At 38.0% G+C, this 71,129-nt stretch overlaps 6 protein-coding genes across 6 annotated transcripts in view; 3 read left to right on the forward strand and 3 right to left on the reverse strand.

Moving 5' to 3' along the window:
* Positions 1 to 2,934: 2,934 nt before the first annotated feature.
* Positions 2,935 to 3,873, reverse strand: LOC122482621 (olfactory receptor 52E8). The gene has a single exon (XM_043578935.1). It carries the CDS (start codon positions 3,871 to 3,873, stop codon positions 2,935 to 2,937), a length of 939 nt encoding a protein of 312 aa, XP_043434870.1.
* A 6,125-nt stretch (positions 3,874 to 9,998) lies between these two features.
* LOC122482622 (olfactory receptor 52E4) lies at positions 9,999 to 11,072 on the reverse strand. Its single transcript, XM_043578936.1, has one exon. It carries the CDS (start codon positions 11,070 to 11,072, stop codon positions 10,119 to 10,121), a length of 954 nt encoding a protein of 317 aa, XP_043434871.1. The 3' UTR covers positions 9,999 to 10,118.
* A 10,699-nt stretch (positions 11,073 to 21,771) lies between these two features.
* On the reverse strand, positions 21,772 to 22,766 carry LOC122482623 (olfactory receptor 52E8-like). The gene has a single exon (XM_043578937.1). The coding sequence runs from the start codon at positions 22,697 to 22,699 to the stop codon at positions 21,803 to 21,805; it is 897 nt and encodes a 298-aa protein (XP_043434872.1). The 5' UTR covers positions 22,700 to 22,766; the 3' UTR covers positions 21,772 to 21,802.
* Positions 22,767 to 26,649: 3,883 nt separating this feature from the next.
* Positions 26,650 to 27,778, forward strand: LOC122482624 (olfactory receptor 52E4). The gene has a single exon (XM_043578938.1). The coding sequence runs from the start codon at positions 26,650 to 26,652 to the stop codon at positions 27,601 to 27,603; it is 954 nt and encodes a 317-aa protein (XP_043434873.1). The 3' UTR covers positions 27,604 to 27,778.
* A 15,478-nt stretch (positions 27,779 to 43,256) lies between these two features.
* LOC122482625 (olfactory receptor 52E5) lies at positions 43,257 to 44,198 on the forward strand. The gene has a single exon (XM_043578939.1). It carries the CDS (start codon positions 43,257 to 43,259, stop codon positions 44,196 to 44,198), a length of 942 nt encoding a protein of 313 aa, XP_043434874.1.
* Positions 44,199 to 70,188: 25,990 nt separating this feature from the next.
* Positions 70,189 to 71,129, forward strand: part of LOC122482626 (olfactory receptor 56A4-like) — a 954-nt gene continuing 13 nt past the window's right edge. The window contains exon 1 of the mRNA XM_043578940.1: positions 70,189 to 71,129. This exon is cut by the window's right edge and continues 13 nt beyond it. Coding sequence (XP_043434875.1) covers positions 70,201 to 71,129 — 929 coding nt within the window. The 5' untranslated portion in view covers positions 70,189 to 70,200.

A 71,129-nucleotide genomic window follows, 5' to 3' on the forward strand; every position in this document is an offset into this window, starting at 1 on the left:
AAAGTATAAATATACTCCTGGTGGCTGTTGGCTAGAGAGCATTGATACTCCCTATGTATAAGAGTGTTGGATGGCCCACGTGCTCACCAGTAATTGGCATTCTGAACATTTTTCAAACCACCAAAATGGGTTCTAATGCTGCCTCATAGTGTTTTATCGTGCATTTCCCTGTAGTCCAGTGACGCTGAGCATATTTTAATGGGTTTATTTGCCATACATATAATTTTCTTTGGTGAAATGCCTCTTCAGATTATTTGTCCAGTTTTTAAACTGGGTTGTTTTATTATTATTGAGTTTTAAGAGTTCTTCATATATTCTAGATACAAGCCTTTCATGACATATATGTTTTGTACATATTTTCTACTACTCTGTAATTTATTTTCTCCTTCCCTAAAGAGTGTCTTTTAAAGAGCATTTTTTTTTATTTTTTAAGGTTTTATTCGTTTTAATGTCTATTTATTTTGAGAGAGACAGAGAGAGAGAGTATGTGTGCACAGCACACAAGCAGGAGAGGGGCAGAGAGAGAGAAAATCCCAAGCAGACTCTGCACCATCAGTGCAGAGCCCGAAGCAGGGCTCAAACTCATGAACTGTGAGATCATGACCTGAGCTGAAGTTGGACACTTAATGGACTGAACCACCCAGGCTCCCCTAGTTTCATATTCTTTATCCCTTAAAATAATGAGGTACCAAATACCCCCTTGATTTAGACATTTTATGCTGGATGTGAGTTGTAAAATATGTGATGGGGATTAAAGAGTACACTTGTGATGAGCACAGGGTGATGTATGGAAGTGTTGTATCACTACATTGTACACCTGAAACTAATATAACACTGTAGCTATACTGAAATTAAAATAAAACCTTAATAGGGGAGGCTGGATGGCTCAGTCAGTTAATCGTCTGACTCTTGACTCTGGCTAAGGTCAGGATCTCACAGTTCATGGGAAAGCTGGAAATATCACCAAACACCATTAATGTCTAACTTAGATGGGCCAAGCAGATATTTTTAATTTTTATCTTGTGTTACTAAAACCCATATTTGCAAGTGATATATTCTTCCTCAAAAATCTTCAGGAACATTTTTTTTTTCTTACTGGGATTATTTCATCCAAAGGTCCAAGTTGCTGTAAATAATGTTACTAATTTTTACATTTAATTATGTCTGAATGTAATATTATTTTTGTTTGTTAAAGTACCAACAGATAAGCTCCTCTATTATGAATTTGGATGACTAAAGCTTTGTTACCTTATTTAGAGTCAGAGGCTTTGAATATACTGATCAGCTTGACAATTAGTTTGTCTGATGTCTCCTTATTCAATTGCCCTGGTGTGCTCTCTTAGCCCCTTAGATTTTCTAAATACAAAACATTTAACTGTAGTATATGAATATTGCTAACAAATATTATATTTGAATATCTATGCTGTCCTATTTACAGTATTTTTGCTGGAATTAACTACAAGATTTAAAATATTTTTTTAACGTTTATTTATTTTTGAGACAGAAAGAGACAGAGCATGAATGAGGGGAGGATCCTAGAGACAGGGAGACACAGAATCTGAAACACTCTCCAGGCTCTGAGCTCTCAGCACAGAGCCCGACGCAGGGCTCGAACTCACAGACCGCGAGATCATGACCTGGGCCGAAGTCAGGCGCTCAACCGACTGAGCCACCCAGGCTCCCCATAGAATTAACTACAAGATTTAGAAGGCCATATCTAAATTTTTTTTATTTCTCTATGACACTTTCTGGTCATGCAGTAGAATTTCCATGCTCATAAACTGAGGAAGAATCAGAGGTCTTAAATGAAGTAAAAGAGAACACAACTCTGGCAGACTCTCTTGAATGTAGTTTCAAATAACCTCTTCTTAAAAATCAAAACAAAACAAACAAACAAAAAAACTAGGTTTTTTTTTACTAGGTCAATAATTTTCCATGTCATTATTTTAGAAATTCAAAAAAGGTCAAATACATTTCTAGTTTTGTGTGGCTAACTTTAATATATTGGCCCAGCATTTGGGATATTTATTGAATACTATTACAAAGTTTCTAAAAATAGCCTTCCAAATATAAGTTAATATGTAATCTTATAGCATAATGTTTTTTTCCTTAATAGCCTAACTCCCATCATTGTTTTCTCAGGACATAGGATTCGGTCTTTCCATTTGTCTATCACCAAACAGTGACATATAATTGAGCACATGTAGAAGTTAATGAATATTCATTTAATAAATATATCTTTCATTGTTATGCACCATTATCCCTGCTCTCTTTATTTCATTTCTAAATGCATGGCTACCATCTCTCTAGATATCTGGAGCCAAAATCTCAATCATAATTTTTTATGGACAGTTTTTTAATCCATAGTTTACTTATATGAAAATGCAAATATTAACAGCAGCCACATCATAGAATTCACACAAGAAATAGGTGTGTTAATGTAAGTAGATTATTTACAACAGTATATCCTAATGAGTTAAATAATTTCATTGTTATTATTTCAAGAATTCTGTCACCAAAATTATCTAAAATCCCTGAACAAATTCCACTCTGTTGCCTTCATATTTCTTCTGGTGATTCTAAAACTACCTGAGTTAATAATCTACTTCTCACAAATAGTTGAATTTTCAGATGAATCTTTTAGCGATCCTAAGCATCAAACTTTCATTTGAAAATTTGTGAATATGGCAACTACTTTACAGAACTACCTTGATTATCAAATAGTATAAATATAAGCACTTTGTAAGAGATGTAATAATTACAAATTGTAAGATTATCACCAATAAATTTATTATCTTTAAACTCAAAGGATTATAGAGAAAGAAATGTTATTACTGTTCATATTCACCTTTGCTACGTCTCTTTTTAGACAATAACCCCCTTTTAATGAGCAAAGGGAGCAAATATGAACTGTAATTCTAAGACTACCAATGGTTAACTGTCTTTTAAAAAGATCCTCAAAACCTGCTCCTTAATCTGCTTGGTCCTGACCCCATAGATTACAGGATTGAGAGCTGGCGGAACAACCACATATAGGTTGGCTAAGAGGATGTGGATATATTGGGGGATGTTGTGGCCAAATCGGTGTGTCAAGAAAGAGAAAAATGCTGGTGTGAAAAAGGCTAAGATAACACCAATGTGAGAGCCACAGGTGTTGAGAGCTCTGAACCGGGCCTCCCAGGAAGGCAGGCAGAAGACAGCATAGAGGATCCTGACATAGGACAGAATTATAAGGAGCACATCCAATAATAAAATAGACATATCCCCAAGACCAAATATTATGTTAACTTTGATGCTGGCACAGGCCAGGCGAGCAATGCCCATGTGTTCACAGTAGGTATGAGGGATGATATAGTGCCCACAGAAGGGCAGCCTCAGGAGGAGAAATACCAGAGGGGCCACCATGCACAGGCTCCTCAGAATAGCCATGCCTACAATGAGGCTGATGATTTTGCTGGTGAGGATCATGGTGTACCGAAGGGGTTTACAAATGGCAACATAGCGGTCAAAGGCCATGGCCACCAACACAATGCTCTCCATGGCAGTGAAGAAGTGGATGAAGAACATCTGGGAAAGGCAGCTTTCAAAAGATATATCCCTGAGGCTGAACCAGAAGATGCCCAGCATTTTGGGGATGGTGGCTGTGGACAAGCCCAGGTCGATGGAGTCCAACATGGCCAGGAAGTAGTACATGGGCTCATGGAGACTATGCTCAGTCTGGATCACAAACAGGACAGCAGCGTTCCCCAAGAGTGCAACAAGATACACAAAGAAAAAGGGAAATCCAATCCAGACGTGCACATCTTCTAGCCCTGGGATACCCAGGAGGAAGAACGAAGAAGGATGGAACTGGGTGTCATTAGGCATAGCCATTCTTTCTGCTGCAGTGTTTGCACAATTCTTTGTGCACATCAGAGACAATTATTGACTTCTCATTAGTGAATTCTTCTCCTCTTCTCCCTTTGTCTAGATTCCTAGTAAAATGCAAAAAGCACTTTTATCTTCCCTTACTCTTTTTCAGAAAGAAGTTAAATAATTATTTTAGCTAACAATACCATATTATATACTTCAAAATTGCCAAAAGACTGTATCTTAAATGTTCTCACTCCCAACAATAAATTGATAGTTATGTGATGTGGTAGGAGTGATAGCTAAAGCTATGGCGGTTACCATATTATAATACATAAATGCATCAAATCAACACACTGTACACTGTGAACTCACACAGTGCTTTATGTCAATTATATTTCAATTTTTTTTTAAAGGAAAGAAGATTAAACACACTCCTTACTGTGTGCTATCCTCTCCTGAACATCATCTGGCACCAGGAACAAAACTAGCCTTAATCTGCTGCCACTCTACCTAATAAAAAGAGAGACATAAAGACAAGAGGACAGAAGAATATCTCCTGCACAGTTGAAATTCAAACTCTAGAGTGTAGCCAGAAATAAACGAGAAAGATAAAATTCCATAGTCTATGTATCTGATCCTGTCCCACATATTTTTACTTACTGTGCATAGTGCTTTCTTTGGTATTTGTAATCTCAATTATTCCCTTGTTAGGGAATCTAAAATTCCTAAAGTGTAGTGTGCATAATCCTGTGTGTATGTGTGGAGGGGTTGGGGGGGGGGGGTTGGGCTAAATGTGTAAGGGGCACTAAGGAATCTACTCCTGAAATCATTGTTGCACTATATGCTAATTTGGATGCAAATTTAAAAAAATAAAATAAAATTTAAAAAATCCTTTGTGTATGTGTGCATGTGTGCATATGTGTGTTTATACATTTTTATAGGTTCTTGCAAATACTAGATATGTGACTCTTAGAGCAGAAGAAATTATTTATCTTTGTTTATTCATATGCATGAACAAACTGCCATATGAAAGTTCTCAATTTAAACATTTGTAAACAGATGAATTAATTAAAAAGAGATGGGACAGAAAACACTTTCAATGTCTTATTTTATAAAATAAATACTCAATTCTATCATAATTTAGTTTTTAAAAAATTTACCTATAAGATTTGAAAAATAGATAATGACTAAGAAGGGGAGATATTTGACAAAGAGTATTTTGCAGTTATGATGAAAGATGAATTGAGAGATTATTTTAATCTAGGTAAATTTATCATCTGGAGAGTACATAAGTAAACATATACAGTAAATAAACTGTCCAGGTATAGGCCAGCTGGGGGAGGGGAGACTAGATATTTGGGGCTAGACAGCTTTCAAATATATATATATATCTGTCTTGTATCCATGGAGACAGGGCAGGAGTATCTTAGACATCCTAGAATTCAGTTCCTACCAAGATTCTATCTTAGCTCTCAGGTTTTTATGGGTGTCTCCTTTAAAGTAATATCGGAAGAAAAAGTATCAAGTGATTTTGTTTTGTAGCATTTATCCAGAATATGTGGGAATTCTGAACTTATTTATAGAAATTAAAAATTTAAAACAAATAAGGGAGAAGTCCGTTCCTGCACAGTTTATTTGAGAAAAGCTAGTCATAAAGAAAATGTGACAGTGATTGTCACATGCAGAAAGCTTAGATTCAACTTTTGGAATACTTGGTTGTTGGAATAAGAGCTGACAGGCATCCATTAAAGATAAATACATATAAAGGTCAGTACCTCCTACTTAAAATCCATAACAAGACAAATGACTTGCTAACTGTGCCCATTTGAAACCTATGAAGGATAGCAAAAAAAAAAATGAGAGATAATTTTGTAATTGGAGAAATTGTCTCAGGAAATATATGTCTGTGTGTGTGCGCATGTGTAGCTAAACCTGGTCTGCTAGGGCCGGAGAGGAGACAATTGAAGTTCTCAATTTTGCAATGTGAAACTATCAGAGATAGTTTTTGCCTTTCATTAGTGAGAATATGCAAGGTAAGTGGAGAGGTTCTCTTCACAATTTATTCCATCAAATATTTATGAGGTCCTCTGTGCACCAGCATTGATTAGGAAATTTGAATACAAGTTCAAAGAAAACTTGTCACATACTCTCAAGGAGGCCATTAAATGGAAAGGGAGATAAAATTCCAGAAATGAAATTAAAAAATTGTATTGCAAGTGCTATGTTAGAAATATATAGAGAATGTTGTAGGTATGGAGGTAGATCAAGAAAAATGCCATGAAGGAGGTTCAACTGATGCTAAGATTCACAGAACAATTCTTCATCCAAAGAAGGAAAAAAATTTAATCTATATAGAATGAAGAGAAAGAACAAACTGAAAATAAAAGTATGGTGGCCAGTCAGGGCATGAAAAAGGAATCTGTTACCGTCTTGATGACTTTATCTAGAAATTCAGTAGATTGACAAACAGACTGTTAATAGTTTCATGTCTTGGTCACTCTTGGGGCTCCATATAGCAGAAACTTAGAAAACAAAATAGGGCTACATCCCTAGAAAATCAACGTGTCCCACTTAGTTCTGTAGATTTTCTAGGAAGGCTTGCAAATTGGTGCTTCTGAAAAAAAACTCATTTTCAGTCTGTAAACACTGATCAAAGCAACCAATTACTTAATCATTCTGTAATTATTTCATCATCTATTCACATATCCTCCAATCTGTTGGGTTTATAAATAAGACTGGGTCGTAGCCCTTCATTTGACCTGTTACTTCTAAGGTGATACATGGGATTACATCTGTCTAACCAACAATCATTTCCTCCATGTACCATCCTCTTAGTCTACTTTACTCCACTAACCTCCACCACACCCCAATATCCACATTCCCATTTCTGGAACTGCCAGCAGAAGGAGAAGAAATGATGGACACCTCCTCATGCTTGCCTAAACTTTCAGTATCATGACTTTTTCACTTTTATGCAACCTTATTCCCTTCTTCAGATGCTTCATCACCATAGGTCTTATTTAAAAAAAAAATCTACATTTCATGGCCATGCTTCATGATTCATTTACTCCCAAATTGATTAATTAAAAAGAATTTATTAGTCACGTTTACAATACCTGACACAGTTCTAGAAATAAAGCAAGTCCTTGCCCTCCTAATACTCACATTCATGCACCTATATAAATAGTCAGAAGAGTCAAAAACAATCGGTAAACTGACACCAGATACATTTGTGCATCTCCTTCCACATCTCACTCTTTAGTTTTGTGTGTGAGATTTTGCATGGTCATAAGTACAAGTTCATGCAGTAAAAGTGTACCCTCAAGAGGTTAGGAGTATGAGCGTGCATTCTCTCTTGATCTTGTTTTCATGTTCATCTGTCCTCCATCTCTCCATACTACCTTGCCTGCCATCAACTCTTTCCCCATCCCTTTTGGTATTTTTCACAATTTAATCATGATATGACTTACATTGGTCTCTAAATCTCTACGAAATATTCCTTGGCATCTTCTTGGGACATGTCACTTATTATGGAAATACCTATGAATGGAAAGTATTTATATTTTTCTTACAACCCCACACCCCCTGGGATGGGGACATAGAGTGTCTTGGAGATCCATTCCCAGAGGATTCTAATTATTTGACCTGTCTGGCAGGTACCAGAAAATAACCCCTCACAGGATGCATCTTTATTTGTCCTGACTCAAAACTCACTTACTGTGAACAGCCTCTTCCCTGACGATTAGTCAAAAACAAGTAATAGAAATTGTCTAAGATTGCAGCTTCCTGAAGCAATAATATTATTAGAGCTAATAAAAGGCTGACCAAAAAAGTTAAAAGAAAAAATTTGAAAATGAATTGACCATACAGAGTTTTTCAAAGGTCTGAAATATTTCTTAACTATAAAGACACATACATGTACATGACTACACACATCCCCAGGAAAGTCCTGAGAAATACCTAATCTGTCATCTTTGGTGAATATTGACGAAATAATATCAAAATGCAGAATGTGGGGTGTCGGGATGGCTCAGTCAGTTGGGCATCTGGTTCTTGATCTCTGCTCAGGTCATGATCTCACAGTTTTGTGAGTTCAAGCCCTGCATCTGGCTCTGCCCTGGGAGCATGGAGCCTACTTGGGATTCTCTCTCCCCCTCTCCCTCTTCCCCTCCACTGCTCACACTGTCTCTTTCTTTAAAAAAAAATCTTAAAAAAAAAATACAGAATGCAGTTCATTCTATTAGAAAATATCTGGTGTACTCCAGAAGTCATTTATCTCTCTCTGTATTTCTGTCACACACACACACACACACACACACACACACACATGGGGTGGGGTTGCTACATTGCAGAATGCACATATTTTTAATTTAAAAAACTACAGAAAAATATCTCACTGAGTACAGATAAAAAAGTCTTCAACAATCTATGAACAAATCGAATCCAACAGCATAGTAAAAAAAAATTATATAGCATGACCAAGTGTAGTTTATCCCAGAAATTCAAGGTGGTTCAAGATAAGAGAAACAATCAAAATATCACATAACATTAATGAAATCAAGGGGAAAAACCACATAACCCTCTTAATTAATGCAGAAAGAACATTTGACAAAACCTAAAAAGCTTTTATAACAAAAACATTTTACAAACTTAGAGTATAAGAAAACTTCCTCAACATTATAAAGGGCATTCATGGGAAAAACAAACAAACAAACAAACAAAAACTGCAGTTTATATCATAGTCAATGGTGAAAGATTGAAAATAATCTCTCTAAGATCATACACACGAAAAGAATGCCTGCTTTCAACATTGCTATCTAAAAATTTACTGGAAGTTCTAACTAGAGCAATTTGGCAAGACAAAGTCATTCAAATACGAAAAGAAGGAGGGAATCTCTCTCTCTCTCTCTCTCTTTCAAATAAATAAATAAACTTTAAAAAAAGAAAAGGAGTAAACTATATATGTTTGTAAATGATATAATCTTATATAAAGAAAATTATAAAGAATGTACAAAACATCCATTAGAACTAATAAATGAATTCAGCAAAGTCACACAATACAATGTCAACATACAGAAATTAGATATATTTAAATTCCACCAGTGAATAATCAAAAAGAGAGTTGAGAAAAATTCCATTTACAATAGCCTTGAAAAATAAGAACATACATATTTAGGAATAAATTTAACCAAGAAAGCACAAGATTTATATATTAAAAGCTATAAAACCCTGATAAAGGAAAGTACAATATATTCTCTAGATATATCTGGAGTTTGAAAATGGGACTACATATTGGAAATCTACAGGATTAATAAATTATATTCAGATAATTCTGCACTTGATATAAATATTGGCTTTGTGCTTAAACCATAGATTATTCTAATTTCCTTTTCAAAATTTTCTAAATTTTGAAGGGAAACAGTATATATAGCAAACAAGGGAAATTTTAGGTACAATTCAATTGGAACTAGAAACAGAACACATATAATTATTCACATCTAAAATGACTTTGCTGTAAGTGAGGAAATAATGTCATATATCTTTAATGTCTAAACTGTATTCTCCCATATTCTTCAATTCACAGATACTTGGTTTATTGGAGAAACAGTAAAAAAGAGAGAGAGAGAGAGAGAGAGATAAAAAGAGAAGGAGAGAAGGGAGGAGGGAGAGGAGGGAGGAAGGAGGGAGAGAAGGAGGAAGAGAGGGAAATGGGAAGAATTAGATTAGAAAGAAGAAAGGGAACAAAAATGACAGTAAGAACAAGACAGGGGAACCATTAAAATGAAAATGAGTAATGACTCTAGAGAAGGAAGACAAAACTTGAGGATTAATATACAGAATATAAATCTGTGGAACAGATGCACTAATTTAGACACTGTCACCAAGCCATGGCTTATACCTTATTTTCCTCATCTACAAAGTGAGATTGTAGAATCAGTGTTCCTTCAGGGTCTAAACGTACCTAAAGAGAAGACACGTGGAAAAATGGGGAGTGTTCTCATCTTTTCCCACCAGCCATTCTACTCCCAAACCACTGCTGCCTCCAGGACATCTTCTTTTCCCATCAGTGCTTTCCCTTTGTCCAGTTACATGGGATGGGTGGGTAGAGCAGAGAGCAAAGTTACCTGTCAACTTTAAACGAATTCCAATAAAAAATAAAAATCTGGCTACTGCTATCTACTCTAATAGGAAATTTGAAGCAGAGCTCAGATTATTAAAATGTGGGTGGTATGTGGATATATTTTCCAAATGTTGACACTGAACTATTATTTCTGTACAAATATCTTCACAACTCTCTCTCGGATGTGTTTGGTCCTGACTCCATAGATGACCGGATTAAGGGCCGGTGGGACAACCACATAAAGATTAGCCAGAAGAATGTGGATATAGCGGGGAATGTTTCTGCCAAAACGGTGTGTCATAAAAGAAAAAAAAGCTGGCGTGTAAAAGCACAGCATGACACAGACATGAGAACCACAGGTATTGAGAGCCTTTAGCCGGGCATCCTGAGAAGGAAGGCGGAAAACAGCTCGAAGGATAAGCACATAGGAGGAGGCAATCAGGATCACATCCACAATGATATTAGAAATCACCATGAGCCCATAGATAATGTTGACCTTGATGGGTGCGCAGGCTAACCGGGCAAGACCCATGTGCTCACAGTACGTATGAGGGATGATGTGATGCCCACAGAAGGGCAACCTCAGAATGAGAAACACGAATGGAGTCACAAGAATTAAATTTCTTCCAACAACAAGAGAAGCTAGGATGCTGATGGTTTTATTGGTGAGGATCATGGTGTACTGGAGAGGGTTGCAGATGGCAACAAAGCGGTCATAAGCCATGGCCACCAGGAGAACAGTCTCCATTCCTGTGAACATGTGGATAAAGAACATCTGGGCAAGGCAGCCCCCAAAGCTGATCTCCTGTTGGTTGAACCAGAAGATGCCCAGCATTTTGGGGATGGTGGACGTGGACAGACCCAGATCGATCATAGACAACATGGCCAGGAAGTAGAACATGGGCTGGTGGAGACTGTGTTCAGTCTTGATCACAAAGAGAATGGTGATGTTCCCCACAAGGGCAATCAGGTACACAATGCAGAATGGGAAAGCAATCCAGATATGTACAGTTTCCAGTCCTGGGATTCCTAGCAGGTGAAACAAGGGGGGATGGAAGTGGGTGTCATTGATGGAAGTCATTCTCCCAGCAAGTGTCATTGAATTCCTGTTGAGGCGTAGGTATCTCGCTCTCTTTATGATCTTTTCTTTATCAAGGTCATAGAAAATGAAGAGAACCTTAACTGGTGTGCTGGAGGTAATAGCAGGAGTGGTTGATTGCAAACTTTAGAGATTCTGTTCTTTCCAGAGGGTAATTGAGTAACTCTCAATACATGTTATTGTTCTGAGATTAATTGTGGGTGATATTATGTGTACCTTTAACTTTTGTAATAATGTGAGTTATTTGAAGGAACTTATAGTCTGTCACCTAGTAGTGTATGCTTATCTGCTTGATATTTTCTTCCATTTTTTTTTCAAATAGCTCCTTTTTTATTTTTGGGAAACTGCTATACCCGGGACTTCTCAAAGTGCGATCTGGTGTTGGAGAATCCAAAGTCCAAATGAGAAAGACTGAATTATACCATTGGCTGTCTTTTGATATAATATAAATGTAGGGATTTACCTAATGGATCTCATATGTCACATGACTTAAGGGTGGTCAATCAGATGGTCTTTCTTTAAATTTCCCTCAATCTATCTCTCCTATGAGACCATTGTTGTTTTTGATGATTTCTGATCTTATGGAATGCCTTAGTTTCCTATCCCACACCTCCAGACTCTGTTTATTCTGCCATTCCCTAATGTTCTTACAATAAATTACCTTTTGCTTATCAATTAAACTACGTTCATCTTTCTTACAACATATAATGAACATAGAAAATTACACCTTGTCCTTAAGTTGTTCCTGGCTTCAGGTATGAATAGATAAAACAAGTAACAAATTTCAGTGACACCAAAATTGAAGTGTTGTTAATGAATCTTTCCTGATCCCTGAAATGAATAAAGGAAATTGTTTTAACACTTTGTGCCACTAGTATATTGTACAATTATGCTGCATCTAATACAACATGACTTCTTTTATGTATTTATCTATTTGTTACCAAAAGAAACGCTGCTGCCTGGGGGCAAAAACTGGGGGATATTCATTTTAACATTCCCAACACTGCCACAGGAGTGTATGGTTCCAAGTTTTTCAGAATTTAGCTGTTGAATAGAATCAGGATTTGTGTAAGTGTGCACTTATGTGTGTGTATGTGTGAGAGATAGAAAGAGAAAAAGAGAGTTATTAAACTGATTCTTATTAGGTATGTGATTGCATGTAACTTTGCCAGCTAGTTATTGATGAGTAGTAATACCCAGGCAAGGGAATTGATAGTCACCTGCTCTGCTTGAGAAAGAGGAACGTCTCTTGTCCCCAAAGAAGCTAGAGAGAAAATTATTCATATATATGGAGAAAACAATGTTTGCCATGGGAGTATGCAAGGCTGAGAAATCAGAGGGCAATGGCTGGTGGGACTTAGGAGAGTCTGAGGAAGTAAGTAGGATGACACATCATGAGATTCACAGTCCAGAGTCAGCCCCATCTTCAGGGCTGCTGTTTTTCAATGATACTTTACTGGCTGAGGGGGGAGCTTTCCAGGGGAGAAGCAGAGGGAGCTCTTTTTGATAATATACCTCAAATTCAGTAGGACACCCACCCTCTCACAATTTTGGTCAGAAAGTTTCCTTATTTCTGCTGCAGTTGTGTGCCACAAATAGTGGCAGATAGTGTGGGCCAATAAGCTCAAGGATTATTCCTGGAAGGCAAGGTAGTAATTTCGTCTTTTTCTAGATGTGCACATGGACAAAAAGCCCAGAGTCCATTTTAAAAGCTTAATTGATAATAGTTAGAGATCTTTCCCTTTTAGTGCCCACCAACTCTCAATTTATTGAAGTTGTGTTTTTTTTTTTTACCCCACTGGCTCTTTTTCCTTTGACTGTTATAGTAGAATATTATAGATGATTTATACAGACTGAATTCATTCAAACATGCCTTGAAATCTTGCTATGCCATACTAATGGGAATCCTTGAACAAATTCCTTTACTTTCTACATCAGTTTTTTTTTCTGTAAAATTGAGTTAATAAATTCTATCCATGTGACTTGTTTTAAGCACAAATATGACCGATGCATGTAAAGGACTAGCTCTTGGGATATATTCAAGAAGTGGTACTTATTTAAACTATTAGTCCTTCCCCAAATGTTATTTTTCTTTTAATTCTGAATAGCTAAGAATGTCACCTAATAGCACAAATAACTTACTTGATTATAAAGAGTTTATTACTTACAAATAATTCATGGTGACTATAGGGTAAGATGAAGGAGGCAGGGAAAGAGGGATGACCCAGAATATTGCAAAGTGAATGAGAAGTGTAGAGCTTCACATTTAGATTTATTTCTGGAATTCTGTGGATTCACACATAAACTAATACAGTTCAGTTGGAAAGTAAACTGTGTTCTCTCTCATTCTACAGATTTCTCAAGCTGGGTAGGATCAACCAATTGATGAGAGTACCTTCTTTCAGGCACTGTCATGAATAGGCTATGACACAGAAAACTAGAGGGGGACATTGGGTATGACTAAACTAGCAGATGTACTGGGCTCCATTAAAAAGGCTTGGATATATTTCCATAAAGTAGTAGGTGCATGGTGGGGGAAGGGGAGCAATGTAGAATTGAGAACCTCTAAACCAGGATTATGCAGGAGAAAACAAATAAGATTATAGGGCAAACCAAATGTATAATACCTACATCATTTTATTTGGATATGACATCAGTCACACTTCTACATCTAGCCTCAAACATATGACAGTGGCCTGCAGTAGCCTTCTGCCTCAGATGAATCACAGCAAGCCTAGTTGCTGGGTCTGCTTCCCTGCCAACAATTTGCTAGTCAAAGCAATCTTCTTTAGAGACAATATATGTGGTTATGCTACTGAAAACTATTTGTGGCTTTCTAGCAGTGAGGAGTATACTATGTGAGGGGTGTGTGTGTGTGTGTGTGTGTGCACGCATGCGCGTATGTGTGGAAGAGAGAGAGAGGGATACAGAGAGGAGAGAGAATTTCTGCATATTGCCTGTTGGCATATCTCTGTGCTCACCTGCTGAATGTCTGTTCCAGTCCCATGTGCTCTGTTGTGTTCTTTTGTGAAGACAATGGATAATGGGGCTTTGGATAACTCCTGAGCAGAGAAGAGACTACTGTCACCTTCTATCCTCATTTACCTCTTCTCCTTCTCACTATCGTGTCTCATCTCCCTTGTCTATGTATCCTTACCTTTCTAATATTTCCTCTGTCAGCCCTCACTTGGAGCAGTACCACAGCATAAGCCTAGGTGCTTACATGGTGATTGGAGCCCCTTCAAGCCTCCAGGTCCCAAGTCCATCCTGTCACATGGAGAAAATCTTTATAATGAGTGAAAACATCCCTAAGTCTAAGCATGTCCCAGGATCCCTGAGCTTAGCCTTCAGAGTCCTCTGAGCACATAAACTTGGGCTGATGGGTCATTAAGCCCATCTAACTATTTGTTCCTCCCTACCATCTGCAGAAACAAATCATCAGATCAGATGTAACTTCTAGGTCAGGGGAGATTATGTCTCATGAGCTGTTAGGAAGCAAAATATCCTGAAGGGGTGGGGGGAGTCTTTCTGGGGGATGATGTCATGAAAATAATTAAGTTTAAGCCATTAAGTCTTCAGAGTGTGACTTCTTAGGAAACAGCTATTAGTGACTCTTCTGCTTTGTTTAATATAAATGTGTGATCCTGATGCAGTCTGGTGTTATGACCATGATTTCAAAAGATGAGACCCCTAAAATAGACACATTAGACCCTGTACCAACAGTCTATTTTTTGACAGTGTTCATCCCTATAGATAATAGTATCAACTTTCTTCCAACTCAGAAAGATTCTCCTTACAACCTATAACCAATTTTAAACAGATAAAGTCTTTGGAGAGGGGCTTTCATGTGTTTTAACTCTTTTGACAGAAGGTGAAGGAAACTCCACATTCTCCTGAGAAAACAGAATCTAGCTAGAGCTCAAAGTTTAGCTTTCTTTGTCTCCCTCCCTTGATGATGATGAGGTAGACCTTCTAGTACCAGGGCATGCCTTAGGTCAGGATTTTCCTGAGTACAGACAGGAAAAGACTGAAGGACAGTTGAATACATTAGAAAATCTTTTTTTTTTTTTTTTGTTTCTAAGTTCAGATAATTTTGAGTGGTTAAGAGAGAGAAGATAATATCTGCGTTCCAAAAGAGATTCTGGTTAGATCTGATATGTTCTCCTTTTTATTGCTTCTCTTTTTGATGAATGAAAAGCTTACATACCTTGCCTCTCTCTGGTCACTCCCTCATGGTATCCATTTTCCCCATTGTTTCCACATTTACCTTTACAAATCAAGCCTGACTCTAATCTCTACTTAAGATTTCTTTTTATTCCCTCTGCTTCTCCATTATATACATTGGGCTTTATATGATAAAGTATATACACCACTGTTGGCAAAGTACTTCAGCAAATGCCCAACCAAACTGTAAACTTTAATTCTACTTCATGACTCTCCAAATCATTACTCTGTCTTAGGTGATGAAGAGTCCTACTTAGAAAATAACTACTGCTCATTTTCACTTTCCTTCAACTTTCCACCAATTCTCATGTTCTCCATGATGGTCTTCTGTATAAACCATTTAAAAAGGAACCAGATACATGGACTCCTAAATAACTATGATTATTATACAAAGTAAATTGGATGACAAGATGAAAAACACAATCTCCAAGTCTCTTATTTTTATATCAATGTGTACTGCTATTATAACATACACATTTTTCCCCTGGGGTTTTGTGTTTCCTACCTTTACCATTTTTTCCCCTGAGTTTTATTGTAATAGCATACACATAACATAAAATTTACTATCTCAGGCATTTAAAAAAATTTTTTAATGTTTATTTATTTCTGAGACAGAGAGAGACAGAGCATGAGTGGGGGAGGGGCAGCGAGAAAGGGAGACACAGAACCCGAAGCAGGCTCCAGGCTCTGAGCTGTCAGCACGGAGCCCGACACAGGGCTTGAATTCACAGACTGCGAGATCATGACCTGAGCCGAAGATGGACGTTCAACCGACTGAGCCACCCAGGCGCCTCTATCTCAACCATTTTTAAGTGTACAGTTCAGTAGTGTTAAATACATTTGTATTATTGTTATAACCATCACCACCATTTATCTCCAGAACTTTTCATTTTGCAAAAACTGAAAACTCTCTATCCACTCAACAATAACTCCCCATAGACTCTTCACCCCTTCCTCTGGCAACTACCATTCTATTTCTAATTTTTTTTTTTAATCTTCCCTTTTCCCCCATGCCCCAGCCTCTTGTAACCACCATTCTACTCTCTGTCACTGTTGGTTTGGCTTTCTTTCTTTCTTTTTCTTTCTTTCTTTCTTTCTTTCTTTCTTTCTTTCTTTCTTTTCTTTCTTTTTCTTTTTCTTTTTCTTTCTTTCTTTCTTTCTTTCTTTCTTTCTTTCTTTCTCTTCCTTTCTTTCCCTTTTTTCTTCCTTCCTTTCTTCTTTCCTCCCTCCCTCCCTCCCTCCCTCCCTCCCCCCTCCCTCCTTTCTTTCATTCCTCCTTTCTTTCTTTTCCATATAAAACTGAGATAATGCAATATTTGTCTTCATGTGACTGGCTTATTTCATTTTAGAGTCATGTCCTCAGTTTCATCCATGTTCCTTCAATGGCAGGATGTTTTTCTTTTTAAAGGTTAAATAATATTCCGATGTATATATTGACTGCATTTTATCTTTGTTGAATTTTTTCAGTTTAGTATTTATATTTTAAGCTGTATAATTTCTGTTTGGTTCGTTTTTATAGTACCTACTCCTTTGTTAGACTTCTCGTTTTGTTCATGTATTGTTTTCCTGATTGCATTTAGTTGTCTATCTTCTCCTGTAGTGCACTGAGCTTCTTTAAGATGATTATTTTTAATTATTTATTAAGTGGTTTATAGATCTTCATTTCTTTAGGACCAGCTATTGGAGTTCATTAGTTACGTTTTTTGGTGTCATGTTTATCTGATTCTTTGTGATCTATGTAACTTAAGTTGGTATGTGTGTTTGAAAGAACAGATACCCCTTCCAATTTTTAGACTGATTTTGGCAGGTAAAGTCCTTCTGCTGGGTCACTGGACTGATGGGACTACCTCTGAGATCATGGTTGAGTAGCGCTGGAACCAGGTCTGTGGCTATCATCTGGCCTACAGTCAGCTTCATGGTTGGCAGATCTGTTAGCAGGGTTGCAGATGGGTGTAGCCCCCACTGGTTCCCATTGGGCCACTAGGCTTGTCTCTATTCAGGCAAAATTGCCCCTTGTCTGTGGTAGAGTGGGGCTGGAATCAAGCCATGGCTACTGCTTCAGGGATCACAATCAGGTCTGAGGTTGGCATACCTCTGTAACAACAGAGGGCAGAGATGGGCATGGATTCTACTGAGTCCCTTGGCAAAAGTGGCTAGTATCAGGATTACATACAGGTGGGACTGGAGCCAAGTTCACAGAAGACATGGCTGCCTCCAGTATGCAGCCAGGACTATGGTCAGGAGGCCTGCCATTAGTGTATGGGCTTGCCTTCTCAAAGCTACCCTTTTTCAGTCATGGGCTCTACCTGGGTCTTACAACCTTCTTCTTGGATCCCAAAGCTCCCACAAAGGCATTTTGGTTCATGAATGACTGTCAAATATTTGTTTCTATAAGGAGACATGAGCTGAAAACCTATTATTCCACCATCTTGCTTGTGTCACTCCTCTTCAATTGATTTTTATTAGTTTCTGGTTCATGGCTGAAATTTTTCATCTTGCCATCCAATTTACTTTGTATAATAATCATAGTTATTTGGTAATCTAAGTATCTGGTTCCCTTTTGAATATTTTTCTCCTTTTTTGTTTGCTTTTTGGTTCTGTTAATTTTTGTGTTTGTTATATGGTTTTTTATTATTAAATGCTGAGTTTATGAAGGACAACTTGTCAGAATACTTTTATGTCATCCGTATTGTTATCATCACCAAAAAAGGTTTCACTTCAGTTCTGATAAGCAGTTAGGGTAAAAGCACATCATGCCATTCTAATTAGAACTGAGCTAATGCTGACAGGCTACATACTTTGTGATGACTGCTGTATTTCTGATTTACTCTCACTCTCTGGGCACTCCTTTGGTGATCTATTTCCCCTAATCCTTGTCAAGCTCTGAACTCCAAGGCTTAATCCTACCCAATGCTGTGATACTGTTAAAGCTCTCCTGATATTACCAGACTTTCTGAGAGCTCTTCTAAATCAGAAAATGCATAGTACATGTTGAGGAAAAACACCACCAAAGGCAGGATTCATTTTTGTTTACTTTCTGTTATTTTCTGGCATCTTGTCCCATTTATCTTTGCTACTTTGTTATTGATCTAATGCTTTAAAACATGTTTTAAATATTCTGTCAATTTTTCAAAATGTCTTCATTTTTCTCTTGGACATGAATAATGGACTGAATGAACACTGAATTCTAATACAAAATAATTTTCCTCAAGTCATGTAGACTTTTTTTTAACATCCACTTTTGCATTTGAGAATTTTGATACCAATCAGATTATGTTTTTTCTGGAGGATAGAAGTAGCAATCAGTTCACTGTACATCTCTGTGTATAAAATATGAGGAAAGATTATTGGCCCATTTATTCCATGAATATAGGCATCTGTTTAGTATCCTGGTGATTGCTTCATGGTCTGCTCTACTTACTGTATTGTTTGGCTCTGAATTTGGAAACAATTTGTGCTATTTGGAAAAAAAAAGTGACCTTCATTATCCTGGAAGCACTATATTTCATTTGTTTTATTATGTTGTTGTTTATATTATCCAATATTTCCATTCACTTTCCTTCTCTTTCCTTGAAGTTTTAAAAAAATATCCAGTCTGTTTATGACCTATATTGTAATCACCAAAAATGCTATATTTTTATTATTTCTAGGTTATTATTTATTCAATGTGCTTTTGAAGGAGATCAGAAGTAAATACTTGGACTCAAAAAATATATCTTGACATAGAAATTTAGGAAGACTTTTACAACACATGTCCAGAATAAGGTGTTTAAATCAAGGGAGTATTTGTTACCTCATTAGTTCAAGGGATAAAGAATATTAAGCTAGGGGAGCCTGGGTGGTTCAGCCCATTAAGTGTCCAACTTCAGCTCAGGTCATGATCTCACAGTTCATGAGTTTGAGCCCTGCTTCGGGCTCTGCACTGATGGTACAGAGTCTGCTTGGGATTCTCTCTCTCTCCCTCTCTCTCTGTTCCTCCCCTGCTCTCTCTCTCAAAATAAATTTTAAAATTTTAAAAATAATAGAAAGTAAATAATATATGTGAAATTAAATGGGTGATTATAAAAACTTGTGTACATGTTAGCTCTACTGTTTCTTGTCTACCGTTACCTCAATATTAACTCTTCTCATTGAGATTGAATGATCATCATTAATAATATACTTTAAAAACATTTGTTTTGTATAATAAATGAATACAAATGACTAGGAAAATCATAGAATTAGATGAAGTGATCAGTATTGTAACATCCAAAGTTAAATTTGACTTTATTTAAGCTGAAAAATATTTTACTTAGGTCAGTTATGTCTTTAAAATTCAATTTCCTTTTTTGTTAACATTTATTTATTTTTTTTTGAGAGAGACTGAGAGAGAACACAAGCAGGAGAGGGGCAGAGAGAGACAGGGAGACACAGAATCTGAAGCAGGCTCCAGGCCCTGAACCGTCAGCACAGAGCCCGATGCGGGGCTTGAATCCACGAACTGGAGATCATGACCTGAGATAAAGTTGGATGTTCAATGGACTAAGCCACACAGGTGTCGCATAAAATTTCCTTTAAATTATCATTCTTTCTTTTCTGTTGTTGTTTTTGAAAACCATAGTGCGTTGTTTGTACTGAGTTCATCCACTTCAGAAAATCCTGTTACATTTTTTTCACATTCTAAATTTTCTAAGGTTCTTTACAGTCCAATTTCTTTTCCCATCCCCTTTCTTATATTTGCATTTTTCATGTTCATGAATAATTTTCTTTTTTCTTCTTACATATTTGAATGTCTACCCAAAGCCACCCAGTTAAAAACAGATAAATAAATAAGTAGTCATCCATGATGTCTCTTGCCACTTTGTGGCTAAATCATACCTTATGGCTCTTTCTTATTTCAGAGCAGATACCCTCTCTTTATTTGCATTACCTCTATCCAAATTCCAGTTCTTCTCGAATCATAGATACCTGAAGATTAACTTTGTGCTTCACTAATTTTCTACCTCCGATCCTTTCTATTTTTTGTGTGTTTATTTCTTTTTGATAGAGAGAGAGAGAGAGAGAGAGAGAGCAGCGGAGAGGCAGAGAGGGGGACAGAGGATCTGAAGCAGGCTCTGTGCTACCAATGGATTCAAACTCACCAACCATGAGATCATGACCTGAGCCGAAGTTGGGCGCTTAACTGACTGAGCCACCAGGATACCCCTATCTCCTATCCTTTCTAAATGCTAGTGTGAGATAATACTTTCTAAAAATCCACACACTCATTTTACTCACCATTTCATATACTTTAGTACTACTCAATTTTCTATTCAATAAACTTCAGGCCACTGAATGCATCTTTTAATCTTTCTAAATTATGATTTCAATTGTTAAGTAACATTATTTCTTTTTATTGTCTGTGTTTTTTTTAACTAATTTCTTTGTTGAAAATATTCCCTCTTGCAATTTTCATTTGTTCCACAGCATTTTTTTTTTAACTCCAGGATGGGCTAGCCAGATGACATAGTATTAAATTTGTCAGTTCAAGAATGAGGGTGTATTGGGGCACCTGGGTGGCTCAGTCAGTTAAGTGCCTCACTTCTGCTCAGGTCATGATCTCACAGTTCATGAGTTTGAGCCCTGCATCAGGTCTGTGCTGACAGCTCAGAGTCTGGAACTTGCTTCACATTCTGTGTCTCCCTTTCCCTCTGCCTCTCCCCCGCTTGCACTCTGTTTCTCTCTGAAAAAATAAACATTAAAAAACAATCTTAAAAAAAAAGAATGAGGGTGTATTATATTGAAGGTTAGGCTTATAAGGAACTTTATAGAATCAGGAATTTGAGAGAACAGAAAAGGAAAAAATAAAACACCAAAAAATCTAGTCTAATTCCCATATTTTGCTTGCATATGCTTTAGTAAAAACTGTACTATTTATTTTTAAGCAGTACTTTATTAATTATAGAAACTTGTTGCAGTTTACTTAATACCTGTAATTGGTTATGTGATCTCTAATTGAACACTTCTGTCAAAGAAATCTTATTATTGCCTGAAAGAGATCTAGAACACCAAACAGTTTTAACACAAAGTTATTTCAGTGAATCAAAGTTTTCCTCCTTTAAATTTATTCTTGTATGTAATATTCTATGCCAGAGGTCAACAGAGAGTATCATTGCAAGTACACATTCAGACACATAGAAGTATACATACCTCCAACAATTACAGGCAGTCTTTTTTTCTGATATATATCTCACATATATCTATATCTATGTCTATATCTATATCTATATCATCCCTATCTCTATCTACCTCTATCTCTATCTCTATCTCTATATCTATATCATCTTATATCTATATATATCATCTATAGTTATAGCTATAGTTATAACTATAGATATCTATATAGAGAGAAAATTAATTTTGGTGAAAGAAATTTATTAATTTTATCATAAATTTTAGTCCTTTCAGACCCTATAATTTCATGACTTGAATGAATTACCTCTCATCAATCTTGTTTTAACAAAGAGACTCTCTACCCATTCCTGGATCTACTTGGTCCTGATGCCATAAATGACTGGGTTGAGGGCAGGGGGTATGACTACATAGAGGTTAGCCAGGAGGATATGGATATACTCGGGGATGTCATGACCAAAGCGGTGAGTGAGGAAAGAGAAGAGAGCTGGACCAAAGAAGACCAAGATAACACAAATATGGGAGCTACAGGTATTCAGAGCTTTCAGGCGGGCATCTTGGGAAGGGAGGTGGAAGACAGCATATAAGATCCTAATATACGAGACAATGATAAGAAGCACATCCAGAAACAAGATAGAAATATTTCCAAGACCATAGTAGACATTGGCATTAATGCTGGCACAAGCTAGACGTGCCACTCCCATGTGCTCACAATAGGTATGAGGGATGATTCTGTGTCCACAGTAAGGCAGCCTCAGGAGGAGAAAAATGATGGGAACAATCATGCATAAGCTTCTTAGTACCACTATCATAGAAATTACACCAATCACTCTGTTGGTAAGAATCATGCTGTACCTGAGGGGGTTGCAAATAGCCACATAATGATCAAAACCCATGGCAAGAAGTACAATGCTCTCCATGACTGTAAAAAAGTGGATAAAAAACACTTGAGCAACACAGCACCCAAAGCACAGCTCCTGAAGGCTGAACCAGAAGATCCCCAGCATCTTGGAGATGGTAGTAGTAGAGAGACTTAGGCCAATCACTGACAGCATGGCCAGAAAGTAGAACATAGGTTGGTGAAGGCTATGATCAACCCAGATAACAAACAGAATGATAACATTTCCAACAAGAGCAATCAGATACACAGCACAGAAGAGAAATACAAGCCAGATTTGTGCAACTTCCAACCCTGGAATCCCCAGCAATAGGAATGAAGAAGGATGGGATTCAGTGACATTGGGAGAAGACATTCTCCAGCAGGCTGATGATGGTGTGATTTTTAAAAGTTGTTGGTGGTTCCCACTGGACAATTCATCCACAGTTAACTGAGATCTACAAAAATTAAAAATAAAAACATTCCTTAACAAAGGATTCATAATGGGAACAAATTTTTCTAAAGGCCTTTGATTCTTTACCCCTTTTCAGCTCTCCATAAATAATCCCAGTATCACTCCTGACCTGCAGCATAAGTGGTAAAGAATGTAGAAGCTAACATTGTGTCTTTCCTAAAATGATGGGTTCAGAGGAATTAAATGCATTAATTTTCCTCTTCCTGAAGAAATAAATACTATTAGGAGATAATAAAATTGATCATAATAATAGCCGGCACAATAATCATGGTTATCATTAATTGAGTACCTACAATTTTTCAGACACTGTTGTTGTCATTATTTGCATACACTATCTCATTTAGTTCTCCCCCCACAATTCTGTGACACAAGTTCTCGTTTATGGAAGAGAGAGGTTTTGATAAGCTCATTAACTTCCTGTTGCTAATAAGCAGCAGAATCAAGATGTGAAATTAAGAGAAACTAAGCTTTGTGACACTGATATGGACCTGTGTTTGCAAACTTGTTAGTGAAAGTAGTGAAAGGAGAGAGAAAGATAAGGGGTGGAGAAATAAAGGACCTAGAATAACCAAACTACCTCAAAGAAGAATAAATGTGAAAGATTTTCATTACCAAATGTTGAGATTTTCTATAAAACTATGATGATTATGGCAGTGTTGCTATTTAAAAAAAAAAAAAGAAAGAAAAAGAGACAATGGAACAGAACTGAGAATCTAGAAGGAGATCTACATAATTCTTAGGGTATGCCCAAGTAGCAATTTTAAGATATGTTGGCAAGGGGCAATGATAATCTGTGAAGTTTCTTCCCCATATAAAGATCTTTCTGAAGAACCTGTTGACTTCTGTAACTGGTGAGAGGGAAATGTGACATCAGATCCGATCTGTTTCCTGGAGCTGGCCAAACCACAAATTTGAGGGCACAGTTCTTGATACTGTTCTCACTTCTGACATCAACTGCAAGTTCAGGAAGTTTCCCATACTACCTCCAGGTTCACTAATCTACTAGAACGACTCACAGAACTCACTGAAAGCTATTATACTCATAGTTACAGTTTACTATAGGGAAAGATTAAAATCATAAATCAGACAAAGGAAGAGATGCTGATGGTAGAATGTGAGGTTTGTAAATGTGAAGCATCCATTGTCCTCCCTCATGGAGTCAGAATGAGTTACCCTCCTGGAATTAATGTGTGACAATATGCATAGTTATATTGCCAACCACGGAGGCTCACCTGAGCTTTGGTGTCCAAATTTATGTATATATGATTGATTGATTGCACACATGGTTGAAATCAGTCTCCAGATTGGTTGGTGCCACATGACCCAAAATTCTCACCCTAAGTTATATTGTTGGTATTTATAGTGTGGTCAGCCCTTACACTGAGATAGAGTTTGACCACCCCTCATCCTAAACTACTATCAGATATGACAGATAACTTCCTAGAAGCCAAAAACAAAGGCCAGACCTCTTTTTGGGTAAGGCAAAATTCCTCACTATACATCTATTCATTTAGTTCCAAAGACATTTTTTGTTATTGTAACAAGCTATGCTTTTCACCTCTTGGCTTATCTTGGCTCATGGCATCAATCATGAATTTGGGTCTCTCAATAATCAAGTTTGAATTCAGTTTAATCCTTTCGAAATATAAAGCATGGAGAGAGACCAACAACTGATTACCATATTGTGTCCTTTTTTATATCAAGGGTATTGAATGTGTAGAATCAGTTCAATTATAAAGGAGTTCAAACTCATTACTCTCTCCTTTTTTGCCTACTATGGCTTTTTTTTTTAAACTTTGTGTCTCACTCACTATCAAAGCAGTATGGGAAAAGAAGCATAAGTAGACACCATGTAATATCACTTGCATTGTGGCATGGGATAGAGTACTGATTCTATTCTTGCTGGCCTTCTGACCTTATGTAAGTCACACATATTCTGTATTTCAGTTTCATCCAGAAATAAACATAGTACTATCTATCTCAGATTATTATTGGGTTGAGTAGATGAGGTTATATATGCCTGAAATATTACAGGTGTAGATATTTCCTCTCCAATATTAGTCTTCCTCCTACCTTTCCCAGACCAGTGATCTGTACCATTCCCAGTCCCAATACTCTAGGTCTTAACTCAATTTCTGTGAAGCCAAATTCCAATCTTAAGCACACATTGCAGATGCATTGATCACACTTACCACGTTCCCTATGTTCCATCGTAGGAAGTCATTTGGCAACTGTGAATTTAATTACTGAAATTATGTACTTATACACCCTCAATATGCCCTAAGAGATGTTTATAAATTGTCCTTGTGTGTGTGTGTTGAGGGGATTTATAATGAAGTCTCCAGGTGCCAGAGAGTCTCAGACATTGGAATTAAAATGAATAGGAATTCCCTTTTGTCATTAAACTTGCTGAAGAGAAGCTCTAGGGAAATCCCCATGAACCTTGCTGTCTGCTATTTGGTCGATTGTCAGTTCTTGTTATTTCACATAAAATATACAACAGGTAGTATTTTACTTTATTTTTCTCCTTCCTTTTTCCTTATTCTCTGTTTCCAGTCTTTGAAATGCTTGGACTAAGTCTTTGGGCTTTTTGGGGTATCTATATTACCAGCAATTTTTTAAATTATAAAATATACATGAAAGTGCCATTTTAACCATTTTAAACTTTACAATTCAGTGGCACTTAGTACAGTCACAATATTGTACAACTGTTAACACTATCTAGTTCTATACAATTTCATCAATTCAAAAGGAAATCCTATGCCCATTAATCAATCACTTCCCATTCTTCCAGCTCTAGGCAGTAGATTATTAGATCTGATCTCAAATTTTTCTCAACAGTTACAAAAGTCAAAAGCTATTGAAAAAGAAACTTCATATGGGAAAGAAACTTCACTGATTAACATTCACTTTTGCCAATTTATCTTAAATTTCTACGTGGGGAAAGAAACTTTAAAAGGTGGTCTATATATGCATTGGAATATTATATATTCTTTAAAAAGACGGATATCCTGTCATTGCAACAATATGGATGAATCTGTGGACATCATACCAAAGTGAAATAAGCCAGTCACATAAAGACAAATATTACACGATCTCAGTTATTATGGAATCTTGAAAAAAAAAAAGCCAAACTCACAGTAACATAAAGTAGAAGGGTGGTTACTAGGGCCTGGGGCATCAGTAAAAAGGGGAGATTAAAAAGAAATCAGAATGGAGCCTGGGTGGCTCAGTGGGTTAAGTGTCTGACTTCAACTCAGGTCATGATCTCATGGTTTCTGAGTTTGAGTCCCTCATTGGGCTCTCTGCTGTCAGCGCAGAGCCCACTTGGGATCCTCTGTCTTCCTCTCTCTGCCTCTCCCTGGCTCACATTCTTTCTCTGGCTCTCTCTCTTTCTCAAAATATGTAAATAAACATTTTTTAAAAAGGGGGTGCTTGGGTGGCTCAGTCGGTTTAGTGTCTGACTCTTGCTTTCAGCTCAGGTCATGATCTCATGGTTTGTGAGTTCAAGCCCTGTGTCAAGCTCTGTGCTGACAGTGCAGAGCTTGCATGGGATTCTCTCTACCACTCTGTCTCTGCCCGCCCCCCCCACCCCCGGTCACTCACACTATCTCTCTCTGTCAAAATAAATAAATATTAAAAAATAAAAGTTATTTAAAAAAAAGAGAGTTACCCAATTACCCTTTGCAAAGAGCAGAATCTCTAATGTTTGTAACCAACTACTCATACTAAGACCTGTAGCACACCACCCATAGCACTCTAACACACACAGAGTTCTTACATCTTTCCAGAACCTTGATAAAGAAAAGGTCATAACGAGAGTGAGATACCTACACCTCAACAGGAATTCAATGACACTTGCTGGGAGAATGACTTCCATCAATGATACCCACTTCCATCCCCCCTTGTTTCACCTGCTAGGAATCCCAGGACTGGAAACTGTACATATCTGGATTGCTTTCCCATTCTGCATTGTGTACCTGATTGCCCTTGTGGGGAACATCACCATTCTCTTTGTGATCAAGACTGAACACAGTCTCCACCAGCCCATGTTCTACTTCCTGGCCATGTTGTCTATGATCGATCTGGGTCTGTCCACGTCCACCATCCCCAAAATGCTGGGCATCTTCTGGTTCAACCAACAGGAGATCAGCTTTGGGGGCTGCCTTGCCCAGATGTTCTTTATCCACATGTTCACAGGAATGGAGACTGTTCTCCTGGTGGCCATGGCTTATGACCGCTTTGTTGCCATCTGCAACCCTCTCCAGTACACCATGATCCTCACCAATAAAACCATCAGCATCCTAGCTTCTCTTGTTGTTGGAAGAAATTTAATTCTTGTGACTCCATTCGTGTTTCTCATTCTGAGGTTGCCCTTCTGTGGGCATCACATCATCCCTCATACGTACTGTGAGCACATGGGTCTTGCCCGGTTAGCCTGCGCACCCATCAAGGTCAACATTATCTATGGGCTCATGGTGATTTCTAATATCATTGTGGATGTGATCCTGATTGCCTCCTCCTATGTGCTTATCCTTCGAGCTGTTTTCCGCCTTCCTTCTCAGGATGCCCGGCTAAAGGCTCTCAATACCTGTGGTTCTCATGTCTGTGTCATGCTGTGCTTTTACACGCCAGCTTTTTTTTCTTTTATGACACACCGTTTTGGCAGAAACATTCCCCGCTATATCCACATTCTTCTGGCTAATCTTTATGTGGTTGTCCCACCGGCCCTTAATCCGGTCATCTATGGAGTCAGGACCAAACACATCCGAGAGAGAGTTGTGAAGATATTTGTACAGAAATAATAGTTCAGTGTCAACATTTGGAAAATATATCCACATACCACCCACATTTTAATAATCTGAGCTCTGCTTCAAATTTCCTATTAGAGTAGATAGCAGTAGCCAGATTTTTATTTTTTATTGGAATTCGTTTAAAGTTGACAGGTAACTTTGCTCTCTGCTCTACCCACCCATCCCATGTAACTGGACAAAGGGAAAGCACTGATGGGAAAAGAAGATGTCCTGGAGGCAGCAGTGGTTTGGGAGTAGAATGGCTGGTGGGAAAAGATGAGAACACTCCCCATTTTTCCACGTGTCTTCTCTTTAGGTACGTTTAGACCCTGAAGGAACACTGATTCTACAATCTCACTTTGTAGATGAGGAAAATAAGGTATAAGCCATGGCTTGGTGACAGTGTCTAAATTAGTGCATCTGTTCCACAGATTTATATTCTGTATATTAATCCTCAAGTTTTGTCTTCCTTCTCTAGAGTCATTACTCATTTTCATTTTAATGGTTCCCCTGTCTTGTTCTTACTGTCATTTTTGTTCCCTTTCTTCTTTCTAATCTAATTCTTCCCATTTCCCTCTCTTCCTCCTTCTCTCCCTCCTTCCTCCCTCCTCTCCCTCCTCCCTTCTCTCCTTCTCTTTTTATCTCTCTCTCTCTCTCTCTCTCTTTTTTACTGTTTCTCCAATAAACCAAGTATCTGTGAATTGAAGAATATGGGAGAATACAGTTTAGACATTAAAGATATATGACATTATTTCCTCACTTACAGCAAAGTCATTTTAGATGTGAATAATTGTATGTGTTCTATGTCTACTTCTAACTGAATTCTACCTAAAATTTTCCTTCTTTGCTACACCATTTACCTTCATATATACAAGATTCCAGAAAATTTGGAAAAGGAAATCAGCATCCTCCTATGGTTTAAGCACAAAATCAGTCTTGATAGCAAATTCAGAATAATCTCAGTATAATTTATTAATAATGCAGATTTCCAATATGTAGTACCATTTTCCAAACTCCAGTTATAGGTGAAGAATGTAGTTTGCTATAAACTAGATGAAAGGATCACTGAACTTTAATTTGTGACTGACTAGGGCTCTTTTTAAAAAAAAATCAGAAATCTTCATCATATCTTCTGTTTCAGAACCACACTCTCATTTTGCATGATGGTAAGCAAAATACTCAAAAGCACACCAGAGTGGAATATCAGAAAATGAGGATAGATATAGCTAAGAGTACAAGCAAAGCAACAATACCTGTTGCTTTTTCTGTAAATCTGGTTGCAATTTCTGTAAATCTGGGCAATTTAGGTGAATCTGAGCCGCTCTTGGTCTGAAGTTTTATACTGGCAAAGCAAAATTCTTGGGTCCTATAGCACCTTGTGAAATACCCTTACTCCTGTGAGTATGAATAAGTTTGCTTGTTGGTTTTTTTCAGCCCCTGTCTCTTAGTCCTAAAATCTAATGGACAAAATATTTTGAAGTTGGGAAGACATTAAAATTCACCTGATCTTTCCCATTTATTTTATATTTCTCCTTTATTTTTACAAGTAAGAAAAACAAGGTCCAAATAAATGCAGGAACTTGTGTGCATAAAATGTATGCATATTTAGCAGCATTTTGATTATAACAAGAGTAGATAACTCATATAAATCATATAGATCACTCATACAAATCATATAAATCCACAAACTCTTAGCTCTTGTAAAACATTTAGGTTGAAAATATTTTATGTATGTACATGAGGCTCAACCATTGGTCCCATATGGAGATACCTAGGAAAGTGGGAGAGAGAGCGAGTATCCTAGGATTGGTGTTGGTGATGACAGAAAGGAGACTACAGAAAGCCTAAGTACAGGAACAAGCACAAGAGTAACAGAGTGAAACTGGTACAGTCCTCACTAGTGTGATCCATCAGTGGTGAGTGGTAAAGATTGGCCAACTCCCTGGTCATCCATATCTATACCACATATAAACATACTAAAGACAGGGTTTATTCTGCAGTCAATGATATGAAGCAGTCTATGGCATGTATACAGACCGCTGGTTAAATCTATATATGATATTGGTAAAATTCAATGTAAAAGTAATAGTGTACATAATGTGGAATGGGATTCATTATAATGCTGGTCCTGAGATGGACCATGAGCAAACTGCTTAGACCTGGTTCACTCCCTGTCCTAGGCTCCCTTCCCAGGGTACCTCTGTGCTTTGGAGTAGCTTCCTCAAAATTTTCTAAGTTTGTTTCTGGTACATGGGACTGGTTGGGGATGTCACTGCTGTCTGACAGGGTGCCCTGAGCCTAGATCCGGCTGAGCACATGAGCCCAGTCCTCAATTCTCCTCTTTAGAGAACTCTGTGACTCTTTTTCCTGTACCCACCAGCTTGGAAAATCAGCCATTTGACTGAAGAAGCTTTGTGACCCATATCTATGGGGTTGTCCTGAGATCTCATGGCTAGGACCTGGGTTCAGTAGAGCGGCTTGGTGAGCAGATAAGATTTTCTGGACAGCGAAGTTTCTCTTTCATGGAATTCCAGAAGATGGAGCCATCACAATAGTGCTGACATGCTGATTGGAGGTGACCCTCACTCATCACTTACTGCAGACATAGGAGGAGTTCAGGGCTCTGATTTAACCATTGGTCCTCTTCTGAACCTTGGGCTTGAGTTATGTGTTAGAGCTGTTCACTGACTCCCACCCATCTATGTTCAAACTTAGTGCTGCCTCCTAGCTACAACACCCAAGGGTGGCAGTGGGAGCAGCATATATCCTCTATCTCACTGCCTCCTCTACCATAGCATTGGTACCCAGAATGATTATCCCACCCCTTCCATAGGCTCCACACTACCCACCAGGTGTTCCTCCAGAAATGGTTGCATTTACCACTCCAGAGTCTTTTGAGAACACTGTTCTGCAATGTCATTAGGTACTTTCAATCTATGTCCTATTTTATCTCCAATTGATATGATGACATGCTTTCTTGAGCCAATGTTAAGTAATGTCAGATGAGGTAGGGGCATTCCTTGTATGAATGGGAAGGTTCTCACTCTACCCACGTGCCTCACCTATACTCCAAGCTGGTGACACTGCGTAAAAGGGAGCAATGCAATCAGAACTGAAAAAGATCACTTTCTAGATATACAGTGATTAGGGACTAAATATTTCAGGTGGCTAAAAGATGTGTTTTTCTAAATTAATGTTATAAAATTCAAAAAAAATAAATTTAACATGAACAGAAAAAAACTATCATGCACATTTTCCTGAATGATCTGGTTAAGTCTGACATTTATGTTCATCACCAATGAAGGACAAGACAAACCTTTGAGAGATCATTAGAAGCTGCTATTCATAAGTAGTACAGTGAGTGATGCAGCATCTTAAGTAATGGTGCAATTAGTATTAAATAATTAGAATTGGAAATGCCAGAAGCAAGACAATCTATATTGTTTTGAAGAGCCATGGCATTGTAAGTAATAACAGTGTTAGTACCTTACCTTTGTGGCAGGAGAAACTAAATGGTCAGAATTCGTCTGTTTGACAGTTTAAAAAACATGAATAGAAAGTTAATGGAATAGAAAGAAGAAATTATCTGGAAACTATAAAGGATCTCCATGTGCAGTGATTGAACAACCAAAAATATATATATTTTCTACCCATTATCCTAAATCTTCATCAATAAATTATTATATATCACATATGTACATGAATTTTATAATAAATTTATAGTCAAATTGTTAATATATTCAGGAGCCTTACAAAAATATTTGTCCAGGCACTCCACACAGTGTAGGGCAAGTCCTGCACACATTTTTATATCTAGTCTTGGTTTGCCCAATTTCTAACTTCCTTTTGCACTCTTGTGATGGGTGTCAAAATAATAATGCGCTGGACCTGGAGCATGATCCCAATGTCTTGGGAATAATCTGTATGCAGTTTGACAATTTGTTTGTGGATGAAACTATATGTATGTGTATGAATGTACACCTGCTTATGTTTGTGTTAAATATGGCATAAATTTACTAGTGTCTGTGATTATTAAATGCATTTCCACATAGGCTTAATATTAAATATGACATAAGAAGAAAAAATATACAAAAAATAAAAATAATTGAGGAAATGATGAAAAAATACAATAACTTCCATGTTTAATGATATTTTATCAGATTAAATGTTTCAAGACAAAGCTGTTTTCTATAAACCTCCTCTGCCCTCCCAGTCACTCCTTTTTCTTGGGAATCCTTTATGCAACACCCAGTACTTTACAGAATATAGAAGCCAGTCTAGCTCATTGAATATCAGTACTGTTTATCTTCAATACTGTTATCCACCAAGACCTTAGAAGCAGACATAACTCAATCTCACATAAAGAAGTAAACATTCATGAAATTTAAACCAGATACAATATCTTCTCAAATCTGTTTCAAAATTGACCTACTAAGTGGTTTTTCAATCCATAGATCATGATAATTTAGTCAGAGCCTTGATATTATCCTGCTTCAAAACAAAACAAAACAAAACCAAAAACACACACAAAAAAAAACACAAAAAAGCTCAACCAATCAAACAAACAAAAAAACCTTGTAAAAATTCCAGATGCCTGCAGACCCTTCCATTTTCCACATGCCAAGTTTTAAGAAAATTTCCAACAGTTTTCCCAAGTGGTTTCATGATTTTTACACCTATACCAACAAATATGAGGGTTCCAATCACTACATTCTCACCATTTGGTCTTTTTGGTCTTTTGAATTTTAGCTACTCTAGTGAGCGAAAATCAGTATATCATTATAGCTTCCATTTCCATTTTTTCCATGGCAAATAATGTTGTTCATATGTTAGCAGAAACCATTTTTTCAATCTTTTGTGAAATGTGTTAGTCTTTTCCAAGAACTACAAAATAAACTACTTTGAGACATATTTCAGTGTAGTTCAAAAGTCTTTGAGAAAGTGGTGTTCAAATGAAAAATTGCTTATGTTAAAAGTAAAATAAGACCAGTAAAATTATATATAGCATATGTAATATGAAATATCATATATTACGTATGCTATATTATATAAAATAAAATTAAGTTTAAATAGAGGAATCTTCAGGAAAAGATAGGGCTGCCTGTTGGCTATATTAATCAGAGTTTTGGAAAAAGCGGTTGGCAAACACAAGCCGGGCCCCTTATATTACAACAAACTATTGGCACAAGGAATGATAAGGATAGTGCAGGTGAGGATATGTACAACTTCTTGGCCTGAAGACAAGAAGTTGTTCTTGGAACTCAGAGACTCAGAGAGCATTATGAAAAAGGCTGCCTGATAGGAGCTGAGATTTGTTTTGAAGGACTCACCCAGCCCATGATGACCTTCATGTCACCTGCAAGAAGAGAGCAGGTTGAAACCAGAATATCCTGACTTTACTTCTGTCCTATCCTCTGATGGCACTTTCTATTTTTTGAACCCAACCAGATGCCAAAACACAAGGGAGGATATGGATGCGGTGCATACTTGTGAGTACTCTAGGATACAGAATATGGAGTGCTCCTGGAGCAGCAAAGAGAAGATATCCAGCACATTGGCCCACATAAATGAAAAGCTGGAGGAAAATTCTGAACAAAATCTTCAAAGCCTGCATTCATATATATTTCCCTTTCAATTACTACTCTATATTCGTTTTTCAGGATTATATGTGTGTTATCAGATATTGTCTCTTTCTATTTCTTTTCAAATTTTTATTTAAAATATAGTGCACATACAGTGCACTACTGGTTTCAGAAATAGAATTCAGTGATTCATCATTTATATACAACACCCGGTGTTCATCATAACAAGTGTCCTCCCAAATACCCGTCACATCACCCATCTAGACACCCCCACCCACCTCCCTCCATCAACCCTCAGTTTGTCCTCCATCATTAAGAGTCTCTCATGGTTTGTTTACCCTCTCTTTTTCCCCCCTACCCTATGTTCATCTGTTTTGTTTCTTAAATTCCATATATGAGTGAAATCATAAGATATTTTTCTTTTTCTGACTTATTTCACATAATACATCTAGCTCCATTCACATCGTTGCAAATAGCAAGATTTCATTCTTTTGATCACTGACTAATATTCCATTGTGTGTGTATATACAGAATAGAATACTGTGATTGATGTGTGTGTGTGTGTATATACCACATCTTCTTTATCCATTTATCAGTTGATAGACTTTTGGGCTCTTTCCATAATTTGGCTACTGTTGGTAGTGGTGCTATAAACAACAGGGTGCATGTGCCCCTTCAAATCAGCACTTTTATATCTTTTGGATAAATACCTGGTAGTGTAATTGCTGGGTCCTAGGGTAGTTCTATTTTTAACTTTCTGAGGAAACTTCATACTGTTTTACAGAGTGGCTGCCCCAGTTTGCATTCCCACCAACAGTGCAAAAGTGTTCCCCTTTCTCCATATCCTTGCCAACATCTTGTTTCCTGAGTTGTTAATGTTAGCCATTCTCACAGGTGTGAGGTGGTGTCTCATTGTGGTTTTGATTTGTATTTTCCTGATGATGAGTGATTTTGAGCATTTTTTCATATGTCTGTTAGCCATCTGAATGCCTTTTATTTCTTTTTGTTGTCTGATTGTTGAGGCTAAGACTTCTATGCTAAATAGTAATGGTGAGAGTGGACATCCCTGTCTTGTTCCTGGCCATATAGTAAAGGCTTTTAGTTTTTCCTCATTGAGGATGGCATTAGCTGTGAGTCTTTCATATATGGCCTTTACAATGTTGAGGTATGTTCCATCTACCCCTACTTTGTTGAGGGTTTTTATCAAGAATGGATGCTATATTTCATCAAATGCTTTTTTTGCATCTATTTACAAGACCATATGGTACTTATCCTTTCTTTTATTAATGTGGTGTATCACTTTGATTGGTGTATGAATATTGATTCATCCCCAAAGCCCAGGAATAAATTCCACTTGATCATGGTGAATAATTCTTTTAATATACTGTTGAATTTGATTTGCTGATACTCTCTCTTATTATTCTCAGGGTTCCCTTAGAAGAGATTTAAATTTCCTTTTATGCTTTTAGCAAGACCAAGAGTTATGCAAAATAATGCTGATTTAAAAAAAAAATCATGTGGCCTAATACACTTTGAAATCAAATATGGTATGTTTACCTTAAAGGTTAAAATTAAAAAAAAAAAAAAGAAGGAATGAAATAATCATGTAATTGCCACCCATGTTCTCTGTTTGTGTTCCTAGGTATTCCCACATAATTTCAGTACCACAGTGAAATTTAAAAGTAGGTAGGAGGCGTTAAGCCTCCGACTGGCTAGTGAGCTGGGACCTGTTTGAGGACAGTACTTGATGGAGGATGCAGATTGCTTATCATCTGTAACTAGAAGGTATTTCTGACCAGGAAACATAGAGCTCTACCTAAAGGATATGGAAATTTTCCGTCCCATACTCCAGGCCCAGGGACATGGCCCATTGTGAGAGGCCCTTCTCAGGGGACTAGGCTCTTATATAACTCCTTGGCCCTGGCTACAGAGACTCAGTCACACGCAGCTTGCAGTCTGTGACATCCAGACTGCAATGACTTCTCAGATGCTGGGCAGAGGTAGGTGAGTCAGCTCCTGTATATGCTGGAAGAAGGTTCACAATGGCAGTAACAAAAGTGTTCCTGTGATGAGGGAGGTCTGCTGGCTCAGCCAGAGTCTTTGTAGCTGGGGCCATCTCCAAGTGGTGCAGCAAGAGAGAGAAGTTGTGGTGAGAACAACATGGATTTTTAGCTACACATCAGTCATTCCCACAGAATGACACTGCAAAACACTCACAGTGCTAAATAATAAACTGGTATCAACAAACCCAGGATCCCTATATGTATATACAAACATATAACAAAGAATGTCATATTCAAACATGAAGGAAAATATCAATGGTAACTCTCATTAGCTGGCCCAAATGAAATCTTTCCTTCCCTGCATCCTTCTATATTGTCATCTCGGAAGCGAATCTCTTACACTGGGCACAGCTATCCTAGTGAGAGAAGGCTACAGCATATCTAAGAAAGGGGAACAGATAGGTTGAAAGATGGAAAGCCTGGGAACCTGCTACAGAGGTTATTTAATTCTGCTGCAAAGAATGGAAGCCAGTCTAGTAGAAGTCCAATAGTTTACCAGAAATTTGAATGTCTGAAAGGAAAGAGAAAGGTTCAGAAAAGGAGAAGAAGAGAGAGCCCCAGAGAGTTATGTGAAGATAAACTTAGGAAATATACATGGAAGTGCTTATTACACAGAAAAAAATCAGTAAATGGGGAAGATGACTATGTAAGTAATCATAATGTTACAATAGAGGCAATGATCTAAACAGACAATAATTTTTGCCAGTTATGAAAAGCTTATTGACTGGGGACATTGTGAACTTATAGTATATTTAGAATACCAAAGCACCTTTTGGGAAGTTTCCCTATAAAGACTGGTAAATAATGGAAGGATAACTATGACAGTAGAAAGCAAAATACTGGAATTAGTCGAATATAAGATCAATGAAATTGGAGACTTCAAATGCATCCCTGCTGCATGCCCACATTTGGAATAATACTTGGCAAATAGTAAGCACCCTATAAATATTCATCAAATGAATTAAAAGATTCATAACTGAGAACTTCTATAATAGATTAAGGCAGAGGGCGGTAGTAGTGGTAAGTTTGCAGATGATAATAAGTACAGAAGGTGAAAAAGTTATTGGGAGAAGTTATTAGAACATGTAACAATCTATAAGATTTTAGAGCCTTGATACATGAGCTTAATCTTTTATTGCAAGAATAATGTAACAAACCCAACCAAGTGAAATAACCTCCACTCCCCTGCTCACCCTAAGTTCCACCATGAGAAGTGAACAGAGGACATCTCAAACTGTTTATGAGCCCTCAATCCCTCTCCCCTGGTTCTGCAGAGTCCCTTGCTCCTTTCTCTTAGGATGTGAATCACTGCTTCTCAATCACATTTTATTAACAGGATTATATCGATTAGATATATGTTTTTCAAAAGAAAAAAATATTGAGGGCCATTGGTGAAGAGGGGTAAATTATAGAAAAAGTTAAGATAAAATATTATGGAAGTCTTAATTTACTCAATTATTGTAAACAGGAAGAAAAGTTAAATTTGAAAGCTATTTCTGAAGACTAACCCTATTAAATTGTTATAAAGTTGACCTACTGCAATCCTTCTCCATCACTAATAGCATGGTACAGGATAACATCATCTCCAACCTGGATGTTTGTGATAAGTTTCTAACTGATCTGATTACAAATGTACTTCTTGCCCTGAATACATTTTGACAGTGAACCAGAGTGATTTTTTTGAAATGTAAATTGCATCATGTTACACTGTAACTTATAATCTTACAGTGTCTTCTCATTGCTTCTAGTATGAAGAGAAAATTCCTTAAAATTAACCATACGTACCTACACAATCCCATCCCTCAGTTTTTGCACTTCCTGTTCCCATTAACTAGAAGTATTCTTCTCCACTCATTCCTCTCTTCCACTTACTGTTACTGGACTCTTATCTTTCAGCTATCAATTTAGTTAACACTTCTTCAGGAAAGCATTCCCCATGAACTCTGGTCAGGTTAAATGAGCTTTAGTATACAGTGACTCTTCTTTGTAGCCCAGTTGTTACTTTACACTATTTAAATGTATTTGGTTAAAGTTGGTCTCTTTCACTAGACTAAATGATCCTGAGAAGAAGGCCTGGATTTGATTGAATTTGCCCACACAGTACTTTAAACACTAAGACTAGGCACCTAGTGGTTGCCCAATTACAGTTAACTGTGTTTAAATGGAGAATTTCCAAGATTTAATGCCTGTTTGGATGTGAAGCATGAAGGAATATAGAGAAGAGAAAAGTATAGATGATGTCTCCAAGGTTTCTTGCCTGGAATACTGTGTATATAACACCATCAACTAAAATTCAGGAAAATGGAGAAATGGTTTCAGAGTAAAGATGATCAACCTACTATAGAACTTGGTGGATAAGATGTGCCTTAGTTATAATCGAAGCAGACATTCTGTAAAAGTATTTGGAGATGTATAGTGAACTGTGAAAGAAATATTCTAGAAACGTATTTTGAGAAGCACCAGAGAAAAAATGTAGTGCTTACAGTTAGGAAAGTGAATGGAAGCATTCTCAGGAGGTACCTGGGTGAGTAGAGACTGCAGACAAGGACAGAACACTACTTAAAAGAAAGATAAAGGAAGACAAAAGTAAGCACATTTCAAAAAGTATTCTGAGAGTTAGATGAAAAACACAAAGAAATGTTTTAAAAGCCAAGAGAGATTTCTTGAAGAATATCTCATGGAGATGAGGACATTAATAGATGACGAATTTACCATTCCCTGGTTGTAGGCATGCCACAGCCAGTTATCTTTAGTTATTTCTAGTCTCCAGGTAACAGGAAAGCTGGAGTTATAAAGACTGTGTGAGATTCAGTCTCAAGCCCAGAAAAAAAACAAAATCAGAGCATGTATTCTCAAGTGACAGTTACTTAGAGTGAACTTAGATCTATAAGCTTTTCTGTAGTACACTAAAGTGTGTGTGTGTGTGTGTGTGTGTGTGCGCGCATGTGCCTGCATTGGAAGTGGGGATTATGTCTGATGCATCTCAGAAAGGTTGTTTTATTGAACTAGGAATAAACATGAATTTTATTCAAAACCACAGAGCGTAGCAAATTAATGTTTTGCCCCAACCATAGAGTTACAGAGAATATTTGCAAGTAGAGAAAGAAGACAGAGTGAGATGTGAGGTTTAAATGAAGAAAAATAAGTAAGGAAAGAATTTTTCCCAAGACTAAAGGATAAGATAAGGCCAAGGGAGAACAGAGACATAATGCCATCTGTAGCATGTACTATCATATCTCTCCCAAATCTGCTTTTTAGGACCTACCCATCTATCCCTCGGCTGCTGCGGATATCAGATTCTGAGAGCTCACATCTGCACCCCACCCTGGAAGGAACTACCTCATCCAAAGTTGTGCCCCATCACACAGGGTGGCCCATGGTCAATGACTAGATACCACGGGAATACAAATAACTGGCTTCCTTGCCTCATTGTGGGATAATTTAGAAGGGCTATTCCAGCTCCAAAGCTTCCCATTTTATCATGGGAGGTGTCAGATGCAACCTCACAAAAGGTCAGTTTCTCCTTTGAACAGATCCTACCTTATTGACATTTTCACAAGTATGTTTCCCCAGAAAACTCAAAATTCCTTCTGCACACCATTCTATATCCCAGTTCTGTTCCTATGGAATTTAATCTAAGACACTGTATATAACAGGAAAGATTGTTATTTCTACTCTATTTTCATTTGTTAATTATTGCTTGCCACTAATTAATGACCACAGCCTGTCACTGTATAAAGTATCATGATATCATGGAGATAAATCTGACACTGGCTTTGATGACAAGGAAATTATACCCTAGTGGTAGATGTCTACCAGTTTCTCAAGCTGGAATGAGCATCAGAATCACCTGCTGGGTTTATTCGCAGATTATTGGACCTCACCCCCAGAGTTACTGGTTAGGTGGATTTGGAATATTGTCTAAGAATTTGCATTTATAACAAATTACCACATGATGCTGATACTCCTGGACTAGGGACACACTTTGAGGACCAGTGATAACTAACATAACAGAGAGATAGATAGACTTTTGGGAAAAAATAACAAAAAGTATAAGTAATCCTGAAATAAGTCAATTAAGGAAGGCACTGTGGATGGTATATCATTAAATCTGGGCTAAGAACTATTTTGTTGATTGGAGCTTGTAGAGAAGATTTCCTCATTGGAAGAAATAAGAAGACATGAAGAAGAAAGTATTCAGAAAGTATGAAGTTCAATTTAACCTAAGTGTAGAGGTAAGACTATATAGGTGGGTCATAATTAGTGTTTAAGAGTCTTTGGTGTCATTTTATAAAGTATTGACTTCTTTTCACATAAGGCACTATTGCTGGTTTTATTCCTGTATGTCAGAGTTGGCAAACTTTCTCTATAAAGGGAGAAAGAATACATACTTTTAGCTTTGCTGGCCAGTAGTTCTTGAGCATAACTGCTCAACTCTGCCACTGTAAGGTGGAAACAGCCATAGAAAACATGCAAATTAACAAGAATGTTTGTGTTCCAAAATATCTTTATTTACAAATGCAGATGGTGGGCCAGATTTGGCTCATAGCTCAGAGAATGGAGATTTCACTTGCTTATGATAATGAATCTGATAAAAATAAAATTTTTATTTTATTGGCACATTCACTAAAAAGGAGAAGCTAGCTTACACTTTGAGTCTGGAAATGATTTTTTTCACTCACAGGAGAATCTACACAATTTTTCAGTTGTTCAGCTTAATTATGACAAGAGCATTTAAGTCATTGTGAGACAATTGGTTAATTGTGACAATGTTAGTGAATACATACAAGAAGTTTAAAACTTCAAGTGAACAATATAACTCTTCAGAGCTAACATTTTAGAAAACGTAATTCCTGTAACAAACACATGATCTTAAGGTTAGAAATAACAGCCATCAAGTTGGAAGCTGCATATCACAGAAGAACCTGTGTTTATAGTCACAGGAACCGGTGAATATATAAAATAAACTTGAACACAAACTTTGTTCCTTTTGCTAATTCTTTCCCATTGAAGTCTTATTTCCACCAAATTTAGGTATTCCATATTCTGTCCTATTTCACTGACAGATTAAATCATTTAGCCCTGAAGTTTAAGTTTTGTGCCAATGAAATGTTGTCTATAGTTTCCTAGTTAATACTATTGTGATTTATTATAACCTCTATTTTTCTTTTATCTTTCAAAATGGCCATGGACGAATTAAGTATTTTAAATGGTTTTTTTAATGTTTATTTATTTTTGAGAGACAGAGAGAGACAGAGCACAACTGGCAGAGTGGCAGAGAGATAGGGAGACACAGAATCCAAAGCAGGTTTCAGGCTCTGAGCTGTCAGCACAGAGCCTGACGCAGGGCTCAAACTCTGAATGGCAAGATTATGACCTGAGCCAAAGTGAGACAGACGCCCAACCGACCAAGCCACCCAGCAGCCCCAGGAATTAAGTATTTTAAACTAGTAATAATTATATCCCACAAGTAGGGGTGTGATTATCATATTGATATTTATCATCGGTCCCTCTAGAAGCAGTAGATGGGAGGAAACACAAAAACTGAAAAACCAAGTAAGACAATTTGGTAATAGATCAGTTTCACAATGTTGGTCAGCCAAGGTATATTGGCGAAAATAAAAATAGAAAAATAGGAAAAAAATGAAGATAAAAACATAAATAGTATAAATTTCAAAAACAGAGCCAACAGTGCTTAATAATTAATTAGAAGAAATAATTAGGATGAATAAATTATTCATAGTTTTCAACTATTTGTTACTGAAAAGATACTACACATTAATAGAAATAAGTACATTGCATGAGAAATAATAGGGAATTCATGGCAGAAAGTGGCAAATGGAATGGAAAGAAGTGGTCTCAGGAAATATTTCTCCTTCTCCTCAGTGCTGACATTTACATAGAATCTCAATGCAGGGCAGAGTAGCAGCATCACGTGTCTACAACTTTCAATTCTCAAACCAGCCCACGTGATCCGTGTTGTCACTCCCAATTTCCAATTTTTACAATTTGATGATTAATAGAAGCAATTATTAATTTGGATATAGTTTTTAATCCTTTCGCCTGAGCTCCATTTACCCTCTCTTTAAATGGGGACAATAGTGGTCCTGATCTCAGACCTGTTTTAACCTTTATGCATAATAATACTTGCAAAGTACTGAGCAAGTACTTGGTGCATAATGTAGAGCTAGACTTTTTTCATCATAACACAACCTGAGTTATTTTTCTTCTTATTAGAAAGGAAAATGAAAAGAATTCTCTGACATATTAAAGGGTGCATAGAAAGGTGAATCTAGGTAAATGTAATAGGTGGGGCGGAAGGTGTGGATATTGATTTTCATGGGATCAGACCCAATTAGAAGGAAAAAACTGGGGCACCTAGGTGGCTCAGTTGGTTAATCGTCCAACTTCGGCTCAGGTCATGATCTGGCAGTTCATGAGTTTGAGCCCTGTGTTGGGCTCTGTGCTGACAGCTCGAGTCTGGAGCCTGCTTCAGATTCTGTCTCCCTCTCTCTCTGCCCCTCCCCCACTCATGTGCCCCTCCCCCACTCATGTCTCTCTCTCTCCCTCTCCCTCTCCCTCTCTCAAAAATAAAATAAAAACATTTTTTAAAAAAGTAGGAAAAGACTGGACCAACACAATCCAGAGAGTGAACACCTCATAATGTATTTTCCCTCCTCCAGTAGGATTATAGCACATCTTTGAAAGCAACTGCACAGTACATTATTTTTAAAAATTAGACACAGTATGAGCAAATCCCAATCTAAATGAGATATCATTATACCTCCAAAGCAGTTTTTGAGGCCTCTGTTAAAGCCACGTCATGGGAATTTCTGTAAAATTGGTACCACCATATCAGAACTCATTGCACTCTCAAAGGAACATCAAGGCAAAACATATGGCACTGCCTTAGATGTAGCACTGCCCACACTCAACAAGCCCAGTCACTGTAGGTATTTCACCCATGCCCCAGAGCACCCCACAGAACACACCCTGTAACAGAACAGTTTCTAATGGTTGGGCACATCCAAGAATCCCACAGCTCCACCATGTTACAGGTTACATCCATGGCACAGGGCCAGTTACAACACAGACTCAACCACAAGGCACACCAGGTAGAGTCCATTGTTAGAGTAAATAAGCCTGATGCCAGCTTCAACACATTAGCTTCCATCACTATATAAGGGAAACTAGCTAAAGCACTAATATAACTTAACCTGTTCCCAAATGCAGGCAAGTATCTGGCCTTGGTACTGCTCTAACTGTAAAAAAAAGATAGACATATTGTCACTATCCAGGCAGCATGAAGGATTATCCATTAATACGATGCATCATGAAGAAGGCAGAAAAGAAGATCAAAAATCACAAAAGGCTCTTCAAAATATCTGGGAACAACCAGTGTTAAACTGTTTAGGAATGAGAATGTGATTTAATCTACTGAATGATAAGACTTTGTAGTTCTAGGAGGGGTATTACTTTGCTTGAATCACATAATAGTCTCCCAATGTGTCTAAATTTCTTAATCCATTCCTTAGCTCAGATCTAAGCACCAGCTATCCAGTCCCTCTATTTTGCAAGTATCATTCCCCTGAACCATCCATCTCATTCCCAGTCCTGTGATACTACACACATACACACACACACACACACACACACACACACACCATCTTGTTTATGCTTTACATCCTTGTTTATGATTAACAGACAAAACTGATAATAAATATTTGCATATTCAGATTCTTCCTTACACATGGAAGGGAAGAAACATTCAGGACTGCTGTATTTGGAAATTTTTTACATGGTTTTCTATGTAGATGAGGCAAATACTTTGAAGTAAGAGTGCCTTTTTAACTGTGCCTCACATTGCCTCTTTAGGCCTCCTCTGCTGTATTATGGAATTAAAGAATGGATTTTCTGCTTCTCCAGAAAGTAGGCAACATGCTATGAAAGAGGTTAGGGACTCTCCCTGGAAGCGAGAAAACTCCTGCAAGAAATGAGTCTATAACCAACTCCCACCAATATGCTGCATTCCAACAATACACAGTTTCACCCCTCTTCCTTCCTTCTGGTGGGGATTCCAGGACTAGAAGATGTGCACATCTGGATTGGCTTCCCCTTCTTTGCAGTGTATCTGACAGCCCTCCTAGGGAACATTACTATCCTGTTTGTGATCCAGACTGAACACGGCCTCCACCAACCCATGTTTTACTTCCTGGCCATGTTGGCCTGCACTGATCTTGGCCTGTCTACAGCCACCATCCCCAAGATGCTAGGAATTTTCTGGTTCAATCTCACGGAGATTGGGTTTGGTGCTTGCATCACACAGATGTATACTATCCATATATGTACTGGCCTGGAGTCTGTGGTGCTGACAGTCATGGCCATAGATAGATACATTGCCATCTGTAACCCCCTGAGATATAGTATGATCCTCACCAATAAGGTGATAGCTATCCTGAGCATAGTCATAATAGTCAGGACTTTGGTGTTTGTGACTCCATTCATATTTCTCATCCTAAGATTGCCTTTGTGTGGTGTCCGGGTTATTCTTCACACCTACTGTGAACACATGGGTTTGGCAAAGTTGGCTTGTGCCAATATTAGGATCAATGTTGTCTATGGCTTGATTGCTTTCTCAGTGGGATACATCGACCTTTCTGTGATTGGATTCTCCTATGTTCAAATCCTCCGAGCAGTCTTCCATCTACCTTCCTGGGATGCCAGGCTCAAGGCACTCGGCACATGTGGCTCCCATGTCTGTGTCATGGTAGCTTTCTACCTACCAGCCCTCTTCTCCTTCATGACACATCGCTTTGGCCACAACATCCCTCATTACATCCACATTCTTCTGGCCAATCTGTACGTGGTTGTTCCCCCCGCTCTTAACCCTGTTATCTATGGGGTCAGGACAAAACAGATAAGAGAGCGTGTACTAAGGATGCTTAACCCTAAAGTCTATTGACATTTAGCCCTATGAGGATTTTTTATGATGGGTTAGGGAAATAATAATAAGTTCAAAGCAGAAGTAAACATAGGGAATATTTTTGTAAAACTCCAGCACTCCCACACAGGATAATCACAATGTATTTCCCCCATTCCTCCCAATTTGTAAAGCCACTGGAAGGAATATCTCAGAAATTCTAAAACTATCTCTTTATTTTGCTGCAAGAAAAATACAAACAAAACAAAACCACTCACATTTAAACCCCACAGATATTACAAAATTCCTAAAGAGAGAATAAGATTTGCAAAAAGGTATGGCCCCAGTAACTGCCTTGAATAATTTCCCTCCACATTGAACTTCTCTTCATTCACATGTCAGAAGGTGAAGCTCATGTCTTAAAATGATGTGGGATTTCATCAATATCAAGTAGGATATAGTTGCAAAAGAAATTAACTTAGAGTCATAAGAGCCAGGTTTAAATTCAGGCTCTGCCCTTGACTGAAAGATTTACCTGAGAACCACACTTAAAGCTCTTTGAACTTCAGTATACATGCCAATAAAATGCTATAAAGCAATATTAATCTGGCACTGTGAACTCAAAAAAAGTGTTGAAAAAATCTTTGAAGTTTGTAAAACAGGAAAAGATTTGGAAATAGTAAAAAAAAATGTATTTGTAGTGTGGTTGTTACTTCTAGCATATGTAGATTTAGCTTACTAAACCCAATTCTAGTATATAGTCACTGGTATGAGGTGAGGGGTCCGTTCTGGGTTACCTCAGTGCTTGGGGCTCTTAATGACCCTCATCCCTTACCTTGGTCAGAGGGTCTGTCTGTCAGGAGACTAGAAAGCCCAAAGAATTATGAGGGCCCTATCTAGAACCCTCTTACCTTGTTGTTAAGAATGCAAACTGGTGCAGCCACTCTGGGAAACAGTATGGAGGTTCCTCAGAAAGTTAAAAATAACACTATCCTACAACCCAGCCAATTGAACGACTAGGCATTTACCCGAAGGATACAAAAATACTGATTTAAAGGGGCACAGGCACCCCAATGTTTATAGCAGCATTATCAACAATAACCAAATTATGGAAAGAGCCCAAATGTCCATCAACTGATGAATGGATAAAGAAGAGATGGTATATATATACCATGGAATATTACTCAACCATCAAAATGAATGAAATTTTGCCATTTGCAACAACATGGATGGAGCTAGAGAGTATTATGCTAAGCAAAATAAGTCAGTCAGAGAAAGACAGATACCATATGATTCCACTCATATGTGAAATTTAAGAAAAAAAACAGATGAACATATGGGAAGGGAAGGAAAAATAAAATAAGATAAAAACAGAGAGGGTGGCAAACCATAAGAGACTCTTAGCTATAGAGAACAAACTGAGGGTTGATGGAGGAGAGGTGGATGGGGGATGGGTTAGATGAGTGATGGGCATTAAGCAGGGCACTTGGTGTCATGAGCACTGGGTGTTATATGTAAGTGATGAATCACTAAATTCTACTCCTGAAACCAATGCTACACTATATGTTAACTATAGAATTTAAATAAAAATTTGAAAAAATAAATAAAATAAAGCCATTTTGGTAAATTGGAAAAAAAAAGAAGGCCCTATCTAGATTTGAGGCCTCAGGGAAACCCTGTTGCCCACAGTTCTTATTAGGGTAAGCTTTAGGACAAACTGTAATACAGTGGCTATTGACTTAATATAAAGTCATTCTTATTAGAGCATGTGAACTAGGTAAGGCAATTGATTCCTTTGGGTATTCTGGGAGCTCCAAAAATATGAAGCTGGCTTCTGTTTAGAAATGAGACTCTGGCTGAAACTCAAGGTAGGGGGAACAAGAAATATGCAGAGAACTGGGATAAGGTGATGATAATGTGACTTAGGAAAAGAATGGAAAAAATGATATTTTGTGTCAAATATACTCAAATACATAAATAAATGGAAAAAGTGATCAGGAGATCATTTTCTAAATAGAAAGCATGAAATTGACACAAATAAGATTTAGAAAATTGACAGATCAAAATTGTGGTGAAAATGACATAAAAGGCATCACAGATTTTCTCCCAAGTAAGATGCCAGACCACAATAGCTTTTCATATTTCTTATGTTATACTAACTGCTTTGCAATACTAAATAAATTTGCAAAGCTTTCAAGATCATTTTAGAAAGTTAACATTATCATGATGACAAAGTCAGAAAATAGAGAAGAAAGAAAATATAGAAGAAAAAATTCAGAATAAAGAAAACTACAGATCAACTACACATACAAATGCAGGTTAAAAAAAGTGTAAATAAACTTGAAAAATAAATTTGGTTATATATTTTTAAAATGAAATAATGGATATTATTAGAAGAGTACATACATACTGAGTGCCAAGTGTTTTATTTTCATTACCTCATTCATTTTTAATAATCCTAAAATATAGACACTAGTATTAATATCAGTTTGTATAAGTGAAAATTAAGACTTCAAAATGATAAATTTTGTCAGTAATTTCATGTATCTACTAAGTGTAATCTCTCCAGGTTCTAAACCTATATCATCAACTACCCATATGGGACAATTATAGACAAGAACAATGGTTCAATATTAGAAAATATACAAATTAAATCCACTATATCGATAAATTAATGCATAAATATTATATGGTAAACTCCATAAATTTTGAGGCTAGTCAAAAATTTCAAAATATTAACTCTTTTTAAAAAGGGGAATAACAAAAGTAAAAAGGCAGTCTATTAATGTGGAAGAAAAATTCTTCCCCTTTAAGTATATAATTCCTATTAAAATCAGAAACTAGTATAGGTTTCTCTAATAAGCTTTTTGAAATTATTTACTAAAACATTGTTTATATATCAACTTGATACAATGAAACTCAACTAGGAAATTAAAGAAACATGTTTTGTGTTGTTTTAACAATTTATTAAGTTTATTTATTTATTTTGAGAGAGAGAGAGAGAGACAGAGAGACAGAGAGAGCAGGGGATGGGGCAGAGAGAGAGGGAGAGAAAGAATCCTAAGCAGATTCCACACTGTCAGCACAGAGCTGGATGCAAGGCTCCATCCCATGAACCATGAGATCATGACCTGAGCCAAAATCAAGAGTCAGACACTTAACTGACTGAGCCACCCAGGCTCCCCAAGAAACTTGTTTTTTCAGAAAATTAAAACTCATCATTTTTTGTAGGTAATACAGTTTCCTTCAATTTTGACAGAATGATATGAAAAAAAAATTGTTAGTAACAAAGTCTTCAGTGTTACCAACTAAAAAGTATATAAAAACCCAGATATATCCAATGAAAAACAGTTACACATAATACCCAAGGTTCACATCAGGGTAACAACCACAAGCATAAATGTACATACTGTTGGAGGAAGTCATCAATAGGATGTGGCCACTAGTTGATCCATGAGCTAGACCTGGGCAATCAGAGGCTTCCCATCCCCTTCCTTGTCCATGGAATGTATCTTCCCCACTCTCCTGCTCCAAGGACATAACCTTGAGATAGTAATGTATTGTTGAGACCATCTGGATGGAATATGTGACTGAGCCCAGTAAGGTCTCTATATAAACTTTTAAGATTCTGGCAGGTGGGTACAGAGAGGTAATCTTACAGGACTCAAGATAAGCCCTGAATGTAAGTTCCCTTGCTTATTAAATCTGCCACCTATTGATCTGGATTGGTCTGCCTCTTTATTCAGTCTCTCTTTGCTCTCTATGTGTGGGGACCAGTTTCAGATTTCACCTGGGGAACTCCCAAGGTTGCAAACCTAGACACACACACACACACACACACACACACACACACACACATGTAGATGTAGAAGTAGAGGTAGAGGTAGAGGTAGGTATATATTTATGTCCTCATTGACCCTAGGAAAATGATGGCTGCTTTATTGTGAATCTTACCATACATACTCCCAAAAAAACATAACATCAGAAAGAGCATGAATAAAATCACAATGGCCCATTCCTTCAACATTAATAGAAGACATAGGATGGCATGATTTCAAATCAATTTAAGAAGCGAAAAAGAGTTATGGCTACAGATCCCACAGCTGCCACTGATGTTAGCTTCAGAGTACGGGTGGAGGGGAAATTAAAAGGCTATTTAGAAAAGAAGTGAGGGTGTGAAAGACATATACATGGCATAAATAAGAAATAAAGGGGAAAAAAAGCTCCACTAAATCCTAAAATATTAAACACAGGTCAGAGATGTTATTGCAAACAGCACTGGATACAGGAAAGTGGTTTAAAAGCAAGAAGGACCAGAAGTGGCAGCCTCAGAAATGTACTGTGAAGAAGGAGGATAACCGGAGGAAAGGGGGGGTCCTCCTTAGAGATATGGTAATAAAAAAGAAAGGAGGAAATCAGAGGGGGAATCAAAATCCTAAATAAACCAAGGAAAACCACAAGACATGGCAACCTTTCCCTGCTCTCCTGGCAATGTTTTATTCCTCAAATAAACTGATCATGAAACTGACAACAGGGTGCTCTTTCAGCAAAATAATAAGAAATAGGAAAAATCAGTTCAAATCTATAAAATGCTACAGTAAGAAGTAAATAAAATTACACCACAAAAATTAATTAAAGATGTATCAAAAACCTAAATGTAGTAGCTAAAACTATAAAACTCCTAGGAGAAAACATAGGGATAAATCTTCATAACCTTGCATTATGCAATGTTTTCTTAGTTATAACACAAAAAGAACAAGTGATTAAAGAAAAAAACAGATAAATGGGACTTCATTAAAATTTAAAACTTTATACCTCAAAGAACAGCATCAAAAAAGTGAAAAGGTAACCCACAGAATGAGACAAATATCTGCAAATCGTATACATAATAAGGTTCTAAAACTAGAGCATATAAAGTCTCTTACAAGTCAACAATAAAAACCAATTAACACGATTAAAAATGGACAGATATATTGTGGTTTAACCTCACAAATGAAATATTATTCAGCCATAATGAAATACTGATACAGACACAAATGGGTGAACCTTGAAAACATTAGGCCACGTGAAAAGCATAATGGCCATATGTTGTATGATTCCAATTAATATTAGAAGTCCATAATATACAAATCTACAGAGATGGAATGTAAATTAGTGATTACCAGGGACTGGAGCAGAAGAATGAGGACCTTACACTTGGGTCATTAAGTTAAAAGGTTGGGGGGGGGGGGGGCGGGTCTCAGATATTTGAGGACGGTGCTGCCTTGAACAGGTACTAGTGTCACAGTGATGTGGGAAACAAAGGCAGAAGGAAATGGCAGAAAAAATTAAATGTCCTTATAACCCGCAGCCCATTGACCAATACTTGAGGCAGGCAGAGTAAAACTTTTCTCCAGGAACTCCCTACTGTCTTAATTCTAATGATTTGCCAGAGGGAAAAACAACCTTAGCTTGAGGATAGCTAGGCCTCCCATATCCTATGAGTTTTCTTTAGCATATGAAAATCTCATTGGAAACTTCCCCTGGACTTGACCTCCCCCAACTCCATAGTATTTGACCAGTCTCTCCTCAAGGCCCAGTGGCAGCTATTCCTGCCCGTAGGTCCTGTCCCTGTACTTTAATAAAATCACCTTTTTGCACCAAAGACATCTTCAAGAATTCTTTCATGACCATTGGCTCCAGACCCCACGAACTCAACTATCACCACAAAAATCTCATCACAAACCAAACACAAACCCAAATCCCAATCAAACTCAAACCCAACACCCAACCAACGCTGGAGCCTAGCATCAACTCCACTGCCAGGTGAAGAATCATTGCTCAGGGATACTGACAAGATAGAAACGGACAGGAAGAAGCAAGTATCCCTTGCCCTGCTTCAGCTTTCCAATATTTTCCTGTTGTTCTCTGTGGGTGGAAACTAACAGGGAGCCAGCTGACAAAGAAGAGTGCCAGAGTCCAAGTCCCAGCATCCCAAAGCAGATCTGGATGGATGGGTTTGGGACTAAGAGACAAGAGTTAATGACAATGAGACTCCTATCAGTTCTGACGGCTTATGACCACACAGAATCAAGTCCTCCCATGCAGGTACATGCAGAGACATGACACTAATTACATAATATTACAGGGGAAGCTTTCATAGCTGTGAAAGAATTTGGAGTTAGCTATCAGCAGGAATAGAGAGTGATTGCATCACATTATGGGGATTCCACAGAGTAACTGCATCTCAGTGCTGCTGTGGGCTCCAGGGCGGACTCTTCTACATGCAGTAACAGCAGGAAAGGAAAATGACATCCATTTGTCTACAAGAAGGTACTCTTAATGTCCTTAGACTTGGCTCTCATTTCCTCAAGCCCAGCCACAGGTGTGACTCAGTATTTGTCATTTTCTACAAGAGAATTCTCTCTTAGGGCTCCCTCCATCTCATGGCTGTTAGAAGAGTTTTATACAGCACCACCTTCCTACTGTCCCTCAGAGGACAGAAGGGCCAACTTCAAACACGATGGCCTAAAATGATACTAATAATCTCAATGTTCTTATATACTGATAATAGTGATAGTCATGACAATGAAAATAAAAGCTCAAATGTTTTGAGCACTTGTAATTTGCCAGCATCTGTGCATAACATTAATTTTTAGAAAACACTTCTGTGGATGATTATAAAAACAAGCTTCTAAGAAAATCTAACAGAAAGGATACAATTCATAGGAACCTGATACATATTGTCAGGTGATATTGATGTGGAGAACAAGGGCAAAAGAAATGTAGATAAAATTAAATTTCCTTATAACCAGCAACCCACTGACAAATACTTGAGGCAGGCAGAGTGTAAAGTTTCTCTAGGAACTCCCAACTGTCTCAATGTTAATGCTTTGCTAGAGGAAAAACAACCTTAGCTTGACAATAGCAAGGTGTCCAGGATCCTGTAAGTCTTCTTCAACATGTGAAAAAGCCCTCTTGGAAATTCCTCTCTCTTTACTTCTCCCAAATCCATAGTATATAATCAGTATATAATCAGTCACTCCTCACAACTCCAGTGCCCCCAAATCCTGTCCCCATGCTTTAACTTTAATATAAATACTTTTTTGAACCAAAAATCTCTCAAGAATTCTTCCTTGGCTGTTGTCTGTGAACTCAAACAGTTCAAACCACATGAATATTGTCCAGCATTTGGTCCACTCTGTTGGTGTCTCTAGGAGTGCTTTCTCTACCTCTGCTATGCTTCTCCCCGGTGCAAACCCAGAAGGGACTCAAAGAGGAATCGCTGTTAGTGGGTCATATTCAGATCTTAATTCCTGCATCAGGTTTCCCTAGATCAGTACAAACAGCAAACATAATTATAAGAAGTTTTACTCAAACTGGGTGTACACAGTTATAGAAACTACAACTTGTGTTAGGGGTTTGTAAGGGATGTAGAGGCCAGCACACCTGTTGTCATTTCTCACAATGATAAACACAACCTAGGGCACATCAAGGGACTTAGTTTATGATATTGAAATGGCTAAGAGAAGAGTTAGCCAATAGTGTCTACAATTCATCTCTAGTTCCAAGTAGTAGATCCCTAAGTATAAGAACAGACAAGCCACATACTCAATGTTGGCTCTCCCTTCTAATCCTTGGGAGACAAGTTAAGAGGACCACAGTTTCTCACAGAATTCTCAAGCCCAGGGCAGGTGGCTTAAGGAAGTGGACACAATAGTTCTAAGACAGGTTTTGGGATGAGTCCTCGTCCATATAAAGTAGATGAGAGAACAGCATTACCCAAAGAGCCAGATCTTAAGGGGCAGATACACTTTGCCATGAAGTTCTTATAGCAAAAACAAACAAACAAAGAAAAACGTCCTCTTAGTACAGTCTTTGAACATGTCTTCTTGGTAGAATGAAGTAATATAAACTAAAGGCATTTTAAATTGGTAGAGTACAGATGTTTTGTCAGTTTAACTGAGAAAATCTGTGGAGCCGCTTGGCTAACACAGACCGACTATGGCCAAGTTGTACTGGAAGGGGGTGTATTAAAAACATGAGAAGAGGGAAGGGAGGGGCCAACCAACAGTCACTCACCTCACCTTCTAGTTTGAAGATTAGGCACTTTAGAATGAGGAATATACAAAAGGAGCACAGCCTTTTGAGAGAGATCTGTATATTTTGAACCAAATACTATCATTGAACACTGCCATTCAGGACCAGTGCAGACTTAAATCAAAACCCAGTAGCAAAAGGGAGCAAAAATTAAACATCTCTAGGAAAAAGGGAGTATATGCTGGTGACCAGTGCCCAAAACAAAGACCTAAACATTGTTGAGAAAACTAAACTACATTTTCCACATATAGTAATTTTTTTATGTTTTATTTATCATTTTTGAGAAAGAGAGAGACAGAGTGAAAGCGAGAGAGGAGCAGACAGAGAGGGAGTTGCAGAATCCGAAGCAGGCTCCCAGCTCTGAGCTGTCAGCACAGACAAAGCCCGGTGCAGGGCTCGAACTCACCAACTGTGAGATCATGACCTGAGCCATAGTTGGACTCTTAACTGACTGAGCCAACCAGGAACCCCTCATTTTCCACATATAATAAAGCAGAGTTTGGGACCCTCTTAGTACATAGTCATCCTGATACACTATTGCTCTTCATTCTAAACATTTGGGTGTTAATAATGAGATCTGTGACCTGAGATCTCCAGTGTCAGACATCAACACTGCAGCCACAAAGTCTACACAGCCTGGAGCTACTGCCATGAGTAAATAAATGCTTCATAGCTGCAAGTCAACACTGCTCTCTTGTGGTTACAGACAGGAAAAGCAATACTAGGGTGAATTCAGTTCTCAGCCTCTGCTTGGTGTGTGAAAGGGGACTGACAATTCTGTTTTGAAAATTCCTGGGATTTCGAACACATATAATGCAGTTAAACTGACAAAACATCTGTACTCTACCTATTTTATTTTTTTAACGTTTATTTATTTTTGAGACAGAGAGAGATAGAGCATGAACGGGGGAGGGTCAGAGAGAGGGAGACACAGAATCTGAAACAGGCTCCAGGCTCTGAGCTGTCAGCACAGAGCCCAACGCGGGGCTCCAACTCACAGACTGAGAGATCATGACCTGAGCCGAAGTCGGATGCTTAAGCGACTGAGCCACCCAGGCGCCCCACCCTACCTATTTTAAGTGGCTTCAAGAAGAAGATACTGTACTTCTTGCTCATTAGGTATGTGGGGATTTGAATGAATCAATTGACGACTGATATCAATTGATATCAATTGATATCAATGACAATGATTGATATCAATGACAATTGAATTTGTCAATGATATCTAAGATCAATATCAAATCAATGACATGGGCCAGGTATTCATATTTACCTATATCTCTATATTTAATAAGATGTTACTTTAGCACTACTGGCTAAAGACTATTTGTAATAATAACATTTATTAATACCTTTATCTACTAAACCAAAATTAGTTATTGGGTCTTTATATGTGATCAGCACAGAACAGATTAGCATAGATAATTACCAAAAGGTAACCTACTCTCAGAGTGATTATATTCAAAACAGCCCATGAATTATTATTATTCTCATTTCTGCAAATCAGACAACTGAGCAAAAGATAAATACTAATGGTCATTTAGCTACTAGGGACCAGAGACAGGAAAGAGAAATCAGGCATGTTTGCTAACTAAATCCATTTTGCCTATCACATTGTCTAGGGATTTAGCTATGTTTTTGGACTTCACCTGAACGGCTTTGTTGTTTTGTTTATTGTTTTCTGAAGTTTTTTGTGCTCTAGATTATACATGGCAAAGCCAGTGCACATCAAAATCCATCATATATTGAATTAGTCAATGCAGGCAAGGTTGATTACTACAACAAAGATACCACAGTAACATAACACAATAAAACTTTACTACTCATTCATAACCCATTCCAGTGCATAGGGGTTTGACTTCATGTCAACATTTAAGGACCCAACCTTCTTCCATATACAGATCCTTCATGTATCAAGCCCCTAGGGATCTCCTAAGGTACTTATGAATCTGGCTGACATAGAAGCGAAGGGAGAAAATGTTCAGGATCTTGTAAGAGGTTTTAGGGGTTCAATCTGGAAAAGATTTACATCATTTTTTCTATCATCCCATTGGCCACATTCCTCACATACATCCAGCTGCCTACAGACAAGTCTGGGTCACTGAATATTCATTTCTTGAGAGAAATGATACAAGAGAGACTCTTGAATGTAAAATATACTTACCCTCAAGGAAGACCATCCAAGATCTCCTGCAGTCACTGTATGCAGCCCAAAGTCCAAGGTCTCCATCAATGAGTGCCTTCTGCATCAGGTCCTGATGTGATTCCTTGTGGACTCGTCATTTCCCTCCTCACACCACATATGTAATGGTGGAGCAGACACTGGTACCAGTCATTAAGATTCCCATTTGGAAGTGAGGTATGGGATTCATTTAGCAGGAGCTTCTCCACAGTAATGCTGGAATACATTGGGGCCAGGCACTGTAACATTTTTATCCACTGAAGTGGTGGAAGTACTCTGACTAGACACTGGTTATGTTCTCTGAGATGAACTTGCCATTGTTTCTATGACCCCTTGTTCTGCCTTTGGAGGGCTGTGTCTTCTTCATTGCCCTTCATGGCATTATGTCATGCTGTCATGCAGGCATTGGAACACGTGACTTCTTTTGTGTTACTACATTTGGAGCCTGTTTCCAGCTCATAAAATATTAAGATCAATAATTGTTTTATCTTGATCAAAAACTTTCTTTAAAAGCCAGGATCAGGTGTCTTTGGCAATAACCACCAGCTACACACATAATCTGTTCTCAAGGCTGGTTTCTATAAATCCTCATTTTTCAAAGACAATTTAAAACTTTCTCTTAACCTGTGCTCTTCCAAGGACAATTCTTCAAGACTCTATATTTGTGGGTTTTCTCTATTATCATTAATTTCTGCCTGAGGACCAGCCAACTTTCTACTAAGTTCATTTGCTTATCATAATAACTTATCAATGGAAACAATTGTAAACACACACAATTATTTTCAATTGTACCTACCATTTCCCCAAGACTTACTATTTAGCACACATGTCAGCTTTCCTAGTTGTGTGATCTTTCTAGCATTGTCTGTCAATTTTCTCAGTGTCTGCAGCATTATCAGGATAGCTTTTTGGCTGTTGAAACAAACAATTCCAATATGTCAGTGGTTAAACACAACTTTCTTTCTTTTCTTTCTTTCTTTCTTTCTTTCTTTCTTTCTTTCTTTCCTTCTTTCTCTTTCTTTTTCTTTCTTTCTTTCTTTCTTTCTTTCTTTCTTTCTCTTTCTTTCTTTCTTTCTTTCTTTCCTTCTTTCTCTTTCTTTCTCTTTTCTTTCTTTCTTTCTTTCTTTCTTTCTTTCTTTCATTATCTTTTTTATGACATCCACCTAATGCACATGGAAGGGGAAGCTCTCCTCCATGCTGTCTTTCAGGGACCTAGTTTCCTTTATCATTTCTAGGGCTTCATGTCTTCAGTGGATTAAGTGAAACTGGCCAGAGGTCGGGGGGAAAGAGTATAGGAGACATCAAGGAGGCTATAAAGGTTGTACCCGGAAGAGGTGCCTGCCACCTCCTTGGCCAGATTCAGTCTTACAGCCCCATCTAACTAAAGGGGGGTCCTGGAAAATGTAAGTTTATTTGTGTGTCTAGAAGGAGGAAGAACTTTGTTTGGTAAACTTAGCCTTGTCTCTGTCATTTATACACATTGATTGTCAGCTAAACTTCAAGCTGTGCAGTGGGAAGGGTGAGAAGTGGTAGGAGACCTCAAGAGATTTTGTGGTTCTCCTGGTCTCTCTGAGACACTGTCAGCCCTAGAGCCTGGTCTGCTGTTTGTTTGCCTCCTCCAGAACCCTTATTAAGTGGATCATCAGCTTTTCTTTTAGATTCATAAGAGAGAAGCAAAGGGACCCTTTCAGGCCCCTTCCATTTTTTCCAGTCACTCCCATACCAGTGGTTAGAATGAAGAGAGGGACATTGATACGCTGCATCTCAGGACTAGAAGCTCAGTTGGACCCAGAAATTTGAACCCAGACCTGGTTCCTAGTCCAGGACTGTCCAAACATATTCCTGGAACCTCCTTGAGATTTCTTAGGATAATATCAGGGGCCTGACATGGGATTCAAATGAGCAGTGCATTTTCTGCTCAGTCCTTAAATTTATGCAGACTTCTTGTGGTCTATTAAGAGAGATTGCTGTTAGGACACAGGGGGAAGCGGCTTGATGAGTTAATATTCCAGGAAAGGGCAGACTTTGGTGTATTTCCTCCATGAAGTCACGGAATTTATTGCATTTACTTGTATGTTTTTAATAGAATTGAGAACTGTGTCCTGTTTGAAAAAGAGGCTGTGAGTTTCCTTAGACCTATGCTTTCTCCTGAAAAAAGTAAATATTGATTTGTCTGTAGATGGAGCCAAAGAAGTCTGTTTATGGGTCCATGTGCTGTGCTTCCACAGAGCTGCGTGAGAGCAGTCTCCTTGACTTCCAGAGTATGCTGCTGCCTTTGGAGGAGTCTGAGGAAGTCTGTACACTATGTTTATCCTGCCAACTACTATCAGCTAGAACATATTTCTGAGACTGTAAGATTACACTTCTCTGTATGTTTTTTTTTTCCCTGTTGTGGAGCATATACTGCCTTGGTTAGTATCATCACCTTCACTTTCCTTTTGCTCCATGTTGTAATGACCACCGTGCCTTATTCTTCCTGGTCCCTGGTCCCCAGAGAGTGAGGAAATGATCCATATCCCTAAGTGCTCATGAAAAAAAAAAAACTTCTGACACTCACTTTTAGCATACAGCATCCTAGAGTTCAAATGTGAAAGTCAGGTTTAGTGTCCTGGCTAGACTACTGCTAGCTGTTTGCACTGGGTGTATAATTTTCCATTTCATTCTCCACAAAGATAAGGCAATTATTTCACAGTGAGTTCTTACTCAATTATATACATAAAAACATTATAGTCACTCAATATCTTTGTTCTTTTTTCTCTGTCCTATCTATGTCCTCCTTTATTCTTTCCTTTCTTCTATTCTTTTTACAAGAAACTCAGGTAAGTTACTCTGCTCTAGACTGTGACACCAGGGCTTTTACCTGTCTTTTCATAATCTTTTCCTCCAAAGTGGGTCACCAGTATAACATAATTCAGGATCAGTGGTTGCTGTGGATAATCTCACTACATGTTTTCAACACAGGTAGATAAAGTACAAGTAATTAGCTTAATTACCTGTCCAGCCAGATCCAAAAGGAGAGAAGATAATTACATAAACAGAACTAACAAGCGTATAGAGTATAAACACTTGTCATTTATGAAATTTTCTCATGTTCCACACGAGGGTTTACTCCATACACAACATGCGTAAGTGAGTCGTGTTCTCCCTATAAAGAACATTTCTGACTTCCATTTCATGGCAGACCATGTAGCCTAGAAAATCCTCATGTTGCCAAATAACATAGTAAAATATAATGAACCTTCTCTCAAATGCATATGTTTAAAATAAAGTAAAGAAATTTGCAAGTGGACAAAAAGCAATGGGAGATGTAAAAAGACTGCTCAGTACATTTGAATCTATGGCTGTCATGGGAACATTTATCAGTTTTTACAACAAAGGGGTTCGAATTTTAAATGATCATACAAATAAAGAACACAAAATTTGGATATTCATAAGGGTATGAACAGAATTGAGACATACAGGTCCCCAGAGTACAAGGGATCTTGAGGGGCTATAACTTTAGTGAAGGAGCAGACAAGAAACACACACACACTTTGTCTTGAACTAGGCTTTAGGGAGAATAAAACAAGTTTCCCTCACATAGGTTTGATTTAGAATTTACAATATGTGCCAAGGGGAATCCCAAGTAGAGAAATTAACATATTGTTAGGATGCTCTTAAGTAATCCCATAAAAATAGCTTCATTGATCATGAGCTCACAATCCAAAATGATAAAACATGAGCAAGAATCACCAGAATTAGATAAAAGAACTTTGAAAAATGAGATTTTCAGATATAAATTGCAATGACTATGTTTAAAATGGTTAAAGAAATAAAAAATGGAGTTAAAAACATGAAAAAAGAGATTTAACCTATCAGAAAACCAGCAATATTTGAATAAAACAAAACTATACCTTATGGAAAATTTTAAAAGTATAGTGAGTGGTTTAAAAAAAGAAAAAAAGGGGGGGGGCACCTGGCTGGCTCAGTCGGTTGAACTTCCCACTTCGGCTCAGGGCATGATCTCTGGGTTCGAGCCCCACATCGGGCTCTGTGCTGACAGCTCAGAGCCTGGAGCCTGCTTCAGATTCTGTGTCTCCCTTTTTCTCTGCTCCTCCCCTGTTCATGCTCTCTCTCTCTCTCAAAAATAAATAAACACAAACAAAAAATTTTAAAAAAGAAAAAAGAAAAAAAAGATAACAATGAGCACTGGGTGTTGTATGTAAGCAATGAACCATGGGAATCTACCCACAAAACCAAGAGCACACTGTACACACTGTATGTTAGCCAATATGACAATACATTATATTTAAAAAATAAAAAGAGAGGAAGAAAGAAAGAAAGAAAGAAAGAAAGAAAGAGAAAGAAAGAAAGATTACACAAGATTGACACAGCTGAGTTAAAAACTGGTAAAATGAAGTTGAAGTTGCAAAGCTTAATCTGAAAGCAGTGCAATTTGAAAGAGAACAGAATGTGAAATAGAGGTGAAAAAATGCAGGCAATTGAATAAGAAGGCCAAATAGATACCAAACTGGATTTGCATAAGAAATATAGAAAATGGGGGAAGGGAGGGAATATTCAAAGGGATCATGTCTGAATTATCTTCAGATTCAAAAAGTTTAATTAATCATAAGCAGAATAACTTTTCAAAAAAAAAATCTATACATAATTGCTAACACTCTGAAACCTCAAAGACAAAACGAATCAAAGTTACTTCTCAACAACAATAGATATCAGAAAGTTGTGGAAATATATATATATATATACACACACACACACACACTTATATTTAACATCCATGTTATATATAACAAATATAATACATATTGTTCCATTAATATATGTAAAAAATACTTGTTAATATTCAAATTTTACCAAGCTAAATCATCACTAATAAAAATATATATGTAAATATATATATATTAGAAACACTAAGTAGTTAAGGAGGAAAAGTCAAAATCTAAGAGAAGGTAAAAACTGAGAGATGAATCCAGGATTTAAAGCTACTTCTGCTCTGAGGACTTTGCCTATCCTGAAAAAAAAATCAGTATAAAATCAGTATAAAATAGAGCACAAACAAAAGTTTGGCACTTTCCTGGCATAAAGAGATAAAAATTAAAGCCTGAGGCTAACAGAAAATAAACTCTGATAATATTCCTCCCATAGACACATTTTATTTTTTCTAATCATTTCTAATGTTTTTTTGTTTTCTTTTTGTTTTTGTTTGGTTTCAGGAGTAGAATATAGTGATTCATCATTTACCCATAATACCCAGCGCTCACAAGAAGGGCCCTCCTCTATACCCATCCCCCATTTAGCCCATTCTTCCACCTACCTTATTCCATCAACCTTCAGTTTGTTCTCTATGGTTAAAAGTCTCTTATGGCTTGCTTCCTTCCCTCTCTTTTTTTTTCTTCCCTTGTGTTCATTTATTTTCTTTCTTAAATTCCACATATGAGTAAAATCACATGGTATTTGTCGGTCTCTGAATGACTTATTTCACATAGCACACTACATTCTGGTTCCACCCACATCATTGCAAATGACAGGATTTCATTCTTTTTGATGGCTGAGTAATATTCCATTATATATACATATATATCCTCTTCTTTATCCATTCTTCATCCTATGGACCTTTGGGCTCTCTTCAGAATTTTGCTATGTTGATAATACTGCTACAAACATTGGGGTGCATGTGTCCCTTCAAATCAGTATTTTTGTATCCTTTGGGTAAATACCTAGTAGTACAATTGCTGGATTATAAGATAGTCTTACATTTAACTTTTTGAGGAACCTCCATACTGTTTTCCAGAGTGGCTGCATCAGTTTGCATTCCTACCAGCAGTGCCAGAGGGTTCCCCTTTCTCTGCATCCTCACCAACATCTGTTGTTTCTTGTGTTGTTAATATTAGACATTCTGACAGGTGTGAGATGGCATCTCATTGTGGGTTTGATTTGTATTTCCCTGCTGATGAGTGATGTTGAGCATCGTTTCATGTACCTGTTAGCTGTCTGGATATCTTTTATAGAAAAATGTCTAATTGGCACAAAAACAGACACATAGACCAATGGAATATAATAGAAACCCCAGAATTAGACCCACAAACGTATGGCCAACTCATCTTTGACAAAGCAGGAAAGAACATCCAATGGAAAAAAGACAGCCTCTTTAACAAATGGTGCTGGGAGAACTGGACAGCAACATGCAGAAGGTTGAAACTAGACCACTTTCTCACACCATTCACAAAAATAACTCAAAATGGATAAAAGACCTAAATGTGAGACAGGAAACCATCAAAACCTTAGAGGAGAAAGCAGGAAAAGACCTCTCTGACCTCAGCCGTAGCAATCTCTTACTCGACACATCCCCAAAGGCAAGGGAATTAAAAGCAAAAGTGAATTACTGGGACCTTATGAAGATAAAGAGCTTCTGCACAGCAAAGGAAACAACCAACAAAACTAAAAGGCAACCAACGGAATGGGAAAAGATATTCGCAAATGACATATCGGACAAAGGGCTAGTATCCAAAATCTATAAAGAGCTCACCAAACTCCACACCCAAAAAACAAATAACCCAGTGAAGAAATGGGCAGAAAACATGAATAGACACTTCTCTAAAGAAGACATCCGGATGGCCAACAGGCACATGAAAAGATGTTCAGCGTCGCTCCTTATCAGGGAAATACAAATCAAAACCACACTCAGGTATCACCTCACGCCAGTCAGAGTGGCCAAAATGAACAAATCAGGAGACTATAGATGCTGGAGAGGATGTGGAGAAACGGGAACCCTCTTGCACTGTTGGTGGGAATGCAAATTGGTGCAGCCGCTCTGGAAAGCAGTGTGGAGGTTCCTCAGAAAATTAAAAATAGACCTACCCTATGACCCAGCAATAGCACTGCTAGGAATTTATCCAAGGGATACAGGAGTACTGATGCATAGGGCCACTTGTACCCCAATGTTCATAGCAGCACTCTCAACAATAGCCAAATTATGGAAAGAGCCTAAATGTCCATCAACTGATGAATGGATAAAGAAATTGTGGTTTATATACACAATGGAATATTACGTGGCAATGAGAAAAAATGAAATATGGCCTTTTGTAGCAACGTGGATGGAACTGGAGAGTGTGATGCTAAGTGAAATAAGCCATACAGAGAAAGACAGATACCATATGGTTTCACTCTTATGTGGATCCTGAGAAACTTAACAGGAACCCATGGGGGAGGGGAAGGAAAAAAAAAAGAGGTTAGAATGGGAGAGAGCCAAAGCATAAGAGACTGTTAAAAACTGAGAACAAACTGAGGGTTGATGGGGGGTGGGAGGGAGGAGAGGGTGGGTGATGGGTATTGAGGAGGGCACCTTTTGGGATGAGCACTGGGTGTTGTATGGAAACCAATTTGTCAATAAATTTCATAAAAAAAATAAAATAAAAATGAAATCTCAAAAAAAAAAAAAAGAAAAAAGAAACATGTCTATTCATGTCTTCTGCCCATTTCCTAATTGGATTATTTGATTCTTAGGTGTTGAGTTTGATAAGTTCTTTATAGATTTTGGATACTAACACTTTATCAGATATGCCATTTGCAAATATTTTTCTCCCATTCCATAGGCTGCTTTTTAGTTTTATTGATAGTTTCCTTCACTGCCATACACACATTTTGAAGTGAAACCTTGGGATACACTCTCAAGGCGTGGTTGAAATGAAGTTTATCTGTTTTTGTTAACTGGTAACTTTTTTTTAATTTTTTTAAATTTTTATTTATTTTTGACAGAGAGAGAGACAGAGCATGAACTGGGGAGGGGCAGAGAGAGAGGGAGACACAGAATCCGAAGCAGGCTCCAGGCTCTGAGCTGTCAGCACAGAGCCCAACGTGGGGCTCAAACTCACAGACCACGAGATCATGACCTGAGCCAAAGTTGGACGCTCAACTGACTGAGCCACCCAGGTGCCCCTGGTAACTCTTAATTATATCTGCAAACACCATATTTCTAAATAAGGTTACATTCACAGGTACATGAAAGGGGAGTTAGAACTTCAACATATCTTTGTGGACACATTTCAATGCATAATGTGTAATTTTTTTTAATCAGGAATTGTCAACTATGGTTGTTGCCTATAATAATTAGGCATCATTAGGGTATTATAAGAGTTGAAGGAAATGTCAGATAATCAGAATATGTGACACATTTTGAGCTATGGATATTTATTATTACTATTACTAGTGTTATTCTTGGTGTAACTTTATGTAAAGTTTGAGTCTCCCTGTCTATGGTGGCAGTAACCATTCTTTGATTATGTATTTTGAATATGTGGTGTTTTCTACAAAGTAGGGTCAAAATGTTTTTTCAATGAAAAAGTAAAAGTAATTTTATCCTTGCAAAACCCTCTGTCAGAAAGTTTATTATCCTCATATTACAAATGAGAAAATTGTGGACTTATGAGAACTATACAGGAAGAAGCGATCAGGCTGTTGTAGAACAGGAGTTCAAACTTAAGCTTCCAATTATCTCTTCCCAGCATCATTATGACCTGACAGTGAAAAGAGATTAATCATTTATAAGAAATTCTTGAGAACAAGGATATTTTGCTTAGAGTAAACTGTATGCTTTAGCAACATTCTTTCATGGAACAATAATTCACTCATGAACTAATTTTCTTCATTTGGTGTGTCTATCAACCCTATTTTATGCTGAAAAGATCTTTAGTGCTTTACCTAGACCTTCTAGGTAGCAAGGCAGAGGTGGGACAAGGAGAGTAGTTAGTGCATGTAGGGAACAAGATTATTTTCCAGGTACATTCCTGCCCTGATGTCTTCTTCAGCAGTTGTGGGTAAGAAGTGTGAGACCTAGAACCAGACTCCACTTGCTCTCCTCTTTCCAAGATTCCTGTGCCCCAAACCCCAAAGATCCTACATTTAGCTGGAAAGTCCCTATCCTAAGATGCATCTGGGAAGGTCCACAGGAGAGGCTATTTTCTAAGTCCTACTGTGCATCAGTGCAAAGTGTGGCTTCAATGGTGGAAGTTCCACTTGTTCCCCAGGGAAGCAATGCCAAGTGTTGCCCTGTGGCAGGTGAAGAGTGTTAACAGTTGAACTTTCTGCAACCATACTTATGTGACAGAGTTTAAACCAAGCACAACCATGAAGGTAAAATCTTGGCCATGAGACCACATGTGTGTAAACAGGACCCCTCCCAGGGATGTGCTTGTGTCAAGACCACTGGTGCTCCCACTGCAGGAGAGGGGCTCACAGGGAAAGTGCTCCTTGGCCCCTAGTTGCCCATGGTCCATGCTCCTCTGAGGCCCATGCTCCTTTGATTGCTGGGGATGTTCCTCTGTCACCTCCTCCATGGAGTTATAGGGCTGAGGAGAGTTTACTCACTTCTTCCCCTCAGGTGCATCCGTATAAATTTTCCCTGAGAAGATTCTCATCATGCAGTTTCCTTACCCTTCTTTTCCCAGAGCTTCTTTATTTAGACTCCCCAAGAGCCTGTTGCCCTTACTTTATTGAAAATGCTGAATTAAGCCTTTTACAATATGTTCTCTTGGGAAATAGACCATAGGGCCTGAGGGCCCAAGTGTTTAACAAGAGCACCAACTCTGGTGAGCAATGGAAAGAGAGGGGGCACAGTGGAGCCAGAGTTCATAAAACCAGCCTCCAGAACTCATGGAGGGGTCAGTTTAGTGCTTTCTCTGGCAGCCAGAAACAGCTGCAGTTCAGCTTTCTGAAACTGGTGAGTCTCAAGCTAGACCAAGCAGGAAAACTGTGAGGAAGGAGATCATGAGAGGAGAGAGAAATCCAGGAACCTAGTACATAAAGGAAAAGGAACTCTTTCAATAGGTTCTGGTGTACATGCTGACCCTGCTAAGATGCTTAGATCTGGTGTAAGGCTGAGTGGCAGGGACTGACCTCATGCTGTTATTTCATTCAGGGATGAGGCTGAGTCATTTTGTGTCCATAAGGATTTGGAAACTTCCGTAGACTCCAAGGCCCCCTCCCATACCATGGCTGGGTGACCAAGGCCCTGTGCCTGGCTGGGTGAGAATCTTCCTTTCTGTCCTCGTCTAAATTCATCTATGAGTCAAGGTGGTCACTCCGTTTTCCAGTCTTGGCTTGAGTCTTCTCTTGTAATTTTGTTTATTCAAGACTTGTCTGACCTTTACAGACTGTCAGTGTATCATCATCACAGACCATGTTTGGTCAATAGCACTTAGCACAAGGATCACCCCTTTGTAAATGTCAGTCCATCAGTACTGGAACTGGATACTGAATATCAGAACAGTGTCCCAGATGCCCAACAAGTCCTCATTGCTCACATTAGGAGGCCTCAGTTTCACTGAGGAGAATACAGAAAGAGAGGAAAAATGGTCCCAGCTCTTATGGAATTTACTAAAACAGAGCCAAAAGTATATTGCTACCTGGGAGAAAATACCAGTGTTATAGGAGGTCTGAAAAGGACATTTTTTCCCTGTATCACTAAAAGGTGCTTGGCGACATTCTGGACTCCAGTCTCTCTGCCTGCTCATCCTTTCTTTCACTAAATCCTGTAGTTCTCCCTACACCTCAAATACATCCTTCTTCTCCACCTACATGGCCTGCATTCAGATCTTCATCACTTTTCCTTTGTACTGTTCAGGACTCTCTGAAAGCCTCCCTCCCTGCTGTGTGATTCCCTGTGTCCCATCTACAGCACATCACTTCCCTGTTTCAAGTTCTCTGTGCTTCCTTACAGTGTATGTGATAATGCCTGCCCTCAGGTGGACCTCACAGGGCTGCCTCTGCACACCTTAACCATGTCTCCTGACCCTCTGCTCTCCTGCTTGCTTCCCCCAAAGAACTTAGGATCTATCACCCCCGAGCACCTCACCACCAATCATACAGATCATCCATATTGATGTTTCTTCTCTTACCATTCCCTACACAGAGAGTCCTTCTTCTCCCCCAGGTGGATTTGCCTCATTTTTGTATCCTTCTCTGATGCTCTCAACTCCTTGTGTCTCTGGGCCTAACAGGACTTCAGGAGATCATAGCCCCTTTTTCTCTCCACAACACCTGAAGTTAAATATAATTTATCCATTTCATAAATGAGGAATGTATGTATCATAGAGTTTAAATAGCTCATACAATGAGCATAAGAGCCAGACTTAGAATTCACTTGTCAGAGGCCAGCTTTTCAACCATATCACATTGCTTCATTATTCTCTTCCCACTGTATGATCAACTTTTTAAAAAAGTTTACTTATTTGTTTAGAGAGAGAGAGAGAGAGCAAAAAAGAGCACAAGCAGGGGAGGGACAGAGAGAGATGGAGAAAATCCCAAGCAGCCTCTTCACTGTCAGCACGGAGCCTAATATGGGGCTTGAACTGACAAACCACAAGATCATGACCTGAACCAAAACCAAGAGTTGGACACTCAACCAACTGAGCCACCCAGGCACCCCAGATCAACTTTATTAGAGCCACAACTATACTGTTTTATAAGTGCTCTTAAGTCAATTTTCCTCTATTACTTAAGCTCTCAGAAAATACCTGTATTGCTTAATCTATGTGGTACATTTCTATGCCTAACATTATAATCAGGTACCGACAAAGCACTGACTGATTTCTTGCTTATTAAATAGATCAAGTCACCAAGGATCCAGAACTTGAGGTTATTGGAAACCAGAAGTCCTTCCAAAAAAGTGGGTATGTTTTCTGTCTTATTATTTCTCTAATTCATAATGAAGGTCATCTTCCTGATTACATATGTAAGTATATGAAAGAGCTAACCCCACCCCAGTTAGAACTCCTGAATCCTTGATTCGTCTTGCAGATCTACAACGGGTAGAAAGGTGTGTGTGTGCATGCGTGCATGTGTGCGTGCGTGTGTGTATGTGTGTGTGTGTGTGTGTGTGTGTGTGTGAGAGAGAGAGAGAGAGAGAGAGAGAGAGAGAGAGAGAGAATAATCTGTATTTGGAAAATCTGGGATATTCAAAGTGAAAGTCCTTAGATCAAATCAATACCTTCATTATCTTCTCTAGCAATAGAGAAGATACTTCACTCTCATAGAAATGGGATAGGTAAGCAGGATCAGTAATTCCAACTATACTAATTATTTGCTTCCTGAGCTCCCTCTCTCATCCTGCCGTGACTCCCCAACTCTTTTCTGCTTGTTTGGCTATGACAGCCCTTACTGTCACCTTTCTTAGTACTTGGCCACTTAGCTCTTTGTTTAGTAGTGAGGGAAAAAAGACAGTTGCCAACAAAAACAACAAACAACAACAAACAACAAGAATCAAAGCAGATGAGTTTACAGAACATAGATTCCACATGCTAGGATAATTGGATCTGAGCCACAAGGAATCACAGATAATTCTGCTTACCATGTAAAAAAATCCTACATAGGTTTATATGCCTAAAACTGACTTATTGGCTAGCTTCTATTTTCTACCTTTGGTGAACTTCAACTATTTTGAATACTTTTCCTAAAGACATGTAGCTCTGTTTCTCAAAGATGTCTTTTATATGACAGTTATGGTCTCACTAGCATCTTTTTTTAAAATTAATTTTTTATTTGAGTATAGTTGACATAGAATGTTACATTAACTTTAAGTGTACAACATAGTGATTCCACAAATTTAAAATTATGCAGTACTTACCACAAGTATAGTTACCATATCACTGGAAGCCTGTTATCTCCCACTCCCTTTCACCCATTTTTGTCCATCTCCCACCCTTTTCCCCATGCAGCAACCATTAGTTGTACTCTGTGTTTACAAAAAATATATTATTATACGTATTGTATGCATGTATATTGCATTTTACTTATAATGTGCATATTACATATTATGTATTTACATATGTATGTACAATATATGTTGTTCATTTGGGGCCATTGTTAAAAGGGAACAGAAAGAACTCATTTTCAGGATGCCAACCCAAGAATATTGGCTGCCATATTTTTAATAGCAAGACTGATGATGCCTGTTAAGACACAAAGCAAGTGAAGAAAATGTTTGGCTTTCTAAAGAAAGACTAGGATACCTGGAAAGTAACACCATTTTGTACAAAACAGAACAAAAAGAACTTTCCACTGACCTCCAAAAGTATCCATGAACACAGATAATTTCCTCCTACTTTAGTGGGAAAAGCATTTCTCCTCTAGGCAACAGGATACTTTCTCTCACCCTGTAATTAGAAGACAATGATGGGTATGACTGGTTTTTTGTTTTGTTTTGAGTATTCTGTAAGAGATCCAACATCATTTTTTTTCTTCTGCTTTGTTTCATTACCAAACTACTTAACCCAAGGCATAGAGATTTTTTTTTAATTTTTTCAATGTTTATTAATTTTTAAAAGAGAGAGAGAGAGAGTGGGGGAAGGGCAAAGAGAGAGGGAGATACAGAATCTGAAGCAAGCACCAGGCTCTGAGCTATCAGCACAGAACCCTTTGCAGGGCTCAAACTCACAAGCTGTGAGATCATGACCTGAGCCAAAGTCACTGACTGAGCCAACTAGGCAGCCCAAGGCCTACAGTTTTGCCATGTGGATAATACTTATCCTTTTTATTTTCCAGTATAGACATTTTCTTCTGTGAATAGAGGAGTGGAAGAAGCTAGAATAAAAGTCCTTGTTTATACTATTGAAGTAACTCCCCCCATTCTCTCTAGAAACTTACTCTATCAAATATTTCCATTTTCTCCTAAATCTACAAAATCTACTTGAAAATTCTTATCAGTCTAAGTTTTAGATTTTAAGTCATTATTAGGTTTTCTTCAATTATTTTATATGCTAATACCTCTTTAACCTTATTTTTTAATGCAAATACATCTTCATTTGCATACTTGAATTTCCTACTGAATTCCAGGAATATTGTATTTTCAATGATAGCTTAAAAACTCTACCTGTATATTTTGCAAATATCTCCTGCATAACAATTCAAATATAAATTCATATTCTTATTCTGAAAACTCTATCCTTTTTTTCCCATTCCCTTTTCTAATTTTGCAATAAAGATTTTATTTTTTCTGTCACTCAAGTTCAAAAACATAAAGTCATTGTGACTCAAGATTCAAGACCTTGTTTCATTCATCTTTCTTCAGTTTGTTACATATCACCTTGCCCAATAGTGATCAGTAAGTACACATTTGGGCAATTTTTGAATAATGAATACTCTAATGTCTTTCTTTACTCATCCCCTACATGTAATTCTTACTGATTCTGATTTTGAAATGTTTGTCCAATCCATTGTTTCTTGTCCATCCTGAAACAAGGAATGGCTCTTTGTATAAAGGAAAGATCACTATCCAAGGAGCAGGTAGGTGGTTAGTGCAATTTCAGCAATACAGGACAACTCAGAGGACGCTATTGACTCAAAGAATAGAGCAGAAAGTGGCCTCCAAAATGATCCATGATGCTCTTGGCCTAGTCTTTGTCAGAGTGAATCCTCCAAACCTGGACTCTCTCAGAGTGGGAAAAGAGTTAACAGTGCATCAGTCAAGGCCCCATGATTAGAGTATCTCACCTTTGGATAGAATTCCTTTGACAGGTTAGTTTATAGCCTGACTATATATCGAGGGATCCCAGAGTCCTCCTAGAATAGTGCAAGTCAAGGAACCCACATGAGTGAGCTGAAAATAACACCACACTATTCAATGTTCCAGGCATAAAATGGCAGCTACTCTTAGTCCCAAACTCTGGATGTTGCTGCAGTCTCCAGGCCTCTCTCAACTACCTGCCCAGGCTAACAAGATACTTCTCCTACCTTCTAAGTTTCAAAATGTGTTCCTCTTTTGGACTCCTTCAAAGATTTGTTTTCTCTTTTATTTAAAAAACTGTCATAGCACTTACAATTTTTTAAACTTTTTGTTCACATTCCAATACACTTAACATATAGTGTTATATTAGTTTCAGATGTACAATACGGTGATTCAGTAATTTCATACATCACCTGGTGCTCATCACCACACGTGCACTCTTTAATCTCCATCACCTATTTAACCCAAAACTTACAATTTTTATATCCTCCTGGTGTACCACTAATTACTGACTGTCTCTGTCACCAGAACATAAAATGCAGTCTCATCTAAAGGATCCAAACCAAAGAAAACACTCGAAACTTCCAAAGACAAACAATAGCAAATAATCCAGTGAGACAGCGATAAATACTATGCCTTAGAATAAAATCTCCTTTGGGGCAGTAAGAAATTATTGCTGTTGGGTGCAGTCAAGAATACTTTACCTCTAATTCAATTATTTCCTGAATAAAAGTAAGGAACCCTGACAAGCCCTGTCCATGTCTATAGAGGCTGCTCTAGGACCTCCATATAGTCAGTGAAATATAGTTATTCCTTGTAAACTCTGAGGGAAGGTAGGACTTAGTTAATTGTGCTTGTTGAAGCTATATAATGTGTGGAGGCTGGAAGCAGAAACACCAGTCAGACTCTTGTCACCGTCCTGATCTCACCACTTAAACTGATTTGCCAGTTTTGATTAAACCACCCTGCTCCTCTTTGCCTGTATCCTTTCATTATCTGTGAAATTAAGATAACAGTATTAATTACTCTCAAGATTTTTTGTAAAGGATGAAATAAGATAATAATTATAAAGCATTCGGCTTAGAGTTGGCACATAGCAAGTGTTCAGTTAAATGTCAGCAATGATTGATGATGATGCTGATGATTTGAAAAGTTCATTGAGACAGGTTAAGTGTCCCAATGGAAACCTGAGTTTTACAACATCTAGAACACATATTTTTTTGTTGATATATTTTGTCCTACATTTTTAGGAACTCTGGATTTCCAGCGTGATCAGGACACTTTACATGGCCTCACCCGGCAACTACTCCACTGCTCCAGTCTCCGAATTCCTCCTCATCTGCTTCCCTAACTACCAGAGTTGGCAGCATTGGTTGTCTCTGCCCCTCAGCCTCCTTTTCCTCCTGGCCATGGGGGCCAACGCCACCCTCCTGCTCACCATCCAGCTGGAGGCCTCTCTGCACGAGCCCATGTACTACCTGCTCAGCCTCCTCTCCCTGCTGGACATCGTGCTCTGCCTGACTGTCATCCCCAAGGTCCTGGCCATCTTCTGGTTTGACCTCAGGTCCATCAGCTTTTCTGCCTGCTTCCTCCAGATGTTCATCATGAACAGTTTCTTGACCATGGAGTCTTGTACATTCATGGTCATGGCCTATGACCGCTATGTGGCCATTTGCCACCCACTACGATACCCATCCATAATCACCGACCATTTTGTGGTTAGAGCTACCATATTTGTTGTGGCCCGGAATGGCCTCTTTTCTCTTCCTGTTCCTGTCCTGTCTTCTCAACTCACATACTGTGCAGAGAACACCATCAAGAACTGCATCTGCACTAACCTGTCTGTGTCCAAACTCTCCTGTGATGATATCACCTTCAACCGGCTCTACCAGTTTGTGGCAGGCTGGACCCTCCTGGGCTCTGACCTCATCCTTATTGTTCTCTCCTACTCCTTCATCCTGAAAGCTGTGCTAAGGATCAAGGCTGAGGGTGCTGCGGCCAAGGCCCTGAGCACGTGCGGTTCCCACTTCATCCTCATCCTCTTCTTCAGCACTGTCCTGCTGGTTCTGGTCATCACTAACCTGGCCAGGAAGAGAATTCCCCCAGATGTCCCCATCCTGCTCAACATCCTGCACCACCTCATCCCCCCAGCTCTGAACCCCATTGTTTATGGTGTGAGGACCAAAGAGATCAAGCAGGGAATCCAGAAGTTACT

The sequence above is a fragment of the Prionailurus bengalensis genome, chromosome D1 (assembly GCF_016509475.1).
Source record: "Prionailurus bengalensis isolate Pbe53 chromosome D1, Fcat_Pben_1.1_paternal_pri, whole genome shotgun sequence".
Lineage (NCBI taxonomy): Eukaryota > Metazoa > Chordata > Mammalia > Carnivora > Felidae > Prionailurus > Prionailurus bengalensis.

Coding starts and splice junctions, on each gene's coding strand:
- LOC122482623 (XM_043578937.1), bottom strand. CDS start 22,699: ATGTCTTCTCCCAATGTCACTGAATCCCATCCTTCTTCATTCCTATTG.
- LOC122482624 (XM_043578938.1), top strand. CDS start 26,650: ATGACACTTGCTGGGAGAATGACTTCCATCAATGATACCCACTTCCAT.
- LOC122482622 (XM_043578936.1), bottom strand. CDS start 11,072: ATGACACTTGCTGGGAGAATGACTTCCATCAATGACACCCACTTCCAT.
- LOC122482625 (XM_043578939.1), top strand. CDS start 43,257: ATGCTGCATTCCAACAATACACAGTTTCACCCCTCTTCCTTCCTTCTG.
- LOC122482621 (XM_043578935.1), bottom strand. CDS start 3,873: ATGGCTATGCCTAATGACACCCAGTTCCATCCTTCTTCGTTCTTCCTC.